The 72,089-nt window shown below is 35.7% G+C and overlaps 1 protein-coding gene and 1 long non-coding RNA gene across 8 annotated transcripts; one reads left to right on the top strand and one right to left on the bottom strand.

Annotated features, from left to right (window-relative positions):
• Positions 1 to 1,410: 1,410 nt before the first annotated feature.
• On the bottom strand, positions 1,411 to 3,628 carry LOC143049371 (uncharacterized). The gene is made up of 2 exons (XR_012970206.1): positions 3,517 to 3,628; positions 1,411 to 1,464 (listed from the first exon to the last, which is right to left on the bottom strand). It is a non-coding gene; the product is annotated as an uncharacterized LOC143049371 (long non-coding RNA).
• A 30,676-nt stretch (positions 3,629 to 34,304) lies between these two features.
• LOC143048532 (EF-hand calcium-binding domain-containing protein 6-like) lies at positions 34,305 to 65,931 on the top strand. 7 transcript variants are annotated; one of them, XM_076222239.1, is made up of 23 exons: positions 34,305 to 34,802; positions 38,333 to 38,412; positions 39,109 to 39,206; positions 41,688 to 41,762; positions 47,224 to 47,290; positions 47,656 to 47,819; positions 48,064 to 48,198; positions 48,592 to 48,991; positions 49,380 to 49,528; positions 50,056 to 50,586; positions 53,965 to 54,078; positions 54,483 to 54,659; positions 55,933 to 56,113; positions 56,451 to 56,504; positions 57,170 to 57,240; positions 57,690 to 57,838; positions 58,629 to 58,813; positions 59,594 to 59,680; positions 60,039 to 60,124; positions 60,874 to 60,979; positions 61,634 to 61,651; positions 62,729 to 62,785; positions 64,953 to 65,931. In XM_076222239.1, the coding sequence occupies exons 1-23, from the start codon at positions 34,508 to 34,510 to the stop codon at positions 65,172 to 65,174; spliced, it is 3,501 nt and encodes a 1,166-aa protein (XP_076078354.1). In that variant the 5' UTR covers positions 34,305 to 34,507; the 3' UTR covers positions 65,175 to 65,931. The 7 variants fall into 7 exon arrangements, with proteins under 7 accessions (XP_076078354.1, XP_076078355.1, XP_076078356.1 ...); XM_076222246.1 differs by lacking the exon at positions 50,056 to 50,586 and adding an exon at positions 52,196 to 52,309 and having other exon boundaries at positions 34,306 to 34,802; XM_076222240.1 differs by lacking the exon at positions 61,634 to 61,651.
• Positions 65,932 to 72,089: the final 6,158 nt, after the last annotated feature.

The following is a 72,089-nucleotide window of genomic DNA, read 5'->3' as shown; positions in this document are numbered from 1 at the left end:
CAATTATCAATTTTGATAATATTTCTTAATTCAAATTATATTGTTCCAATTGAATTCTAAAACCAATTATAAAGTGATCATTATAAACTCCGTAGTATAGCTTGAGGTGGCACGGTAGTATTTCCTGGCCCATAAGGGATAATGATAGCCTTTTTAGAATTTTCACCACTTTCTAACACGGCAAAAAATTCTACATTCACAGTTAACTGAAGTACTTTCATTTTACTATTCAGAAATGAATTCGAATATGTATCATGACCGTTTACTTTTTTTTTTTTTACTAATTTTAAAAACCTAAGGCCACTAGTACTTTTAGGTATGTTATGGCGCAGTGAATACAAAATTTTAAAAAATTCTCAAAAATTCATTTTCATCCGTATGTAAAATTATTTCATATTTTTCTACACCTGATTCATCCCTCAGTTTGGGAAAGTATTTTCAGTAGATACTGTATTTTTTGTCCAATCACACTTTTTAGATACATTTGGGTACACAAAAGAGCAACCTAAATTCTGGAATGCAAATACTACCGTGCCACCTTAAGGCATACATGTAACTTCATTGTGAATATTTCAGGAAGAAAAGTGTTTCAACTAATAGTGATAGTTTTTAAAATTAGTAAATAATTTCAGTTAGTTTGTAAAGTTACACCAAGGTATACACATGGAGTTTCGGCACCTACCGACATGTAAAGTAATGAATTTATCAATTCCTTTACCTTTAAAAAATTAGCTATGTTTTAACATTTTAATATTTTCAACTGTACAGTGTACTTCTAGGATTTAGTGCTTGTGCATAATAAAACAGACTTATCTTGCGCGAAATCCCACTTATACTTGTAAATAATTGAACATATTATAATTAAATAAGTATTATTACCTGTATTTTACCTGAGTTTACCTGTCAAAAAAATGCGCGCAATTGTAACCAAAAGCTGCGCGCAAACGTAATGATTTTTGCGCGCAAATGTAATGGTAATGCGCGCAAACGTAATGCACCGGTTTTTTAGATCATATGTTTCTTGATATTATGAAAGGAATAATTAAAGCTAATGCAGCAGAAATAATAAATAATGTTACAAATGATTTACAGCACTCTTCCCAACCTTTACCAGAAGAATCAGTATTTTGATCGATAGTAGTGTTTGATACAGACGTATTATTGTGATAATCACCAGGAGTGGATTTGCTAACATTGCTAGCACTCTTACAGAATGTTGCCTGCTGCAGTTTATGATAGTCAGGATCATTTGAGGACATAACAGGCACTGTCTTTATTTCAAAATTTGTGATATTCTGGTTAATAAAATAAAGCCTAATCTCGTTATTTGATTGTTTCTGTCTACAGTCCTCCACTAAGTTACATTCTGTATCAAACATACAATGATATTCTTCATCAGGATTCTGACACGTTTTTGATCCCCATGTCTGTTTATCAGGACACACCAACACATATTTAACACCCCTGTAAAATATAAAAATATTTCTTGAAACAAATTAAATAATGAGCAAAATATTTATTTACTTATGCAACGTGTTTTACATTATAATGTACAAATAAATAAAACATGTGAGATGCAAGTTAGTTTGACTGGAACCACGATACGAAAAGCCAAAATAAAATAAGTCTGGCAAATCATCATTCGGTTTATCTTGACGTTTGGGCGTTCCCCCAGATAACGAAGCAATCGAAAGGGACAGAATGCCGGGATTCTTCTAAATCATGGGTCGGAAAACATCACTTTTTTCATATTCCTGTAAGGTAAGCAAGTAAGGGAACGACAATTTAATATCAAGGAATGGGGTGGGAGAGAAGGGTATGTGTATTCCTTAAACAAATTTCTGATCCCTAATTTGATGAAATAAATATTTTTGTCAAACAGATGACAACACAAATATTCTGAATGCAGATTTCCCCATACCTTTATATAGTGTTAAATTTTGAAAAAAATAATCTGATATCGTTGAAAAACTATATTAAATTGTAGTAACGCGAAAAATAATCTAACCTTAGGATTGATAGTTTAGCCTGAGATGCATGTTTTTTTATTAGTTGTTAGTGGCTTTGAACTAGCTGTCAGATAACTGCGAGGACTCTCAGATCTGTTTATTGTGTTTTTTTGTGTCGGGATGTATAAGTACCCGGCCACGTCCACTTGTATTTTTGTACATCTAATGAGTTAAGCCTTTTTCAACCGACTTTTATAGTTCGTTCTTATGTTGTACTGTTATACCACTGTCCCAGGTTAGGGGGTAGGTTGGGATCCCGCTAACATGTTTAACCCCGCCACATTAGTTATGTATGTGCCTGTCCCATGTCAGGAGCCTGTAATTTAGTGGTTGTCGTTTGTTTATGTGTTACATATTTGTTTTTCGTTAATTTTTTTTTTATATAAATTAGTTTTCTCGTTTGAATTGTTTTACATTGTCTTATCGGGGCCTTTTATAGCTGACTATGCGGTATGGCCTTTGTTCATTGTTGAAGGCCGTACGGTGACCTATAGTTGTCTCATTGGCAATTTTTTTCCCTACATGGTTGAAAAGAAAAAAGGGGTCAGTATAGGAATTCAGTGCGAATCTACATTTTTTGTAAACAAGGCCATGTGAATGCCCAAAAATGTCGCATGACCCTATGTTTTTATTGTTGCAAAATATAGGGCTACATTTGTACTTTCATGAATGATATATGAAAGTTTCTAATTTCTAAAGGTAAAAATTTATTTCCATACATAAATTAGCATTAAAGTCAATGGGAGATTTTTTACTGAATTTACCCCTGAAAAATGATCAAGCATCCCGTGAAGATAAATCAATATCGATGTACACTTGGATCAACTTATATATATATACAAAACTGTGCTTGCTTGAAATATGCGCTAAAGAAGGATTTTTTTATCCCTCTTAATCAGAATATTCGGTTACATTTTGTTTTGTGTAAAGTTCACTTTGGAACATTCGAACCATAACATAAATGATTAAGTTTACAAGTTTACACATCATACGTAACGAATGACACATTTATTTAGATCGATTATAACATGTATATGTATGCATGGTATGTATATATATGTATAAATACAAATAAACACTGCACTAAATATCAGTGTAACTGACTAGTACATGTACATGTATGTACAGTATTGATTCGTTTTCTTGTGGGGTGTCTCATTCGAAATACACATCATACGTAACGAATGACACATTTATTGATCTTTATTTAGATCGATTATAACATGTATATGCATGCATGGTATATATACAAATAAATTTGTGTGGCTTCCTAAGATTTCTTTATAAAGTATATTCATGAGATAAATAAAAAATGTAGTATAAACGATTAGTATATAAATAGTTAACAATCTCCAAACTTAAAAAGTTACTTTGTATGTACAAATTTCGACACATTTCTAGAACATGTAGAACTAAGTCAACAGTCTCAACAAAGAATGTTTAAATGCAACTCCAATATATATTTTCGATTTTGTCTATGGAAAGTGAGAAAAATCGGTTCACTTACCTGATCGCGATGATGATAAATGACTGGAATAATATTATTTTCAACACCATCGTCTTTTTCTGGTTTAAAATAAAGTGAAGTGGTTATTTAGATATGTCTTAGTTGCGTTCGCATATGCGACTTAAGTTACCAGACAAACGACAATTACAGAACTTTATAAAAAGAACTTCCGCGTGCATAAATATTAGAAATTACAATTGTATATGTATTATTTCCCTTGTTTGGAAGGATAATGGTATAACTTGCTACTGGTTTTAATCTAGGGAAGAGCACGATAAGAAGTACAGTCATAACAAATGTACTCCCAAAATGTGTAATCGAGTTTGATTACAAGAATGTTGATGACAAACGACCATTAATAATTTGTATATTACCATAGTACACTGATGGACTTTTTTTAAGGTCTTTATTATATATATCTGCAAAAAATATCAGAGCAATTATATTTTAAGGTTTTTACAACATTATGTGTTATTTTTGAATATTTACTAACAAGATTATAAATTTTTTGAAATGACTTGCTTTAAATCGTTATTTGGGACGGTTTATGTCAACATTTTAGGCCGGTACATGACCAGTCTTCTAGATATTTATTTAATCGTTTTTGCCCCCCCCCCCCCCAAAAAAAAATACAGCAACTTTTTAATACCCTTTGAGTTTTTCCTTTCCTTTCCAGTGTGTTGGTATCTTGCCTTTTCCCCACGTGACTCTAATTGTCACGGTTATACCATTACTATTCTTTTTTGTTCGGTCCTGCTGCTGTATCTTTTTTTAATTTGTTTTTTTCACATCAAGTGGTTTCTGCAAATTAATCTTTAGTGTGAAAATTGAACGGTGCTAAAAGGGTTAAACATCTCAAGGCAAGTCAATTTGTTTTCCATTGATAATGCACATGCTCAACGTTGGTGTATTTTTACTTGATAAATTCGTATCCAAAAAACAGGTTGAGAAAAAAAAACTATAGGCTCCAAGGAACCTTTGTCGCTCACCTGATATTTTTTATTTACATTTTGGCCATGTTTGACTTATTTGTAGATCTTACTTTAAAGGGAAAATTCGCGATTTTTTGCTTATGGTTTAAATATGTTCATTATGACAAAATATATATATTCACAAAGTTTTATCGCTATATGTCCAGTAATAAAGGAGAAATTCAACAATTAATGAAAAATTATAAACTACTTCCTGTAGGTCGTGACGTTTTCTCCTGGTTTTTGCATGCCGGGATTTAAAATACAATCAGTAAAAGTCTTGGTTTTTAATGATATTTACACGTAATCGTAAGCGCGCCGATGACTTATGGTTTATCTAATAAACATCCGATATTAAGAAGATAAGACGCACAGACGTGCAATTGTACACATTCATGAGATAAATTTTCTATGTTAAACGTATATATTCGAATTATTTTTGTAGACAACCAAAAAAGTTATAAATTTATTAATTAATGCATTTTCGGACTGATATATGAGGTGAACAAATTAAAGTACAATAATCTGTAAAGACAATATGTTGGTGTACTCTTATTGACCTTTTACTATCTCTGCTATGACTAGATTTATACGATGTGTGTATTCACGGTTCTGTGGCAAATTGAATACTCGTAGATGGCTTGTTGAAAGGTAAATTGTTATTTGCACTTCGGTATTTAACCACGCCTCTAGGGCACACCTTGCCAGGTGTGACTGTCTATTCGGATCAGTGGATTATAAAACAAGGGAGCATTCAATATACACATCTATTATACTAATTCAAGTTTGTGACAAATAAAAATAGATCGCCGTGGAATTATTTAATTATATTTGCTGTAAAATTTATTTCAATTCAAATAAATTAATTTACTAAGTAATAAACAATTTTCGGTTAAAGACGGGAAACTTAATTCATGTGTCAGAATGAAATGATATACACCTCTTGTCCTTGATTTAAGTCTCATTAAAAAGGGGAAATTAGAAATAGCTTTACCAAAGCATTTTGATTTTCTTTATTAGGCAAAAAATGTGCGAGAACACTTACATTTAGACTTTTGAAAGCCATGTATTAATTGATATCTGAAACTATCTGAAGATAAGTAGATAACTCTACCGAAGCGGAGTATAATATGTACGAACAAAGAAAAAATACTTTTGTTTTTAAATCTTTGCACATTTATGATTAATTATTGTTATCTATTACTCATTCAATTACTTAATTGGTACCTAAAATATGTCTACCGCTTGGCATTAAAACTCGGTTTAGTAGGAAGGGGTTATGTCATATACTAGATTATATTATTTGGATGAGGATTTGAGCTATCCTATAAAACACATTTATTAGTTAACTACATTCGAGACCAAAGGATATTAACTTAAATGATTCAATTAACTTTACTCACATATTACTTATATGTCTATCTTATGATTTTTGCGTGCTTGTTTTTATAGAACAGTTTATATATGGTCCAAAAATTTATCATAAAATCATAACTAAAAATGTCTTGTTCGGAGAATGATAGTACTATAACAGTGGTTCCAGTCAGTCAAAAGAGTCAGATTTTGACGAGTATGGTCATTTTGGGTACGCACTAGAGCCAGAGTATACCGAAGAAGAGCTCCATGAAATGGAAGCTGCAGAAAGTTCCCGAAATCAAGATATCCTTAGCAACCATCGCTAGTTTTTAAAACACAGATTGGTGTTCGTGTACTAAATGCATACTTATGCCGTTATTAACAGAATGTCTTTGTTGCCACGAATTTACTGTCTTTGATGGTAATATTGAATTTGGTGAATGCATTAGTAACAGCATCGATTTCAGAACAGTTTGTCTGAACCCGGTTGTTCTAGAAACTAACTATATAAGTTTTTTTAAGTACAATCGTATTCATATTATACATGTTAAATGAATGACAAATATTAAACCTATCTGTTTATTGTTTTCCGCCCATGTCTGCTCATCGCCCGGCAGAAATAAAGTTTGTCGCACGAAAAAATGGTGTTAATTCCAGAGTCAAAATTTAAAGAACTTATTTTCCATGTTTTCTAGTATTGTTCGAAAGAGAATTGACCTAACAGAAGAATTACTATCTTAGGCTGTCAGTAACACATGTAGAGCAGTGGGTCGTTGTTGGACATGTAAATCTTATAAAGTGTATCATCTGTTAAATTTGCAGGTCACTGAAAGGGGAAGTTCCATACGGAAGTAGGTTTTGAGATTGATTTTTTTTATATCCAGTGACACATTTTACATGCGTATTCTTGAACGTTTGATACATCAATTACTCTCAAATTGCAAAAAACGAAAACTTCCACTTGTATTTATAGTATTTGTTGAAATAGTCCTCGTCTCACAACGTATAATATTATACTCTATCTATTTGACCAACGATGTTCAAAAACAAAAGACAACGAATTTTATGTCATCTTTCCCTATTTTTGAATGTAACTTATAAGGCTGTTCAACTGGCAAGAATACCGCTAAAGAGGATAAGCAGTTTATTCTTTAAATTGCTATCATATCACGGCAAGAAAGAAAATAAATCCCGAAATTGATTTGAAACTTTAATACTCAATAGTTTTCCTAGAAAATACTCACACCCCTTTGGGATTATTAGTGTACGTCCAGTTGCATATATTTTACATGAATGTCGGAACAATTGTGATGATGACGAATTTCTTCCTTTATTCGAGAACAATCTAATTGATATATAAAACTGGGATTTTACTATGTTCATAACTTCGATGAACCAAAGCAAGATATATATCGACCTGTATTTAAATCAAACTGGTTCTCTTCTTCTTCTTCTTTTGGTATACAATATAGTCTGATACATGTATATATTTTGAATTGCACTATAGTTCCGCAACTTTCTATCCAGGCGTATAAGCCAACATCGACAAGTGCGTACATTTTTAAATCAATATTTTTGGTATGTTCCAGTCTGTCTTTTACTATTGACAAATTACATTTTCCCAAATAAAACCCTCGGAAAAAATATGTATACAGATTTTTATTTCTTCAAATCTTTTTTTTGTTTGTGGTATTTTTTATATTTTCATAAATAATATTCTTTACACCAGAAATGTTATTTATAAACAAGCGTACGAGTTCAGTTATTGGCATCATATCACTTTCGGACACACAAGACAGAGATGTGTATTATACACCTGATAGTTCAAAATGGAAAGTTATTAGTCTGCCGTGTACACTGATCAATACCTACAGAAGTGAAACGATGCATGAACTTGCAAGCCCGACAGGAAATCGCTTGAATACCTGGACGTGTCACCTGAGTCCTCACACCCCTCACAATACCTTTGGGAGTAATACCTTTAGCTATGCTGGTGATCAGATGAGGAAAGATCCGAATTTATTTGAATAAAGTTTATTACTATAAATAATTATGAAAACAATTTTCACGGAACACTTATTTATTATTTGAACTTTGACTTTTTAACTCATTTCAATATTAACAGTTTAAAAATAACAGATATATAATAATGGTCATTTTCCCTCAGCATTTTCCGTATCAAGTTTATAGTTAGTCAGATAAAACAATCGTACGATTGACAAGATATCGACACGCAATTACGACTACATCGGTTACTGTAGTTTTGGTTCTTTGTGTTTTATAGACATATCGTGATTATAATCGTAGAAGATGACAAAATGGCGGAGCGTAGAAAATTGATACTCAAAATTTAAAATCGATGTTGATCTCTTATCTAGCGGAATAAAACTTTAATATCTATAAATTTTAGCCTTTTTATACAGAATGGACATAATATCAATTTTTGATTTTTTTGCGAAGTTTCCCTTTAATTGCTGATGCATGAACAGTATTGCTGTTTAAACTAGATACCCTAATAATGATTATGGCCAAGTTCGGTTAAATTTGTTTCAGTAGTTTCAGAGAATATTTTTGTAAAAATTAACGACGACGGACGCAAAGTGATCAGAAAATCTCACTTGGGCCCGTGGTCCAGGTGAGCTTATTTAAGAGAGCTACATATGTGAACAGGAAGTTTTTATTTACATTTTCTAGAGGAAATACAGGGTGCAATTAATTACTTTTTATTCGCTGTTTAATAAAAGCAACAATTTTTGAACTATTGTATACATGGTGTATAATGAAAAAAATATTTCTTGACATTATAATATCTTTCAATATTCTGCATAAAATCAGGAACATAGCCCATTAATCATTAATAAAGTCTGCACAATCGTCTTACAATAATTTTTAGGTCCGATGCATAGGTAAAAAATAAATTTTCCAAATGAATCTCCTTACTACTTGAATTTTCATAAAATGTAAAAAAAGCTAAAGATGTTTTTAAATAGTTATCAAAGGTACCAGGATTATAATTTAGTACGCCAGATGCGCATTTCGTCTACATAAGACTCATCAGTGACGCTCATATCAAAATATTTGTAAAGCCAAACAAATAGAAAGTTGAAGAGCATTGAGGATCCAAAATTCCCAAAAGTTGTGCCAAATACGGCTTAGGTAAGCTATGCCTGGGATAAGAAAATTACTACCAAAGGTAGTTTTTAATACGCAACTACTACTATAAATTTTTAATAGAAAAGGGGATTTCCAACGGATATCTAGTTTCACTTTCGTTATTGTGTATTTGTGCATTTCTGTTTTATTCAATTGTGTGCCATTACATGTGATCATTTCCTTTATTTTGTTAGGGAGAATATTAATTTTAATCCAATCTTGAAAAGTATTATGTATAGTTGTCATTTCTTACAAGGCCCGGTATTCGTTTACCCCCTTCATCGATACAAACACAATACGCTCATGATGAATTCTCATGAACAGTGTGCAATACTTAATTTTTTGTTCCTGTACCTGTATATATTAGCCTTGTCTGCTTTAAAATGTAACAAAAAAATTGATTCAGATAATGCAAGGAGATAGCTAGCTAAAACGAACTAACATATTTGCCAAGTAAAAGGATATCCGAACTTCTCCAGCCTCACACAAACATATATATTATTTTGAGCTGGCTCTTGTACGTTATTTTGAACAGATACGTTCAGGGGCGGATCCAGGATTTGTGGTTAGGGGGCGGAAATATTTTTGGAGGTAAAATTATTGAAATTTTCTTCTAAAGGGGTGATGTGTAGATATCTGGAACTATTGTGTGGTAAAATTAGCGAGATATTGATGTTTCAAGCTTTAATCCACAACCGACAGCAATCTACAAACAACGCAAGTAAGCTTCTATTCATTAAGACTAGCCCCATATATTTCCCAGAAAACGGGACTGAAGACAATAAGGATAGAAACCGACCTCAAAACTCAAAAGTGGAGTTTCTCCCCTAAAAAAAGAGGGACAATTAACAACTGATACACAACAAAAAGCCAACATTTTAAATGAACAGTCTTTACCACTGAAACAACAGATAATATGCCTGATAAAGGGCCAAGTCCCCATCCAGTCATACCATCACTCACAATTACCACACCTGGCATACAAAAACTCTTACACAACATCAATCCGCACAAAGCCACTGGCCCAGATAACATCAGCGGCAGAGTACTAAAACAACTTCAAACATTACGGCACCAATCCTCACCAATATTTTCCAAAAATCACTTACAACTGGCTGTATACCATCTGCCTGGAAACATGCAAATGTCGCACCAGCATACAAAAAAGGGGAAAAATACAACGCAGTCAACTACAGACCAATCTCCAACTTGTATCAGTTGCAAACTAATGGAACATGTCATTACTAAACACCCAATCTAATTAAAAACCGATCTCTCATCGCTCCTGTTTCTGATATGTCCCACGCGACATATCAGAAACAGGAGCGATGAGAGATCGGTTTTTAATTAGATTGCTAAACACCTAATTAACCACCTAGAAAAAAACAATCTATTATACGACCTTCAGCATGGCTTCAGACACTCTAGATCATGTGAAACACAACTTCTATCTTTCATACAAGAACTAGCTTCAAATTCAGACAATAACACCCAAACAGACCTTGTGATTATGGACTTTGCCAAAGCCATTGACAAAGTCCCACATCAAAGACTCTTATATAAACTACATTTCTACGGTATTTAAAATGAAACACTTAACTGGATCTCTGCCTTCTTATCAAACCGCACACAAACAGTTGTCCTGGACGGAGAGTCATCAGACATTGCTCCAGTTACTTCTGGTGTCCCACAGGGAACAGTTCTGGGTCCAGTTCTATTCCTGGTGTATATTAACGACCTACCAGAATATTTGAAATGCAGTAAACTCAGACTGTTCGCAGACGACAGCATCATATACAAAAGCATCAAATCTCAAGAAGATTGTGATAGCCTTCAGGAAGATCTTGATGCTGCTGCAAAGTGGGAAGAAGACTGGCTGATGGCTTTCCATCCAGACAAATGTACAGTTCTCACTGCCTCAAACAAGAAAAATACCATCAAACACGACTACATTCTTCACGGCCACACTCTAGAATATGTCTCCTCTGCAAAATACCTTGGAGTAACACTGCAATCAGACTTAAAATGGACACAGCATACAAATAACATCATTGGTAATGCTAATAAAAGCCTAGGCTTTCTAAAAAGAAATCTGAAAACATCCATTACAAACATTAAGTCTCAAGCATATCTAGCACTTGTCCGACCTAAACTAGAATATACTTGTTCGGTTTGAAACCCTCATACTGCTGAACAATGCAATAAACTTGAGATGGTTCAACGTCGGGCTGCTAGATATGCCTGTAATCGTTATCGCAACACCAGTAGCGTTACAGACATGCTCAATACTTTAAATTGGCCTACTTTACAACAACGCAGACTTAAAACAAGACTTATAATGCTTTATAAAATTGTTCACCAAATTGTCGCTGTACCATCAACATTACTCATACCAACAGACAATAGAACCCGACAATTTCATCCACAAACTTACAGACACATACTTACATTTAAAGATTGTTACAAATATTCATTTTTTCCGTATACTATTACACAATGGAATGTACTACCTCCAAAGGTAGTACTTTCTCCCACTCTAAATATTTTTAGAGAACAGTTGACACCTACTGTTCTCTACAATATAGAACAGTAAACCTAGTAGTTATGTAAATAGTTTTAACCACATGTCATGTTAGTATTTGTTTATTTTTTGCACTTTTATTTTGTAAATATTTATTTATTATTATCCTACGCATGCGCAGCAGTTAGTAATCATCAAAAATCTGATGGATAACTGGATACCATAAGAAGAAGAAGAAGAAGAAGAAGAAGAAGAAGGAGTACACAAGCTGAACCTCCATATGAAAAAAATCTGGAAAACTGGTGTTACATTCATATTAGTCAAACGCATATCTTCAGGGGGAAAACACAATGACGTACTAGTAATAGGTTTGTATGCTTTCTAGTGGATCCTCCGGACCAAATAGCAAGTGACTGACTGACGGATGGACGGAAAGAGGTAAAACAATAGGTCCCTGTTCCGCGAAATTTTGAAAGTGAGTTAGGGATGCTTTTAAACTTCGATTATCAAAGACATTGATAATAAAAACCGTAAATACAATGTAACATTTGTTTTTACTTTAACTGCTAAAAAAAACCTATTATGTCTGTCATCAAACGCTGCTCCGCGTTTGACACCTTCCTTTGAAATAATTTATAGAACTTTAATAAATCGTAGGTTAGTTGAAAACTAATCACGTTTATTCTGTTAAACTGTCTGTTTTATATATTTTGAATGGTAAAAAAGATGGAATGGTATCTTCTGATACTTAAATAAGTTGAAGACAACCCATGCTTTGCAAATCTTAGGGGGGCGCACGCCCGCCACGCCCCCGCCTAAATCCGCCCCTGACGTTAATATGAAATCATTTGCATATAAGTAAGTATTACGTGATATAGATACAATGGATAAGCGTTGATTCTTGAAAAAGAAACCATGAGCCCGAAGGGCGAATGGTTTGTTTTTCATGAATCAACGGTTATCCATTGTATCTATCACTTAAACTATTGTGATAATGTCTTTTGAAAATTAACGCCTATTCTTAATTAGAAGGTATTGTAAGTGACTTTAATTGTTCATTAACCATGATATTGTGTCAAACGATCCACTGCAATAAATTAGATATCACAATTAAATGTTAAAAAAATACAAATATATCATAACACAACACGTCTGCCCTTAAAGATTTTCATATCATCAGGCATCCAAATGTTATCTGCTTTTACCAATTAAGATATATTCGAACTTATTTCTATTTGAATTGATCTTAGTGGAAATGGAGAATGTGTCAAAGGGACAACAACCCGACAAAAATCATATAGTGCATTTAATAAGTATGTTTCCGAAATTTCTAGCAATAAGCCTAATTCAAGTAATATCACGATTTTCTAGCATAAGAATTTGCGAATTAAAATTTATAAAATTATGTAGTAAAACAGATGAAATCATATAATATTTTTTTACACAAAATATCCACATTAACATTCAAAACAAGAACAAAAACTGAAAATCTAGACTATTGGAACAACAAAGAGAATTCATGGATTCGAACCTAAACAGACAAGTCCTTAGCTTTAACTCATTTATCTTAACTACGAAACCTCGTGGCTACCAACTCATACTAGAGGTTTCCAGATTTGCGACCGTACCAACCGTAGTACGAAGTGGGAGCCGTCATTTAACTTTTGAAAATTATTGATGCATACACTTTATATCAACACATGTTTTAGGAATCATATGCAGAACTGTTTTGAGAATTTTTAGCTGTAATTTGGGACTAATTTCATGTGGTTTCTTCTTGTATTCGTAGGAAACAATAGTGTGTGCACTCGATTATGCTTTCAAGCAACCGTTGCAAGTAACCGTTGATACGAAAGGTTTATAGTTAAGAGTTATTTCCCCGTGAAAGTACATAGATACAAAGAAGCTAAATTACAAAACAAATTTAAAACTTTATAAATTTTGTTTGTAATAACTTTATGTATCATTGTAAAATGTTAAAGTTTTGTATTCATTTTGGTTAGTTTTTAGAAAACATGATCAAATAAAATGAATTTGAACAAAATAAATTGACCTTAATAACAAAAGAAAAATGACAAAACTAATATAAAACCAAATCGTTGTTCAGTCTGTACGCGTGAGTTCTAAAACTTATGTCAATGGATATTGAATCAAGATAATAAAAAAGTCCAGGGAGACATACTTTATAATACTCTGTTACAAAAAACCGAAGGTGTCAAAACGTTTGATTTTCTAATTATTGTACTGATTATCTTTGTCATTATACTTTTAAATAACATTGCCTTGTGATAATTTTGTGTTATATGTAATATATCTGTTGAAGAATTAAATAAAGATAAAAAAAAAAAATCAGACGTCCGGAAAGAAATTATAAAAAATACAAGGTCGTTTACATCTTCAATTTGAACAATTATGCATAAAGATATGGCTGATATCGTATTTACTTGACATCCTTCCTGTTTGGACAATTATCTTTACCGTCGGGCTTAAAGTTTTTCTTTATAAAAAACCCCCTCATAAAATCAATACGCTATATAAATTTTAGAAACAACACAACTGTTCATATATCTTTTTCGCAGTTAGCCGAGAGAGAAAACTCAGAAAAACTGAAGCTATCTATTTTAAGTAGTATCGTATTCATGATACTAGTACATATAAACCTGAACAAATTACATAGAAACCTTTACCAACCGATGAAAATAATCCTTAATTTTGAGTCCATAAATCAGTTTTCAATGGTGGAAAAGACATTATATAGCAACATAGTATTTTCCGTACAACATTACGAAGAGTTAGAAAGACATATTCATATTGCATTAGACTAAGTGTAAATATAGCGTCAAGTTATTGCCGTTATCAGTGAACAAAATGCGCTGTGTTGTATGAAGTTTTTTTGGCAATGCTGTACGACAAAAGGATTAATGGATGGATATTGGTTTAACATTACTCCTCGTAGATTATATTATACTACTCCCAGGCATGTGCAATACACAATTTTACTCGCGACAATATTTACAAATATTAATGTAATAACAATATCTAGTGACATAATGATAATAATAAGCGAACACGATGAAGTAACATCGTGATGATAAATATTTCGACTCAAAAAATGGTTTTCGTTAGTGTCATAAAATTTATATTTATTCTTTAAGTAATTAATATAATCAACAATTTTATAAAAAGTTCAGTGACAAAATATAAGGAAAAAGATAGATCGATGGTTTTACAATGTGTGTTGCGTTTTATGAAAATTTTTTGCTCCAATGATCGAAAAGATAGTTTAATTAATAAAAAATTATTTTAATGAGAAATCAACACAATTTTGAACTTATTTTTGCCATAAGCACGTGTACTAGTTTAGTGACGCATCTAGAACTTTTCATAAAAGGGGGGCGCTCCATGCATGCATTCAGTGATTCCCTATATAATCAACCAAATTTTTGCCACGAAAAGGGGGGGGGGCAAGCCCCCTCCTCCTGGATCCGTCTATCTAGTCATTAACGACACCAGTAAGGTACAAGAAAGATATTATTAATAAGTAATTTCTAATTATTCCAGTTTATATTTGAGTATTAAAAAACATTCTTTATTCTAATCCTTTTCTCAATATATACAGAAAACAAAAACATAGCCATACAAAAACGCAAATCTATTTTTAGAATATAAAGGTCGAGGCAACTCAGTTCCACTAAGGACTGTTTGATTCATTCTCTTGTGCACAAAATAAATTTTATCTTATAAAATCACGTGCAAGGTTTTCTAGAAGCAAAGAAATCGTTATAAAATAAAAGATTAAGGTTTTTATCACTGATATGCAATTTTGTTTCTTTATTTTCATCATGATACATACAATAATCTCATGCATTAAATGAAACCTCCCAAACAACACCAACGGTTGTGTTACGTACCAACCGTACCTGATACGTAGCAAATCTGGAAACCTCTATCAGAGCTTTCTTACAAATAGACGAATGGTACGAACGAACGTAAAGGGAGCACGTATTTCATTTCTACAATAACAGTTAAAAGAGTCTTTGTTTTATCCAATAAAACAGCATTCTTTTCCAAATCAAGTTTATTTAAAAAAATAATAATATCGCAAATAATACACGATTTTAATATAATCAAACAGAGAAAAATAGTGTCAAATACACTTACGTCCGATACGTTATTTACGTAAACCACGAGTACATACATTTCCGCGGGATTTTTTTAAGCACGAGTTTCACGATTAACAATTCAATGACATTATTGAAGATCGTTAGTCTAAATTTAACGACAAGATTCACATTTATTTTTATTTGTTACAGTACACTTTCAGCAAATTATCAAAGTGGAATATCGAGATTTGCTATAAAATGATGATACAATTATTATATTAAGTAATGTTGAATAAATCTAAGATCATCTAAAAAAAAAAAAAGACTTTGTATATCAAGAAATGAATCTACAGTTTTACACCATATATATTGTGGATTTTATAATGACGATTTAACAGTACACATGTTTGGAAGATAGACACGAAGTTGTCACCTATCGTCCAGTGGCTAATATTTCATGAATGTTCAGGACTTGGGCAAAACACAGTTATACGCTAAAATAACCGTTCCATTGCTCCGGTGTATCATATATCACATTAAGGCGATGGTTCAAAAGTTATGAAATGAGCACCAGCATATGGAATAGTATAAAGATCATCCTATTTTTTTCATTTTATTATTTTAAGCGTTGCAAATTATGACTCAAGGAAGTATTTGTATTTCTGTTAGGGAAGAAGACATTTGTATTTGCTTTGATATTTTCTTGGGTTAAACAGTGCAACATTGTAATATTAAAAGTGGGGGAGGGGTCGGTTTTTAGTTTTCTAGGGGACATTTTTTTCGTCTGACAACTTATATTTAGAATACTTTGTAGTGTTACCTCCTCCGACCTGGTGGTATCAATAATCACATTCTAACCTATCGTACGTCCCGAAATCCTAAATATATCTCAAGAAAAATCCAATTTAATATGTGTCGTAGCATGCACGATTATTGTCCGAAGTTCCACGACTATTGTATAAATGTGTCAAAATAAAGGATCCCTAAAACGAGAGTAGTGAAGAAATGACAATTCTGCCGCAAGACCATTTTCCATGCAGAAATCCTACATCAGACCCCAAATTTGGGCCCCCGGGATGCAAATGGGTCTTGAGTGAGTCGGGGATGCTGAAAAAGTGCTTGGAGGTAAGCTATTTGGGTGTGGAGGGTCTTTTTTCGACGGGGAAATACCTCGTCGGAAAAGATTATTTTCTTGCGTAATTATTAGTGAATTATCTCCCCTGATTTTCGGGAAAAAAATTGCGTTCTTTGCAGATATTTTCGCACCAGAGACCAAGGAAAGGAGAAAGAACCTACCAGAATCCCTAAAATATGCTTCTGATGAGATTTCAGTAATTTTTGTTGGGGTCCAAAGGTATGCAGGGGGAAATTTTGCAAATTATTTTGGCGATATGCAAATTTTCTCTACCTTCTGCAAGGAAATCCTTGGAACAACGTAGTATAAATACCAATCGAAATCATATAGTAATAATACTATGCACAAGCTTGGTGATTTAGAAAAGTCACCATCTCATCTTAAAAAATTAAAAAATTTTAATAGTATAAATAAAATCATGTCATCCAAGATTATAATGGATCGTCTTGGAGATTCCGTCTGCGAAGATAGCAGACCAACTTCATCTCCCGAAATGCAGAAATTCTGCAATACCCCATTGAAAAGGAAGAAGGAGCAACTTTGCAAAGGCAAACCGGGGAAAGATGGACTTTGCTGGAGGCACTCCCCGCGGCAAGACGATACATTTCAACCGATCGGAGGGAAATTTCGGGTGACCGAGACCATGGGGGAACTTAGGAAAATTGCTAAGGAGGAAGGGGTGAGGGGATATAGTAGGAAAAATAAGATGGATTTGGTGCGGCTCATTGAGTCGGCGACCGACCGAAAATTCAAGCGTCGGGAAGTACTCACTAGGAAGCAGCTCAAGGCGATAGCAAGGCGCAGGGGGATCACCAATTTCTCCCGGCTGAAGAAAGATCAGCTGGCTGAGAAGGTGAAGCAGAGCATTGAAGAAGCCGCCGACCAGATCGAGATTGCGGATAAGCGGGAGGCTGTGGGAGGGATATTTGGCACGGTGGACATCAAGCCAAAGACGCAGCTGGACGTGGAGACTTTCATAAGGCTAAGCTGGGGGAAAATCCGAAGCACGATTTCGGAGGGGCTGGTGGAAAAGAAAGGGTTGAAAGTGGAAATACTACTCCACGTGGAGATGGTAAGGATTATCCCAGCGACCAGTGAAAATAACTACGCCAATCCAATATTCCGATCGGCCTCGAGGGTAATCCTCGAGTCGTCAGATTTGGACGAAGAGATAGCGCAGATGGAGGATAAGATCAAGGAAAGCATGGAGGCTTTCAATGCTAAAGGGAGTGGATGGACCTTTGGACACATCGAGAAGCTGGAGATTCAGTTGAATGAGCACAAGCCCCTGAAGGGAAGCTCATATATACCACTTCCTAAGAAGCTTGCTGCCAAAAAGGCAATAGTCAACGTGAAAAATGAGGATCAGCAGTGCTTCAAATGGGCGATCCTCTCAGCCCTCCATCACGAGGAGGTGGATCAGAAGAGCAGCCACCGGGTCAAGCAGTACGAAAAGTGGACGGACGAGCTCAGGTTCGACGGCATCGACTTCCCGGTCTCATTCCGGGGAATCGATAGGTTCGAGAAGTTCAATGAGGGGATCAAGGTCAACGTATATGGATTCGATATGGGGAAGGAGGGAGGGGTCTACCCTATGAGGATATCTGAAAAGGAGGATGCCGGGGCAAAGCACGTGGATCTAATGCTAGTGGCTAATGATGAGACGCGACACTACTGCTGGGTGAAGAATCTCTCTCGGCTCTTGACGGCGCAGGTAAGCGATCACGACGGGGAAGCTTACTTCTGCCGCCGATGCCTGAACCACTTCACTCGGCAAGAAAAGCTTGACCAGCACATCGAATATTGCGGTCAGAAGAAGGCAGTGAAAATCGAGATGCCGAGCGAAGGGAGCTACATTAGCTTCCAAAATCACATCCGATCGATGAAGGTGCCATTCGTCGTATACGCAGATTTCGAGTGCTTCACGACCAAGGTCCAGCCTGAACCAGCGAAGTCGGGCGTAGACAGAATCATGCAGATGCTGGAGCACTTTCTGGAGCTTATCAAGCAGAAGGTAGAAGGGGGCGAACCGTCCGAACCTCATACCAAGATCCTCCAGAAGCACGTACCATCGGGATTCTGCTACCATATCAAGTGCTTCGATGAAACGGTATACGCCAAGGAGCCGGTGATCTATACCACGCAGCAAGAAGGGGAGGACGTGGGGCAGATCTTCGTGGATCGGCTCACAAAAGACATCCGGGAAATATATCAGCAAAACGATTTCAAGAAGCCCATGACGATGACGGAGGAAGATAAGATTGCCTTTGCGGAAGCTACCAAGTGCTTCATCTGCGACCAGGAGCTTGGGGAAGATAGGGTGAGGGACCATTGCCACTTCACAGGAAAATTCAGGGGGGCCGCGCACAATGATTGCAATCTGAACTATCGGGCGCCGAAATTCATTCCGGTCATCTTCCATAATCTGGCCGGCTACGATGCCCATCTCTTCATCAAGGCGCTGGGGGCCACCGAGGGCAAGATCGATTGCATCCCCAACACGGAGGAGCGCTACATCTCATTCACCAAGAGCGTGGCGGTTGGCTCGTACAAGGATAAGAAGGGGAAAATGAAGACGCTCTATCAGCACCTGCGCTTCATCGATAGCTTCAAGTTCATGGGGGCAAGCCTGCAGAAGCTGGTAGAATCCACGCCGGCCGATGCCTTTACCAATATGAGGCGAGAATTTGGGGCCAAGCCGATGGATCCGGGACTCTTCAAGATTGGACACTTTGAGTCGGAGAATGGGCGAAGCATTACCTTGCGTGAAGTGATCGACCGGGAAAAGCTGAAGCATATCGTGACGCATCCGGAGGACTACGAGCTGGGGAGTAGATATATCAAGGGGGAGAAGGTGGATAAGGATGCTCAGCTGACGCTCTTGCAGGATTACTTGGTCCGCACCAACGCCCTGGGTGAGTGCCCGATGCGATATTACCAGCGCCATGGCTTCGGGAGGTATTGGACGGGCGAGAAGATCGGCCTTCAGAATATCAGCCGTCGCATCCGGCATACCCTATGCGCAGATCATATGATCGATATCGATATGAAGAATGCGCATCCGACTCTGCTCTCCTGGTATTGTCATGAAAATGGCATTGAGTGCATGGGGCTCGACGCATATATCAGCGACCGAGAAGGGTTAATTGCAGACCTGATGGCCTATGAGGGAATCAACCGGGACGATGCGAAAACCTATCTGCTCGCCATCATCAATGGGAAGATCGCCAAACTCGAGCATGACGCACCAACCTGGCTCCGGGACTATTATGAGGGGATGAGGCAGATCATGGATGAAGTGATCAAGCTGAACCCTGACCTACATAAGCTTGCTCGCGAATCCAAGGAGAAGAGGGGGACGAACTACAATATCGAGGGCACAACCGTGAATTACGTCATGTGCTCCCTGGAAAATAAGGCTCTGATGGCGGCCTTTGACTACCTGACCGAGCAGGAGATCGAGGTGGGGTCGCTCGTATTCGATGGACTGATGATTCATAAGAAGGGGGTTCCGCGAACCAGGCTGCCCGAGATTCTCCAAGGCTGCTCTCAGAGGGTGAAGGAAGTCGTTGGGGCGGATATTACCTTCACGGTCAAGGAGATGGATGAAGGGTATGATATCCCCACCGCGGAGATCGGGCAGAAAAGCCATAACTTAGATCTGCTTCTGCGCAAAGGAGTCTACCCCTACGACTATATGGATAGCTTCGAAAGGCTCCAGGAGACCCAGCTCCCACCCAAGGAAGCCTTCTTCAGCACGCTCACCGGTGAGCATATCAGCGATGAAGATTACGCTCACGCTCAGAAGGTCTGGGAGGCATTCGGATGCAAGACCATGCGCGATTATCACGACCTCTATCTCGAAACCGACGTGGTCTTACTCACCGACGTCTTCGAGAATTTCCGCAAAATCTGCATGGAGCAATATAGTCTCGATCCGGTGCACTACTACACAGCGCCAGGGTTAGCTTACGACGCCGCACTCAAGTTTAGCAATATCAAGCTTGAGCTTCTCACCGACCCCGATATGATGCTCATGGTCGAGAAGGGGATTCGCGGGGGTCTGACCATGGCGTCTCAGAGATATGCTCGGGCGAATAATCCCTACGTGCAAGATTTCGATCCAAGCAAGCCGACCAACTATTTGATGTATCTGGACGCAAATAATCTTTACGGATGGGCGATGAGTCGGGCCCTACCCACCGGAGGTTTCAAGTGGATTAACCTCTCGGAAGTCCCAGACCTCAGCACGCTTGGCGAAGAGGATGAGCAGGGATATATCTTGGAAGTGGATCTCGAATACCCCAGGGAGCTCCACGATCGTCACAACGATTATCCCCTCGCACCGGAATCCATGGTGATCAATGGAGTTAGGAAGCTGGTGGCCAACCTCCACGACAAGGAGAAATATGTGGTTCACTACGTAAATCTCAAGAAGTATCTTGCCCGGGGGCTGAAGCTGAAGAAGATCCACCGAGTCCTCAAATTCACCCAGAGCCCATGGCTGAGGGCTTACGTGGAGAAGAATACGGCTTGCAGGACTGCAGCATCCACAGACTTCGAGAAGGACTTCTTCAAGCTCATGGTCAACTCGGTATTCGGGAAGACCATGGAAAATATCCGGAATAGGGTGGACGTGCGACTGGTCAATAGCGAGAAGATCGCCCTGAAGCTAGTGGCCAAGCCCAACTTCAAGCGTAGGACGGTCTTCAGCAAGAATCTGGCCGCCGTCCATCTGCATCGCACCAAACTGGTCTTCGATAAGCCCATCTACTTAGGATTCTCCATCCTTGATATATCAAAGACCCTGATGGCTGACTTCGTCTACGATTACCTCAAGCCTCGGTATGGCGACCGACTCAGCATCTGCTATACGGATACGGATAGCCTGATCTGCGATATTCAGACGGAAGACGTATATAAGGATATGGCGGAGAGCGTGCAGCAGTGCTTCGATACGTCCAACTATGCCCCAGACCATGCGTCCGGGATCCAAGTCGGCGTAAATAAGAAAGTGCTTGGCAAATTCAAGGATGAGTGCGCCGGCCACCCGATGACCGAGTACGTAGGTCTCCGGCCGAAAGCATATGCCTTCAAGGTGGATCGCGAGGAGTGCAAGAGGGCTAAGGGTGTGAAGAAGAGCGTGGTCGAGACCAATCTGACCTTCGCTGACTATAAGGAGTGCCTGGATACGGGCAAGGAGAAGTATCGCTCGATGAAAATCATCCGCAGTCGGCTCCACCAGGTCCTCACCCTAGAATCCTGCAAGAAATCCCTCTCCTCCAACGACGATAAGCGGTATATCCTGCCGGATGGGATCCATACCCTAGCGCATGGTCACTACTGGATCTAATAATAAATGAGCAACATACGAGTGCATGGAATCCTCCTCCCCCATAAGCCCCTTTCGAACGTAGAGCTCGAGGAAGCTGCATCTGCCCTAGGAATCCCCCGCTTCAGAGGCGTATTTATGCGCGACGCCCTGCCACCCACCCCCAATCCCATCGAATGCGGCATCCTCAATCACGACGATCGCGATGGCCCCGGCACGCACTGGACTTGCTGGTATAAGCGCCGAGGGCTCAAAGTCTACTTCGACTCTTACGGCCTACCTCCGCCCGATGAGATGGTCGATTATCTACGGCCGGAGATTCGATATAATACCGATGAGCTGCAGCGACGTGGGGACGTGGTCTGCGGGCATTTCTGCTTGCACGTGCTGAAGCTGCTGGCGGACGGCTGGGCCTTCGACGACGTAGTATTCTCACTGTAAATAAATGGACAAATTTGGATCAAGTAGACGAGCCCCAGCTCGCTCCATGCTCCAAGATCTCGATATGAAGGACTATCGCATCACCGGGTTGGGAGAGCCGAAAGACGACGCGGATGCCGTGACGAAGGAATGGGTGGACGATCAACTGAAAAGAATCTTGAAAGACCTCGAAGCCCTACAATCAGAATGCAACCAATTGAAGATGGATCTGAAGCGGATGACCAGGGAAATCAACGATTCAATCAAGACATCCACCAGAGACAAGGTAGACAGGACAGAGTGCGTATCGACCAATGGTGGTAAGATGAGCATCGACTTGGATATGCAAGGGCATGCGATCCGCAATCTGCCAGAGGGAAGCCGGTCAGATGAGCCGGTCACCAAGGGATGGTATGCTAAGAATTGGCAGGAGCTGGTGGCAAGCATGCAGTCCAGGATAAACGACCTAGAAAAGAAGATCAAGTCTAGTAGGTCCAAACGACGGGTGAGCGAAATTGATGATCATGATCGTTCCATTGACTCAATCAAGACAACGCTTGAAGGTTGGCACGCCTCCAACCGGGGCTGATCTCCCCATAGCCTTTCTGGTCTCTCTCAAGGGACCGGAAAGATTACTGATAGGAGGCTTATTCCAGGTCGGATTGCTTGATCCAAGAGTTGAATTCCTTGGGATATCCTTTCCACTTTACGAAGGCCTCTTTCACCCCACCTCGGGTTCGTCGTCGCAAAATCTTCTCGATCCGATAAACGTCCTGGTCGGTGCGCTGGAGCTCCGGCTCGTAGAAGGATCCCTGGATCTCCTCGTCGTTGAAATCCTTGAGGCGATAGGTGGGTGGCTGCGTCCCTAGAGCCTGGGAAATGGTGAAGACTTCTTCTGTCCAGCGAGGTGTATAGCCTTTCTCGAAAGTGCCCTTCTTCTTGGTGATCCGGACTTTATCGCCAACGTTGAATCGCTGAGGCTGCATGGGTGGGAGATCGCCGTAGAGATTCCAGAAGACCTTGGCCTCGTGCTGCTTCTGGCTGGCAGCGGTGGGAGTCATCTTGATAGATCGATGCTTGGTGGTATTATACTGGCGGACGAGATCGTCCAAGACGGGGAGGTAGGCGCGCGTCGAATTGGCTGAGAAATATTTGAACATTTTCTCCTTCATGGTGCGATTCCAGCGCTCGACGACGCTCGACTTTTCCTCATTCTCAGTGGAGTAGAGCTCGACGTCGTGCTTCTGGAGCAGATCCTTCACCTCACGATTATAAAATTCCGTGCCCTTATCGGTCCATAGCTTCTTCGGCGTGCGATCCTTGAAGACGGTCCGAAAGGCATCCCGAACCGTGGATCCTTTCTTATCCTTGAGCGGCACCAGCCATCCGTACTTGGAGAAGACGTCGATGATGCTCAAGAGATATTTGAAGCCTCGATTATCGCGGGAGAAGGCGCTCATATCTACGAGATCGGCGGCCCAGGTCTTGTCCACTCCGCCCACCACCACGCGACGCTTCTGGAATTTGCGTCGGACTGGCTTATGCAGCTCTTCGGCTAGCTCGTCCGACCAACGCACTTTTTTTTTTCCTACTCCCAATCCAAATCGTGCCTTGGTGCCAATGATGGGTCTGACGATGCTTCGATCCGTACGTTCCCGTGCAGTGGGATTGGGCATGGCGTCGAGCGAGGTTAGCATCGTCTTATCGCAGATGGAATTGCGAGCGGCCGTATCCTTATGCTTGGCATAGCAGAGATCGTGGTGGTAGGCTGCTTGATCGACTCGATTGATGGGTCTCGACCAGGCCTTGGGAGTGCCATCAGCATTCAAGCGCTTGCTCAGGTTGGTCCCCGGGCCGGTGAAATTATGCCCTGGCAGATGCATTTCGACGGGCATTCGATTGATCAGCTTATTCATGAGTCCAGCCCCCTTAGCCGCCACGAACTGCGACTTCCTAGCCCCGCAGACGGTGCAGGTCCCCACCTTCCGCCGCCGCCCATTGCTGGTTATCACCTCTTCCAATCCTACCGTATCCGTCTTCCTACGGCATTTCACGCAGTAGATCATTATTTTATATAAATGGACATCGAAGATATCTCTTATAGCGATAGTGCTCCCACGAGGACCAATCACTTCCTCCTCCCCAATCGATCGATCCGGGGCCTCATCATCGGGAAGTCCGACTGCGGCAAGACGACGCTGCTGAATAACCTCCTCCTGCGCGACGGATGGCTCGACTACGATCGACTTTACGTCTTTGGGAAGTCTCTTCACCAGCCCATCTACCAACTGCTGCAACGGGCGCTGGCGAAAGGGTTCTCGAAGGAAGATATCCGCACGCTCATCTCCATCAAGGAGAAGTGCCCCCACTCACTGATCGATGCGCTTGAAACGTTGAAGCCATCGACTCGGTCGGTCAGCATCGAGCCGTTCTTCTTCGAGCAAGGGAATGATGTGCCCGACCCTCGCCAGCTCGATCCCAACCGTAAGAATCTCATGGTCTTCGACGACTTGATGCTGAGCAAGCAAAGCAAGTGCGAGGACTACTACGTGCGCGGCCGCCATAATAACGTCGACTGCTTCTACCTCTGCCAAAACTACTTCAAGCTACCCCGACAATCGATCCGGGAGAATGCCAACTTCATCTGCCTCTTCAAGCAGGACGATAAGAATCGAGATCATCTGCGTCGGGATCATTGCAACGATCTCACTAAGGAGCAGTTCGATGAGCTATGCAACCATTGCTGGTCAAAACCCTACGGCTTCTTGACCATCGATCTCTCGAGTCCCAAGGCGGCGGGAAAATATCGATGCAATTTAGATGAATTCTACGTAGTCTAATATATATAGAATGATGGAAGAATTTTTTCTGGAGAATCAAGAAGATTTGGATGCTTTAGATCCTCCACCACCACCCCCGGCCCCAACCCCTGAGTGCGAGCATGAGTGGTATGACGTATTTATTGGCTATACGGGTATCCCAGGTTTCCTCTGCTGCAGATGCGGTGCTGAAAAATTCGCGCAACGTATGGATCCTGAAGATTTTGCAGGAAGGAATTATAATCACTTCTCTCGCCGCCGGAGACGTCCACGAGAACCGCAACCGCAGTGCACCATCAAAACTGTTCGTGGCAGTCAGTGCATGCATCCATGCCACCCGGGTAAAGACCAATGCACGAGGCATCTCAATCATCCCCCAAGGTCCCCACAACCACTCTGCCATACCAAGATGAAGAAAGGTATCGAGTGCAAGCATCCATGCAGACCGGGTGAAGACCGATGCGGGAGGCACCAAACGCTTAGGGGCGTTCGTTCAAACGCTTAGGGGCGTTCGTTCAAACGCTTAGGGGCGTTCGGAGGCGTTCGGCGCAAGAAAATTTCCAGAGATTTTTTTTTCTCCGGAAATTTATTCCCCATCACCATTCTGGGTTCGTCACGACCAAACCTCCAAATGCTGCTATAAATAAATGACGTTCATCAAGATCACTGATCCAAAGCAGCGCGAGGCGCTCGCTAAAGAGCTGCAGGATACGAAGCGGGCTATTCAAGCGAGCAACCTGCAGCATCGTCTCAGCAATATCGACCTGGACCGAGATCTCACCAAGGTCTTCAAGCCCGTGGTAGAGGCTCAGAAGGCAGCAGCTTCCCAGATCACTCAAAAGATCGAAGAACTACCTGCACCAGTGCCAGCCCTACCCCCGCCTCCCGAACCACTTCCCATCGAACCACCCATGAATACTATCCTCGGACCTCGGGCTCAGAAGTTTCTCAAGCTCAGCATGACTCCGAACGCCGACTACACGTTTGGGCTGAGAGTGGAAGGCAATACGATCATGATCGGGGGCTTACCCGTCAACTTCGAAGGTGATGATATTTTAGTGGATGGGGTGCGCTACAAAGGGACCCCCGGCCTATGGGAGCTGATGGTGATGAAGCGTCCCGAATCGTATGATCCCGAAGATCTGATGACCTATGGCGAGATCTTGCGAGCATCGGGTGCCATGTATCAAGGAAATTCCATCCTATCGAGGACCCCAAAAGCGAACAGAAGCTACAAATGGAAGGAGATCGTATCGCACATCTATAAGCAAGATAAATTTGGCAGCGGTATGCCGGCCGTATTTCTCCCCAACGACTTCGACCCTTTGCTAGATCGTCTGGATCTGTGCGCCGCTGCCTATCGAGCTGGGAACAATGGAGTACGCAACGAGATGGTGGCCATCCTCGACGCCATGAAGCGTCTGGGGCACGTCGACCATGGCGAGTACGTTCAGCTGCATCGTCAGCTCCTATAAATAAATTATGCCTCTATTGATTAATCAAGGATATCGTCGGAAGTATGTGGTGGGTGGTCGAGGACTATTCGACGTCGCCACGAAGCTTCTCGGGCGCGTATTTACCTCCTCCACCGCTAAGACCTTAGGAAGCAAAGCCATGAGCGCTGCCACCAATGCTGCTATCAAGGGAGTCGAGAAGGGAGCTTCCAAGGCCGTCGACCACGTCGTAGAGAAAGTATCGCGCCGCAGCAAGATCCCAAAGCAACACGCCCCCAGCAAGATCCCGAAGCAAAGGACCTCGCAGCAGCAAGCCCGCCTGAATAATCTCATCTCAGGCGCTGGCATCGCCACCATCCACGACTTCGTCCAGCGCTATAAATAAATACGCAATGGCTGAAATTCTCTCCATCACTGAAGAACTAACCTTCGATGAAAGTCTCCAGGAGTATCAGGTCCACGAATATGAGCCCCAAGCCGGCGCCCAGCTCAATAATGCCGGTGCCGAAATCCGCATTAATATCGAGACCCAGGACGAGTTTCTCCATCCCGCCGAGAGCTACCTCTTAGTCGAAGGCAAGCTTCAGAAAAACGACGGGACCGCCTACGTCAACGGTGATCTCGTATCGCTCGCTCATAATGGAGTGATGTTTCTCTTCCGCAGCATCAGCTACCGACTCTCCGGCCAGCAGATCGAGCATCTCAACGATCCAGGCGTCGCCACCACCATGCTGGGGATGCTCACCTACCCCGACGACTTCTCCAAATCCCAGGGACTCAACCAGCTATGGTTCAAGGATTCCACTGCCGATGCCGAAGCGGAAAATACCGGATTCGCAGCTCGGCATGGATATATCATCACCAAACCCCTTTCCAAGGGGTCATTCTCCTTCGCTATTCCCCTTAAGCATATCTTTGGATTTGCCGCCGACTACGAAAAGATCGTTTATGGATTCAAGCACGAGCTCTCTCTGGTGCGCGATTCGGATGCCAATGCAGTGCTAAGAGCTGCTGCCGTCAACGACGTAGCCAAAGTAGTCTTGAGCAAGGTATCGTGGTTCGTCCCCCACATCACCCCCTCCGATCAAGACAAGCTGCGGCTCTATAAGACCATCCAGAGTAAGTCCAAGATCGACTGCGGATTTCGCATGAGGCAGTGCGATTCCATAGCCGTGCCCCAGACCACTCAATTCAACTGGCGCCTGGCTGCCAAAAGCGGACGCGAGAAACCTCGATGGATCATCGTCGCCTTCCAGACGGATAGGAGCAATGATCAGACGCATAATGCCGCCGTTTTCGATCACTGCCGATTGCGAAATATCCACGTGACCCTCAATGCAGAGCGCTATCCCGCCGTGGATTACGATGCCAGCTTCACCCAGAATAAGGTCGCCAGAGTCTTCAAGCAGGCTGCTGATTTCCGCAAGCATTTCCATAGCATGGAAAGTCTGCTCAGCAATGGTGGCGTCAATCCCTCCGACTTCATCGATCTCTACCCTCTCTTCGTGATCGACGTGAGTCATCAGTCCGAGCGCTTGAAGGAATCCACCGTGGATATCCAGATCCGAGCCGAATTTGAGCGCAACGTACCTGCCGCCACCGAAGCCTTCGCCCTGATCATCTCCGATCGAATCCTCCAGTTCGAATCCGATGGCCGGAAGATGAACGTCGTCTTCTGAGGATGATTATATAAATGAACGCTTCACTTTTGCAGAAAATCGCCACCAATACCGAGCCCAAGCAGGGGTTCTCCTTCATTGTATCCGGCACCGGTAGCCGAATCCTGACCCGGCTCAATCCACCCCTGCAGCTACGTGAAGACAAGGACTACGAGATGGCTTTGGTGAATCTGGAGACGTACTACTCCATCCCCAACATTCATGAAGCCAATAATTCCCTACGCTACTCCCCCAATAACGGCCGTCGCTGGTTTCCCATCACCCTGAGCACCGGCTCCTATGGCATCAACAACATCAATGAGGAGATTCAGCGCCAGATGCTGCTCAACAAGCACAAGAAAAAGATCATCATCGATGCAAATCGCGCGACCCTGAGAGCAACGCTCACCCAGGCCACGACCTATCAAGTGGATTTCGACGTCGACAATAGCATCGCTGACGTGCTGGGGTTTGATCGTAAGATGTATGCTCACGACAGATCCACGAATGGCTACAGAGAGGGTGAGCGCATCGTCAATATCATCAGCATCAATAGCATCATGGTGAATAGTGATATCATCCATGGTAGCTTCGTCAATGGCTCCCAGCAGTCCACCATCTATAGCTTCTTCCCAGGCGTCGACCCCGGCATGATCCTCCAAAATCCAAAAAACCTAGTCTACCTACCCGTGACTCTGAGGACGATCAATCGTATGCAGACTTATCTCACCGATCAAGACGGTCGCCCCATCGATCTACGCGGTGAGCATCTCACTATACGCTTTCATCTTCGCGAAGTATAGATAAATGACTTACCAAGAATATGGTTTGAACTTAACGAAAGGTCAAGCTGATAAGCTGCAAAGGGCAGCCAAGAAGGGTTGCCCCGTCACCATCCGCCTATCCCATGCAAATCTTCGAGGGGAGCACGCGATGCTTCTCACCACCCGTCAAATCCAAAAGATTACCAAGCTTCTCCAGAAAGGCTCCGGTGGTATGAATCTGGAGCTGAGTGCCACCCAACTGAAGGAGAATATGCAGAAAGTAGGTGGTTTCCTCCCCATGCTGGCCGGACTGGCTATGAGAGCCCTTCCCATGGTAGCCAAGACCATTTTACCTGCCCTCGGAGTGGGTGCTTTGAGTGGTTTGGGTAGCACTGCTATCTCCAAAGCCATCGGCTCTGGGTTGTATTTGAAGCGTGGTGGATGTGTGTGCATGGTGAAACCTAGCGGCAAAGGTCTCTACCTCAAACCGTCCAATGCCCGCATTATCCAAGGTGACGGCCTCTACCTAAAGCGGGGTCAGCAATTCCACGATGGTTCCGGCCTGATCTTAGGTCCTAATAGCCCCTTCAAGAACGTACCCCTGCTCGGCATGCTCCTATAAATAAATGGATGATGAAGTAGATGGCAGACTCGAGGATTTCCTAGAATCCGAGGTCCAGAAATATTCCCGCATGCTTCGGATCTATAAGCGACTTGATAAGGTAGTCTCCATCGTCCTGGCTGCGGCCTCGATCAGCAGTCTATTGCTCACCAGCGGCACCATGGGATCGGCCTTGACCGGGGTTGGTGTCGCGGCGTCCCTCCCCCTTGGATCCCTCGCATGCTTGAGTGCTACGACCACTCTAGTGCTCTCGCTGATCACCAAGCGAATCGCCAAGAAGAAGATGAAGCATCGCGATACTCTCCGCTTGGCCAGATCCTATCAGTCTCAGCTCCCGGGTGAAGATGGTACCTTTGCCGTCTGTCTGAAGAATTACTACGATGGAAAGGATCGACTACGCCAGCCATCGCCCCCATTCAGCGAAAGTCTAGCCAAGCATTCCCAAGACCCTCGCTGATCCCAGTCCTCAAGTATCTTTTTCCGATGGGTTTCCCCATCAGAAAAGGATTCTCCCACGCCCCCTCTCAAATTACCACTTCGAAGTCAAAGTAGTCATACCCGCTCTTCTTTGACTTCTTCATCCCATAATTATCGATCTTGAGCAGGTGCCACTTTTGCTGCGATATTCGCCGCAATTCCCAGATCATCCTGCTGCACGCCCAGACTTTGGTCTTTACCCCTTTCCTCTCCAACGTCAGAATCATACCCTCCCCGCACTGGCTTTTCGTCTCCTTGACCTCCACGACTTGGAATATTTCCCAAGACAGGTCGCGCCACCTCAGAATCGGCTCGCGTCTGGCCTCCCTTTGAGCTTGTGCCCTCTTTCTCACTTCCTCGTCGCTCTCTTCCCGCACGGGACCTAGCAATCGGATATGTTGATCCATCTTTTGAAAAGATTCAGAATTCATGATTTATTGGATTTCCAAATTTTTTAATCTATTTTGGTGAATTATTACCTCCAAGCACTTTTTCAGCATCCCCGACTCACTCAAAACCCATTTGCATCCCAAGGGCCGAAATTTGGGGTTTGATGCAGGATTTCTGCATGGAAAATGGTCTTGCGGCAGAATTGTCATTTCTTCACTACTAACGAGTCTTACGTATGATTCGTCAAGCATACGTACCTTTCGTCAATTTGTAAGAAAGCTCTAATATTATACGATTACCTAGTATGTATATATAAAGGTACAAGCCATGTGTATCCGTTGTACCGATGTATATCATATATTCATTTATATATATAAAATAGACTTTAAATCGTAACCGATTGGTAGCCCAGAGGTTTCGTCGATATGTTAATGTCAGTAACAAGTTACAAAATTTATGGACGGGTTCGATTCCCAGTGAAGGCATATAGAAATTATAAAAATAAAAGGTAAGTTTTTAAAAATAATTCCACTAGCGAAAAGAAATCAGGAAATTAGTCAATTCAAACTTAATGATATTAGGCACACAAAGGAAACAATAGAATATAATCTGGTGAGTCCATTGCAGCGACGGATTTAGGAAGCGTTGATTCTAGAAAAAGAATCCACGGTAAATGAATAGCCTGACGTCACCACAATGGTTTAATAAGTAAGTAAATTATTTATTATAGTGACATGTGTTTTCACAAAATATTAGATAATACAGTAAGATATAAAAACAATAATTAGGACACCCGACCCTTTGGGTCTATAAGTCACTTTAAACAATAAACATAAATATATATATAACAATTCACCACTTGCATTGGATCTATTCAACTGCATAAATATGTTTTTACATACTTGATATTTTCTATATTGCACACAACAAAAATAAAATACCACATAGCTGAGCAACTGTGACATCTGCCTTTAAAACATACATGACTTAAAGTAAATATTTATAACAAGGATTTGTATAGTTCTTACTATACAAATCCTTGGTTATAAAGATTTTTTTGACAACTCCTGACTAACCAATTGAACAGATATAATCATTGATTATAGACTATCTATACAAATACTTATTAATTTCTGTTCAAAGGGTAATAACTCAATCACATAATATGTAAAACTTTTAGTTTCTTAAAGGGTTCAATGTTCAAAAAGTGAAAAGCTTAATGTTGAAAAGCTTAATGGTGAAAATTTTGTCAAAGCGTTTTCTGTATATTAACGGAAACTGTTTGACAGACGCCCGCTAGCTCGCTGTACATCGCAAAATCAATAACCCACATTTCCTTCGAAAATTCGGTTAAAAACAGAGTTCAAAGACATCTCTTACTATCTGATGAAAAAGAGCAAACTCTTATACTGAAATATATCCCCTACAAACAACAATAGAAACAACTTATTCTACTAACTAATACTTCTATATGGTCCATCTATATTTATAGCAGCTTTAACCTTGACGTCGGTGACGGTCCTAAATAATGAACAGGATGCTTTCCCTTCTATACACCTTCCATCTATTATACAATGAAGTTTCAAATTTAAACCAACAATAGAAGATATATACTCACCATTTGCCTTTGAATCATACTTATTTTGGAATGTCATGACTGCCTTATATTCATTATTATCATCATTATATGCAGTTGTCACATTTTTATTGACATACGTGATTCGTTGATGATAGTGGTGATCAGTAATCATGGTGATGATGATGATTGATGTATCTGATGGTGGTGGTTCAGATTCGGTAAACTGATACACATGTTTAAGGGCCAGCTGAAGCACGCCTTTGGGTGCGAGATTTTCTCGCTGAACTAAAGACCAATTGGTGGTCTTTTTATCTCCCTTTCATATATTGTTGAAATATACATTGTATTGCTACCGCGATGATACAAATTGTATTGTGAAATAGGTCCATTTATCTGATAGGTATGCATTGCCAAGCTTCAACCCAATTGATACCGCATCCATCTATAGTATCTGATCATGTCATAGTTTCCTTCTTTTAGTGTTATGTTTTCTTTAAATTTTGTTTTAAAAAAGCTATGTTCACGCCGATCTCCCTTTCATATATTGTTGAAATATACATTGTATTGCTACCGCGATGATACAAATTGTATTGTAAAATAGGTCCATTTATCTGATAGGTATGCATTGCCAAGCTTCAACCCAATTGATACCGCATCCATCTATAGTATCTGATCATGTCATAGTTTCCTTCTTTTAGTGTTATGTTTTCTTTAAATTTTGTTTTAAAAAAGCTATGTTCACGCCGATCTACTCCCTATTTTATTTTTAGCGGAAAGCAATTTCATTGAATCATACGTCGATTGTTTTTATTTGTATTTTTTTTCATAGAATATTGAGTTGAAAAACAAGGATTCCCATGTAATTAGTTTAATTATTGATGTTTTTTTCTACTGGGTCATATTTAAATGTCTCTATGCAAACATTTTAAACCAGAAAATAAACGGAATTCGATAACGTATAATACATTGCTCTTATCAATACTTGATCAAAACAATTTACAGTAATAATTAAAAACGAGTGGTTCAGTTGAAATGTTTTATAAATGGACGAGTCTGAATTATTAGTTGATGACTATCTTACTTTAAAAATAAAATACTTTTTTTCATTACACATATTTTTATATTGTCCTCATTCCACTCACAAATCATTCTTTTTAAGGTTATGCAGATTTTCTCTGCAGGTAGAATGCATTGTTTTCTAAATCATTGGCTCTTTAAGAGACATTATTAATCAGAGTCGTCGGACGCATCAATTTAACTAACATTGAGAACACAACACAATGATGGCAATCATTTATCTCCAAGCAAATACGTCATAAATGGTCAAGCAGTTTGGGTCTGACAAATCTCTACAAGAGACCAAATGACGCAGAAATACACAGCTATAGGTCATCGTACGACATTCAACAACGAGAAAAGCCCATATTGCATAGGCCCTGAAATACACAAATGAAAAACAACGAGTTTGTTTTAATGTCTAAAACTAATGTAACTTGTGTCAAAGCACACGGAATCATTCTAGTTTAAAATGTAAGTGGGTTGTGCAACGGCATCATGCAAATTAATGTATGTTTGATTCTGTGTTTTAAGGAACCTTATTGTCATATTCTTTTTAACTTCGACTCGACCCCGACATACAGGCTAGTTTTTTTTTATTATGATCACATAGTTTTATTCTAGTTCTAGCTTGTTGTTATATATATATTAATTCATATAAAACATGTATTTTATATAACCTGGTATCATGATATATACAATAGATTTAAATTTATTGTACAATTTTCATTTCATTGATGAGTGAAATGTACCTTTTGAAAAAAAGAATCAAATTTGGGTTTAACATTTCTATTATCCATATACAAATGTTAATATGATATAAAATAAATAATATGTCAAATGTTTTGATTTCATTTTCCTTGTTCATTGAATATTGACTTTACGTTTTAAAACGACATAATACAGTATGAGAAATTGTATGAAAAGACGAAAGAAGAAGTCATGTGATTTAAATCCACCGAACTACTTTGTTACCCATGACAATTATGTACACTAAGATGGCGGATGTTTGATATGACATGGGTCAAGTCCGTCAGGTGTAATATTATACCGGTCGTATATGTTTGATTTAATAACTTAAGGTATTAAATTAGTGACTTAATGTACTATTGTGAAAAATAAATAAGGATAATGTGTTTTAATTGACCAATTATTGAAGGACATTTTGGATAAGGACAGCTATGGCGAGCAGTATGGCAGTGCCCCGTTCCTCAAGATCCGTAGGGTCGGGGAGGGGAAAGAATATGCCCCTCATTACCCATCCTATGGCTAATTTAGGGGACATGACAGATTTATCAATACGTGGAACATCCAGTCTTGGTTTACACAGACAGAAAACTGATGTATCGTTCAACAGAACAAAACAAGATCTTGGTGCCAACGTAAGGAGGTCGACCACTGCTGTCGAGAGAGATGATGATGGTATTCCCAATGGTAGAAAGAGTTGTCCAGAGAGAATACTACAATGGCCACCAGGTAAGAATTACGTTACCATACAAATTGTTCATATTGAGAAAATATTTATTATGGCGTAGTTGTTCTAGTCAGTATAAGATTTACCCCAAAAGTGTGTCCTAAAATTGGACTTTAGTTCTTATACAACATACGTCTGCATGAAACTTATATCAAAGTCCTAATACAACATACGTCTGCATGAAACTTATATCAAAGTCCTAATACAACATACGTCTGCATGAAACTTATATCAACGTCTTAATACAACATACGTCTGCATGAATCTTATATCAACGAATTATTTATTTTTCATACAAGACAAACCATAAATTGTCATGTTATCAATACTTTACTTCAATGAAAGAAACCAATAAATATTTGTGTTAAATATTCGCTTACATATCAACAAAGCATATAACTTCTTTAATATTCAGCTTTTCTTAATATCGTCTTATATCTAATCGTATGAATAGACAATTATCATCGTGCAGGTAGACTCAAATGATTTGGTCGTAAGCCATAAAGCTACCATAACGTGAATATTATTACTATAGAACAATAATATAAGATTATATAAATGTTTTTGTTACGTTTATTGCCTTTAAAATTTAATGTTTCTATTTAAATGTCATTATTATAATAGAAGAGCATGCAAACACTTTCTCCATTCGTGGTTCTTGTGCAGACAAAGAAGTTTTAATATACAGAAGTAATTGAACTATACGTTGTATGATAGTAGGCGATGAACTATGAAGGGATTTGGTTTTTTTCATGTATCTACACATAAATTAGTTATTATGAAATACTTTTATTTTTTTAATCTGACAATACGAGCGAGAGTTGTGTGGTTAACAAAATCGGCAATATTTAAACATCGACCCATCCCAACTTATACAGAGAATACCTGGTAAAATCTTTAAAATAAACATTTAATGGTTGAACTTATTGCTAAGTTTCGTGTTAAAAGGTTTCTTACATTATTTGTAAAGAATTGTAATAATCGGTTATCCTATCTTGTTTTGGGGATATATCTGATGAGACCCATTTTTTCACAGATCAGTGCGCGTATTTAGTACACAGTTATTGTTGAGTGTAATAAATATAAATTACCATTGATGCAAGCTGCTAATGTGTAATTAAAGTTCCAGATCGGTATTTGCAAATTAGTATATCACATACTCATTACTTATTTAATACGCGGCTTTAAAGATTTCTTATGCAATTTTCATATCTTTCAAATTTGATTTCAAATGTTACAGTAGGTCTTTTCGAGAATTGTCTCCAATAAAATTAACATTACAGAAAAGAATTGTAATTATGAACATGGTCGTACTAAGTTTGGTTGCCTATTGTTTCATGTTTATATTAGTTATAGTTTTTCTTCATTTTTTGGCCCAAAATTCACAACTGACTTGCTTACTAAGCATTATATATCAAGACATTTCCGTATAAACCCCTTAGATACAATATACCGATCTCTGTTGAGCAGTAAACGGAGACGTCACGTTATCTAGGATTATTTAGTTTTATCTTGGCCAATATATTGATGAGCTATTGATTAAACTTCACATACATTCAATAAATACTTTTATTTCAGTGTTTCTATTATTTGGTTACCTCCATTTTTTGCGTAGTAAATACCACATGTTTGACAAGTTAATTCCCTTACTAAGGATTTCGTTTTCCTGTAAGCAAACACTCCACATGTTGTATTGTATAATACTTATATTATCTATATGAGAAGAACTAAAGCTTTTGTTTGGTTAATGTCTCATGTTTAAAACTGCAATGATTGATACGATAAATAGAATGATCCTAGCTAAATGTGTATTTATCGCGCTTTTATCATGCATTTATTATCTGACGAGTGTGTATTTATTTTTGTCATATAAATCTTACAGCTTTGTTTTGCTTTTGAACATTTTTTTAAATATCCTGTTAATTTTTTCCTCCAACTTATCAAGTGTGTGATTTTGAGCCACCGTATTCATACCGGAAGTCCACTTTGCCAACTGGCTTTCTTCCAAAAATAGAGGAAGCAGAGGAACACAAATATGTTCATAGGAAAAATTCAGAATTTGACATTGGAGTTGTTGAATACACAGTCAAAGGAAGGAAGAAAGACCGCCTTAAATTACCTCCCATTGAAAAAATAGTGGACTTAGTCAAAGAACAAAGAGGTTTTCTGAGTGGTCTGATTAATCTAACTGAGTTGTAGAGGCAAGCTTAACCAGACACCGTCTAAATATAATGGGCAACCCCTTCTTAACTTGTCTTGTCAATAACTTACAACTGCTTTGTTTTCACAGTAAAGTTATGGGAGTACCGTGCTTTACCTTTAAAGCTCTGGCGGTATAGACTTTTCCGTCTTAGTAAGTTTGGTGGAACGTGGTATATTATTGCTGTGGTTAGGTTAAAATAAATATTCAAAATCACAGGAAACGGAAATCAGTATATTGCCACTTTCAACTTTAGCACTGTATGATAAAAAGAATAATGTGCGACTGGTTTTACCATATATTTTTTGTTTGGCTTGAACATATTGTCGCTTTTGCATATTCAGCTGGAATTCGTACAATTCCCTGTTAATAATTCATTAACGAAATGAAACAACAAATTAGCAATACGATGTACTACTAGTATTTCCTACCATTGAAACCCACTTTTAAAGCCTTGTGATAAATAACAATAACACTTTTACAGAAAAGAACAAGATTTACAATAGTAAAACATAGTATATGAGTTTTCTCGTTCAATAATGGAAAGATAACGATATTCTGCGTTACAGTATGGTTGGTGTTGCTTTCACATATAGCTTATACACGGATTCGTGTGCTGGTGTGTTTGATGTTTGATTTTCATGTCTGTGTATGTGTTGGTGAAGGCATTTCTTATAAAACAGATAATGAGATTTATATTCCATTTAAATGTTCAATTCGATGAATGAATTTAAAGCAATACAGAATAGTCGTAATACATTTCATTTTAATTTCGAATATTTAGAAATGTATTAAGTTTTTACATTACATTTAATCTGGTTGAATATCTAAATCGCATTACTTACATGTATAGCCTAACGTGATGATACCAAAACCGAACATGTTTTACAGTTATTCACATTCGTGTATTCATGGAATAGACAAGCGTTTATTAAATTCTGTGTTTATTTTGTAGATATATATAAGACTTTATTAGTTTTATAGTTTCACCAATTTAATTTAGAATCCAAATTGAAACTTAGAAAAAAAGACTTAAAAACGATCATTAAACGATTCAAGATTCTCTAATGAAGAGTTACATAATTATATTTCGCACATACTTTGCTAAACATCCGAACAAACCCAACAGCTGATGTTTTATTTATTTTTCTCGACATTTTTAGATCAAGTTGACTGGTTAATAATTTTTAATGTCGAATGCTGCCATTCCACTTCCATGGGGTATAACTTACGAGTTTGTTTGCTCTTAAGGTTTTTGGTTAAAAATTCGGAGATCCTCAGTAAAGATTAACTTAGTTTGAACATCCAACTGATTATTTCTATATGTTGCAGAGTATTTAGTTGGACCCAAAGCAACAGCTGTCAAATGCGATGACTTACAGTTTTCTCCGGCTAGAGACAAAGTCCTAGAGGTAAGAAAATCTCTCTCTCTCTCTCTCTCTCTCTCTCTCTCTCTCTCTCTCTCTCGATATCGATATCGATAGATGGATTCATCGATAGATGGATTGATCGATCTCGATATTGTTCAATACAAAGGCTTATAGAAATTCCATTGATGGGATAATAGGGTTATTAATGCTATTATGGTATTTATGACAATGAGATGATTAGCTATTTAATTTATTTGCTTCGGTTAATACACAACAATAGCTCTTTCGTTGTAATTATGACTTTAATCTTTACTGTTTTAACTCCCTAATCCAGGTAAATAACATTTGACCTGAAACTACCGCATAAACTTAAAGGGACGTTTGTAAGCAATGTGTAACAATCATAAGATGGATGGCTTTGTAATGGTTTGAAAACAGTGCACGGTAAATGCATTTAAAAGCAACCTATTTTCTGTTTGTTACGCAAGTTTACGGTGGATGTCAGAGGTTTATATGTATTTACCAGGCTTAAGTTATCTTTTTTTGTGTATACACCCCAGCTTAAGTCATCATTCCTTTACATACTCCACAAAGTCATGATAATGCGTATTTATTAAAGTATAGATAAACTAAGAACAAAGGTTCAAAAAGATTTCATTTTGGTTTTGTGTATTGACAACACTGTTACTCAAGTTTTAATATTATGTTTTACGTTATTTTTTGTTTTCTATTATAAAGCTGACTGATATAGTACGAGAAAGACTAACGACAGGATATTACGGACTACGCCATCTTTTTAGAGCCAATGATCCTACCGGCCAAGGAAATGTGTCAAGGTAATTATTTCAAACCTAATAAACTGAAGATGTAAACTTTTTACAAATGTAAGTCTTTTGCGATGGTCTTGTTTTTCAGTTGAGTGTCTATTGCGCATCTGGTGCAACAAAATTGGTACCGTTAATTTTATTGAAGATACTGCTCTGCTCTTTGGTCGGGTTGTTGTTTCTACGACACGTTCAACAGCTCCAGATAAGCTGCGTATTTGCGTGATCACGCAATAAAAATAATAAAAACCCAATGCAATTGCCCATTGCAGGGTTCAATAACCCAATTATTTCAAAGGAAAACCCAATTATATGCCCAAACCATGAGTTCTCAACCCTTTAATTGGCTACTGTTTGCGTTATTTACCCTTATATGTTTACAGTCGTCGCGTAAATCTATGTTTATAATATTTATAATTGGAAATTTCCTTTCGTTCTCAAAATAGATCCCTGCATCAAGGAGCTGAAATGGGTCCCTGTTGGAGTTTTCCGTTGCTCAATATGTACACGTGTTTTTGAAAACATTTCGGTCTTCTCTGCGTTTATCCAATTAGCGTGTGTCATTTAGTCATATTTATTTTTGCATTGCTCGAGATTTATCATAACATTCAAAAGGTCATTTGACTATGAAAATTATTTAGATTTAAAGCACCCACAAAAACATTTGTTAACAAAATACAGACTTAGCAATCACTGTTTAAGAATAGAAACTGGCAGACATGAACGAATTACCAATGTATGTGGTAAATATGAAATATTACCTCGACATGAGAGGATATGTTTATATTGTAATACAAATTGTATTGAAAATGAAATGCACTTTCTTCTGGAATGCCCAATTTACAATAACCTCAGAAGAGATATCACTGATTATATAAAAAAATACCCCAGTTTAGATAGTTTAAATATAAATGATCTTTTTTCATGGATCATGATTAATGAAGATAGCAGATTTTTATCTATTTTATGTGCATACCTGGATAAAGGCCTGCAACTAAGAAAATCAGAAAATTAGTTAAATACTCTAAAATATATCAAAATTATCTCCCCTTGACCACTGATCCTTTCTTCATGCATTTGAATTTCAATTATTATTTTATGTTTCTTTAATCACTCTGTAATGTTTATGTCATGTTGTAATTAATGTTATGCTCTTAATGGGCCCTTTAATTTGGAAAATAAAAATATTGTATTGTATTGTATTGTATTGTATAACATACATTGAATTAAAACGAAAGTGAATGTCCGGTAAAAATATTAAACAGAAGCATGTTTTCTGCTTCTTTTGAAAAGCTGGGGGAAAGTTATGATAACAAGACTCAGCCAGTGTTTTAGGAAGCGTCCATCGAAAGCACGGGCGTGTGTGCGTACCTTCTAACGAGAACATTGCTAATAAACACGGGGTTTCGTCAAAAACGAAATCAGTTGGAAAAAGTGAAAGGCCAAATCAATCATGACATGATAAAGCATGAGAAACCAAAAGTTCTAATAAAAGACAACTAAACCCAGATTTATATAAATTGAATAAACCAAAATCATTCAAGTATAATTAGAGTTTATGTAGTATTTTTTTTTTTTCATTTTACGGTTAATTAATGAATACACACACAGGCACTGGTCTCAGAATTTATTATATAAAGGTGTAAGACGAGTGCCTGTGAATACACATATCCGTTTTTGTGAGAAAATACAAAACTGGCAGAAGGTTTGGAACGGGACACAAATTAAACCTACAATTGCTCCTCAGTGAATAAACCAAATAAAACAGCTAGCAAATAACCCTAACCCTAACCCTAAACCAAATAAAACAGCTAAACAAAGAAAGAAACATATTTAAGATGGAAAAAAATCTGGGGTTGATATTGCCAAAATATTCAATATTGTGTTGATGAAAAAACCCAATACATTCAGGAGCTTGGTGGTGAAAAACCCAATTTGATATTAACATGAGGGGTGAATTGGAATTGATAATGCAATTAAAAAACTTTATCACCCAATTATATAAGAAAATGGTGGGTAAAAAACTCAATTTGTGAATTCTTATATTGCCCATTCCCATTCTCAATTATACTGTAAGAAAGAATCAGACAGTCCTTCCTAAGTCGGGAACAGTACCTGAGCACAGAGTTCAATTATAGTTTGAGTAAATGGTACCAGAACTGTCACTTACATATTCTAATAAAATAATATTCTGACATTCTATCAACTTATTTTGTTTTACAGACGCTCCCAAGTCCAGCTATATTTTGTGAATAAAAAAAAATATTCTTAATATTAATACACGTTTAATTTGCGGATCGAAAGTTTTAACCACACATGCATTTTATAATTGTCTTAGGGTCATGTTGACATCTGCAACTTATATCGATACATGGATAAGAAAATGAATAGACCAAACAAATAAATATTTATGTAAGCTTTATTATTTTTATACCTATTTAATTTTTTTATTTTCATTTGTACCCGATTTTGAATGACATTCTTTTGTTGCAGAGAAGCATTGCTTCGGATACTGTATTCCTTGTGTGGATTTATCACGAGAGAACAATACTCAAAGTTTCTTAAATCGTAAGTAATGTAAATCACATCTTCATGAATAACAAATATGTCTGTGTATTACATTCAATGGACACTTTTAAGGATTTCTTTTTTCAATGTCATAGCCGACATAATTTATCATCGTTACGACCTAGGCATCCCATGATTTCGATTTTTATAAAATGAAGCTTTTTGATCATCACCTTCCATGAGGATTTAGCTTTGAACTAGTACTACGGATTCACCTGATGCCGAATGATATTTGTTTTTGGAGTCATAGATTTATTTCTTGTTGTTTAATAGCTACACGTCTAGCGGTAGCTGTTTACAGGACTTAACCTTATATGTATTGTTCATCTGACAACGTCTAGCGGTAGCTGTTTACAGGACTTAACCTTATCTGTATTGTTCATCTGACAACGTCTAGCGGTAGCTGTTTACCGGACTTAACCTTATCTGTATTGTTCATCTGACAACGTCTAGCGGTAGCTGTTTACAGGACTTTACCTTATCTGTATTGTTCATCTGACAACGTCTAGCGGTAGCTGTTTACAGGACTTAACCTTATCTGTATTGTTCATCTGACAACCCTCCGGTTTACTTGCTAGTTTGTCCACTGCATCAACATATACATTTTAGTTAACGTGTTACTTTAAACGTCCATTGTCAGCCAATTAAACATACACCCTGTGGGGAACGACAAATAACTGGGCCCGAGTCCTATACCACAGGGCATATGACAGTTGTTATCCATTCGTTTGACGTGCATGAGCTTTTGATTTTGCCATTTGATTGGGGACTTTCCGTTTTGAATTTTCCTAGGAGTTCAGTATTTTTGTGAGTTTCCTTTTTACGAATGTGTGTATGCAGAAACTAGATATATAATTGCGTCTAATTCCTTTGACAGCCATAACAAGTTTATATGTATACCGACCACGATCATTGATACCCACTACATTTAATAATAGGATTGATAATATTCGACATACTCAGTGGATAATTATACATGTGCATATACTGCAATTATGCTATGAACGACTGTAATTCAATATATTATTTCGCAACTGTTTTGCAACAAATGACCTCAAAAATAAAACATACACTGGCGCAGTTAATAAAGTGTCCTCAACTTTATAATTATCAATTCAATACTATCATGATATTAAATTCCATATCAATGAGTAGTTGCTTTTAAGGATACAATGCCGGTAATTTAAACTTCATTTCAATGTGTATTGGTTTGTATTAAAATTGAAGTCCTGGTGATATGACATTTCAATAACTGTCTATTTAAACTTGTGTTAAGTCAACAAATTCATGTTGATAAGACTTGAGTTTTACATATATAATAGGCTTTATAGAAGTATGTTTATCATTGTGTCGTAGTCGCTAACCGCTGGAGAAGTTTAGAAAAAGAGACATCGTTTTATAAAACGACTAATTTTCATTTTGTTATGTTGTGTCACATACTATCTATATATATGTAGTTTTTATGGCAATAAAGATTTGAATTGAATTGTAAATAAGGCAAGAATAGCCTCCTGAGTAGTTATGTCATGTTTAACATCCACATAGTATGGCAAACATGGTTGGATATAGGTATTATTTATTATGAGGACATGAAGTGGTTTTTCAAAATAATTTTTAAGAGGCTAATTACGCACCTATTTGCTCATTTAATAAGGGTTCTTCAAAATGCACTGAGTACGATATAGTCACAATAACTTGAGCTAAACGTTAAACGATATCTTATAATGATTTTTAATTAAGCGTTGGTAAATTACTACCCTCTACCATTCAAAGATCATAATCTTAAGAATGAAGTTCAGAATAAAGTAGACATACACCATAGTGTCTTGTTTATGAAAGCATTGTCAATTGCATCAAACCAACAGTTGTTTCAGTTTTTTCCATAGTCTTTGCCTTACGAATTCGCTGTTTGAATGTCTTAGTTTAAGTATTGTGTGATTGTGTGTTCTCGTTTAACAATGATATTTGTTCACATATTCTAGATATGCTATATCTAATTGACAGTAATGGTTTGTGTATGTTATGTGATCGTATTTTTGTTCTAGTTACAATATCTCGTTTTTAGCTCACCTGGCCCGAAGGGCCAAGTGAGCTTTTCTCATCACTTGGTGCCCGTCGTCCGTCGTCGTCGTCGTCGTCGTCCGTCGTTAACTTTTACAAAAATCTTCTCGTCTGAAACTACTGGGCTAATTTCAACCAAACTTGGTTACAATCATCATTGGGGTATCTAGTTTAAAAATTGTGTTCGGTGACCCCGCCAACCAACTAAGATGGCCGCCATGGCTAAAAATAGAACATGGGGGTAAAATGCAGTTTTTGGCTTATAACTCAAAAACCAAAGCATTTAGAGCAAATCTGACTGGGGTAAAATTGTTTATCAGGTCAAGATCTAACTGCCCTGAAATTTTCAGATGAATCGGACAACCCGTTGTTAGGTTGCTGCCCCTGAATTGGTAATTTTAAGAAAATTTTTGCTGTTTTTGGTTATTATCCTGAATATTATTATAGATAGAGATAAACTGTAAATAGAAAAAATGTTAAACAAAGTAAGATTTACAAATAAGTCAGCAGGTCCAAAATGGTCAGTTGACCCCTTTAGGAGTTATTGCCCTTTAAAGTCAATTTTTAACCATTTTTCGTAAATCTTAGTTATCTTTTACAAACATTTTCTTCTCTGAAACTACTAGGACAAATTTAACCAAATATGGCCAAAATCATAATTAGGGTATCTAGCTTAAAAATTGTGTCCGGTGACCCGCACAACCAACCAAGATGGCCGCCATGGCTAAAAATAGAACATAGGGGTAAAATGCAGTTTTTGGCTTATAACTCAAAAACCAAAGCAATTAGAGCAAATCTGACACGAATGAAAGTTGTTTATTAGGTCAAGATCTAACTGTCCTGAAATTTTCAGATGAATCGGACAACCCTTTGTTAGGTTGCTGCCCCTGAATTGGTCATTTTAAGGAAATTTTTGCTATTTTTGGTTATTTTCTTGAATATTATTATAGAAAGAGATAAACTGTAAATAAAAAAATGTTTAGCAAAGTAAGATTTACAAATAAGTCAACAGGTCCAAAATGGTCAGTTGACCCCTTTAGGAGTTATTGTCCTTTATAGTCAATTTTTAACCATTTTTTTCGTAAATCTTAGTTATATTTTACAAAAATCTTCTCCTCTGAAACTACTGGGCCAAATAAAAGCAAACTTGGCCACAATCATCATTTGGATATCTAGTTTAAAAATTGTGTCCAGTGACCCAGCCAACCAACCAAGATGGCCGCCATGGCTAAAAATAGAACATAGGGGTAAAATGCAGTTTTGGACTTATAACTTAAAAACCAAAGCATTTAGAGCAAATCTGACAGTGGAAGAAATTGTTTATCAAGTCCAGATCTATCTGCTCTAAAATGTTCAGATGAATTGGACAACTGGTTGTTAGGTTGCTGCCCCTGAATTGGTAATTTTAAGGAAATTTTGCAGTTTTTTGTTATTATCTTGAATACTATTATAGATAGAGATAATCTGTAAACAGCAATAATGTTCAGAAAAGTAAGATTTACAAATAAGTCAAAGTGACTGAAATGGTCAATTGACCCCTAAGGAGTTATTGTCCTTTATAGTCAATTTTTTTAAATTTTCATAAAATTTGTAAATTTTTACTTTAAATTTTTTTACCAGCCCAGTAGTCAGCACTTCGGTGTTGACATGAATATCAATTATATGGTAATTTTTATAAATTTTCTGTTTACAAAACTTTGAATTTTTCGAAAAACTAAGGATTTTCTTACCCCAGGAGTAGATTAGCTTAGCCGTATTTGGCACAACGTTTCTGAATTTTGGGTCCTCAATGCTCTTCAACTTTGTATTTATTTGGCTTTTTAACTATTTTGATCTGAGCGTCACTGATGAGTCTTATGTAGACGAAACGCGCGTCTGGCGTATAAAATTATAATCCTGGTACTTTTGATAACTATTTACACCACTGGGTCGATGCCACTGCTGGTGGACGTTTCGTCCCCGAGGGTATCACCAGCCCAGTAGTCAGCACTTCGGTGTTGACATGAATATCAATTATATGGTAATTTTTATAAATTTTCTGTTTACAAAACTTTGAATTTTTCGAAAAACTAAGGATTTTCTTACCCCAGGAGTAGATTAGCTTAGCCGTATTTGGCACAACGTTTCTGAATTTTGGGTCCTCAATGCTCTTCAACTTTGTATTTATTTGGCTTTTTAACTATTTTGATCTGAGCGTCACTGATGAGTCTTATGTAGACGAAACGCGCGTCTGGCGTATAAAATTATAATCCTGGTACTTTTGATAACTATTTACACCACTGGGTCGATGCCACTGCTGGTGGACGTTTCGTCCCCGAGGGTATCACCAGCCCAGTAGTCAGCACTTCGGTGTTGACATGAATATCAATTATATGGTAATTTTTATAAATTTTCTGTTTACAAAACTTTGAATTTTTCGAAAAACTAAGGATTTTCTTACCCCAGGAGTAGATTAGCTTAGCCGTATTTGGCACAACGTTTCTGAATTTTGGGTCCTCAATGCTCTTCAACTTTGTATTTATTTGGCTTTTTAACTATTTTGATCTGAGCGTCACTGATGAGTCTTATGTAGACGAAACGCGCGTCTGGCGTATAAAATTATAATCCTGGTACTTTTGATAACTATTTACACCACTGGGTCGATGCCACTGCTGGTGGACGTTTCGTCCCCGAGGGTATCACCAGCCCAGTAGTCAGCACTTCGGTGTTGACATGAATATCAATTATATGGTAATTTTTATAAATTTTCTGTTTACAAAACTTTGAATTTTTCGAAAAACTAAGGATTTTCTTACCCCAGGAGTAGATTAGCTTAGCCGTATTTGGCACAACGTTTCTGAATTTTGGGTCCTCAATGCTCTTCAACTTTGTATTTATTTGGCTTTTTAACTATTTTGATCTGAGCGTCACTGATGAGTCTTATGTAGACGAAACGCGCGTCTGGCGTATAAAATTATAATCCTGGTACTTTTGATAACTATTTACTAACATTTTCCACTGAAACTACTTGGCCAAGTTCATTATAGATAAAGATAATTGTAAGCAGCAAGAATGTTCAGTAAAGTAAGATGTACAAACACTTCACCATCACCAAAACACAATTTTTCATGAATCTATCTGCGTCCTTTGTTTAATATTCACATATACCAAGGTGAGCGACACAGGCTCTTTAGAGCCTCTAGTTTAATTTTCCAGCTGAGATATGCATGCTCTAGTTAATTTAACAGACTTTAAAGACCATATGCAACACCTTGGTTTTATAATGTGCACTGGCGTTAAATTCAACAACAAGAAAAAAAACCCTCAAAATTTAACAAATATGTAGCACTGGTGATAAAATAATATTTAAGACTTGTTAAACTCAATACTAAGAATACTAAACCCTAATATTCTTTTACAGTCTTGGATTGGAAGGAAAGGAAACCATAGCATTTGACAACTTTGTAGCATGTTTTAAAGAAAATGAGGTAATATTTAGCTTTCAAACATTTACAAAAAGGTATTTCGAGACTCAAAATACCAAGTTTGTTAGGGCTCTACCATCTTCAGTTTGTATCACACTTTTAATGGTATGTTAAAAAGAACAACGTAACTATAGGAGTTATTATCCTATAATACTATTTCTTTTTAAAGTTTGTAATAATTCATTTATACTTAGTGTTAAACTAGATAATAAGACAATAACAATCAAAACCAAGGAGTAAACAAAGACTCATCAAGCCAAACGACATTTACATCAACAGTTATAAATAATAAATAAGAAACAACACGATATAAATTATTACGTTGATGAAACAGTTGACTTGTCTAATATAATATGTTATCGTTACAGACAGTACAAAAGCAATGGGTAAGCCCAGTACAAAGATCGGCATTAGAGAAGGCATTAAAACGGAGGCACCCTGAAGATAGACTTAAACTTGATTTGAAAAGACACGATCCGTATACATCTGCACCATTCTCTGATACGATCTTCAAAAGTAAATTAAAAACTATGTAAGTTTACAAAGGGTTCTTCTTCTTTGTGATACTGGATTTAAAGCTAACTACATGAATGGATCGACTACATGACATAAAACGGTTATATTTATTTATTAAGTGTCAGCTTATCATTAAATATTATTGGTATTAACTGTTTAAAATTACTGTTTACAAAAATAAAGACCAAAATCACCAAAAAAAATCTAAGGGCGAATTAACAAAAAAAACATTTTCTACCTTTTTTTCGTTTAATTTTCAGTGAAGATGCTAGAAAAGTGTTCCCAGCAATATGTTTTGAACCTGATGGTATGATAGTTCCTCCACAACTACGAGAAGCATACGCACACATCGGCATTTATCTGCACGATTCAGACTTCCAAGTTTTGTGGGATAGGTGAGATAACAGCACTATATATATATATATTTACTACATAGAGTACAATTAGAGGTTATTCCTCTGTAAAGACGAAAATTAATATGTTAAGACTTACACAATAAATTTGAATCTAAATTGCTTCTTTAATGGTAAAAAAGAATATACTCCCTTTTAGTTTCATAAGATTTTAAATTAAAAAAATCCACTTCTGAACAGATTAATGTATATACAAAACTACATTTATTGGAAAAAGTATACTTACCTGAATGATTTAAATAAACCAATTTTTCAATATTTGAACAATTTTGCAATATGGATTTTGAACAACCTTGTTGCTTAAAACATGGTCACCTAAACATAAATAAAATGCTTTGTACTACTTACTGAAAAAGAAATATTTTCTATGTACAGATATGACACCGAAGGTTCAGGTGGTATAAGAACAATTCCATTTCTCAGAAAGCTTGGTTGTGATTTGAATCCAAGACCCAAAACATTCCACAGATCACATACGCAAGTGCCAGTCCAGCAACCACAGAGGCCAAAATCCGATCATTTCCTGTATAAATCCCTCGATATCATAGACAAAGTGCAACATGATGTGGAAACTGACACTGCATTGCAAGTTGAAAAGACAACAGAAAAGATAGGGAATGGAGTGATTAAAACGACAGAGAAGTCTGAAACAACGGTGGAGAAGGAAAGCAAAACAGAATCTACGGAATGTCAAACTAAAGTTAAACCAGCAAAATCAAAACTAAGGAAAGGGCAACCAAAATTAGATAACATTATAGACTGTTTACATTATAGGGTAGGTGAACTAAAGAGTAAATGTTCAGTATGAAATATGCCTATTTAAGTTAATTGATGTTATAGACCTTGGGAGGTGTTCTCGAAAATATGCTTTGATTCGTTGATTTTGCCATTTGATAAGGGATTTTCCGTTTTGAATTCTTGAAGTTCAGTATTTTTGTAACGTTTGTTTTATACTGTAAAAGATATTTTAAAATTGACATTTCGTGACCTTTTGATTATTTTAATTACGGGATTTCAAATTGGAGCGATTCACAATGAAGAGTATCAAGTATTTCACTGCTCAAATAACAATATGTCATAAAATAAAAATGATGCCGACCAATGTGCATTCTAGGTTTGTGAAATGTTGAAAAATGTTTATGTCTGTTGTGATATGTTTTCAGTTTGAAGAATCATACAACGCAATATTAACAGCATTTGAGTTGTTTGACCATTTGAGTGATGGATATATTTCCAGAGTAGACTTCAGACGTGTTCTACAGGAATTTGGCTTTAACATTTCAATAAGTGATTTAGATCATTTCTTATCTAGGTAAGTTTCTTATCAATACTCTGCCAGTTATAATTGCGGCTAACGTATATAGTTAATTTTTAGCGCTAAAGAATTGACAAGTTAAAATTTTGTAAAATGCAAATATTTGAAGCTATATATTTTGTTTCTTAAATGATGAAATGTCTAAACACTAATTTAAAATACTTTGACCTTAAAGTATCTTTAGACCAATATAAAGATTTATGCCTAATCAGTCTAAGGGAAATAATCAGTGAATTGTTTAAAATATTTATTGATATATATGATGGTAGATTGACTAAAACACAGTATTTTTATTTCATGTTTAAATCTGCATTATAGTTTATTATTCCTAATGTGACATTTCAAATGCATTCATGCCCAGCCACACAAATATCTAGCCATTAAGATAGATTAAGACATATATTCTGAGTCTGTTATTAAAATTGACAAAAGTAAAATGCATTTCTTAGATGATATCAATGGAAAGAGGGATATTCGTTTTATAATGTGGAACATTTTGTTTTTTGTTTTTACACACATTTTAGTATTGAAAAACTTTCAAAACAACTAAATGATAAGACACTGAGTAAAACATTCAAAAGCATATTTGGTGGGAGACTTAAAGGAAGTGCAAACACTACAATGGATAGATTAGCAGAGAAAACAGTTCAAGAAAAAGAGTCACAGGTAACAATGGGGAAAGCTGATGTTGGAAGTCGAGTAAGAAAAACTGCTTGGACTGAATTAGAAGAAAGTGACTCAAATATACAAATTGGCAACTCTAATATAATAAATAGACAATCAACTAATTCACATCAGAAAAACGTAACTGAGCGGAAAAAGACAGCCCACTTTGGAAACTCAAGTTTTAACAAAATGGCCAAAGCAATGCGAGAGAGGAAAGAAAACCAACAGTCATCAAGTGCAATTGTCGGGAACAGATGCTTTAGTAGAGTATCAGAAAGGATAACAGACAAAACAATCGACCAGGATAAACGATGCGTTAGTGTAGGGAATACAAGTATAAGTGTGGAAACAAAAACAACACATAAGTCCGTTAGTTCTATCGACATCAGGTACCCAACACACATTCCCTTCTGTATAAAACAATAATCTTACTATATTTTCACGCGTGTGGACCTTTCTAAAAACGTTCCTTCGACGGAAAGGATGATATAAATCTATTGAAGGCTCCACAATGTGAACATGTCTCCAATAGTTTCTCGACAAGAGTTCTGACAAATACAAAAGCATTCGATACTTTTAAAGAAAGATAACTTCCGAATACTTTCTTAAAATTTTACAATGTGATGGAAGGAACAAGTTATTTCGTTATTAAGAGTTTAGCACACGCATAAACACGATTTGTTCCGTGAAGACAATATGTGTCTTATTATTTTTATTCAAATGTTTAAAAAATATGACAAAAAAAAAGGATTGTTTTTAGAAAGGTATTACACGCAATATAGCACATAATAATTATATGGGGAATGCTTACTGATACAACTTACTATTCGAGGGAGATACTTGTAATGTAAGTTTTAGTAATATGACAGTAAATGTTCGAACATTGTGATTGGTGATAGGAATTAAACCACAATGTTCTAGCAAGAAATAGAATTTGAGCAGTTATTGTCCAAAAAGTCATTTGAAGACACCAACACGAGTTGTTTGAATGGGGCATTAGCTACGAGTGATATTAAAAAAAAATATAAAATGATTTTGATTTTATTCAATTATTAATTAAAATGTAAAAGTGAAATAATTATTCATTTTTTTGCAGTCAGTTTGGTTTAATATTTTGGTCAAATAATGTAATAAACATTATGATGAATTATTCACTTTCAAGTAACTATTTTGACCTCATTGAGTCTGTATTCATATGACCTATAATTTAAACCCTTTAATAACTAGAAAGCAGTTATGTATGCACTAGTCGAGTTCAACTATTAAAAAGAGTGTCAACATTGAAAGTGAAACAAATTGACTGATTTGATAAAAAAAACTTTCTTATTCAGGTAAAATTAATAACTAACATACGGTATGATATGAAATCAAACAAACATAGAAAAATCGAAATGCACGTGTTTGCTATTTAATTATTTAATATATCTTTATTTATGTTTATATCTCGATATATGACCATTCGTTGGAGGTCACCTCGACAGCTAATTAGAAGATGTCAAGATTAAGATACAAATGTATACACGAAGTGCTGATACATATCATATTGGGCATGCATCGCAAATGTTTATTTTAGACTTTGTCAAAATTTTAGTATACATACATTTTAGTATGTTATAAATTAAATATGAGAATTTTAGTGAAATCGGTGAACACGAATTTGACAGCTAATGTCCCTTTATTAACGTGTAATGTATTTTAAATACTTGTTTGAATTTGAAAAAAGAAAACATACATACTGCTCAGGTTCTACAATTAATTTTATATGTATTATGGTACTCATTGATCGAATAAAAAAAAGATTTGTCTCTCATATAAATGTATCAGTTTAGTTATATGTTCTGCAGCATAAGTTAAGAGCTTTTCAATTTCATGTTTTTATTTTGCCAAAATTGTGAAGAGACACAATATAGCGATCAACTCCATAATGCATATATAACACACAATAAAACACACACTACACTTGATCCCTTTTAATTCTTCCTTTCTATGCTTCTGTAGGGCCAGTATAAGATCTATAAGGGGTCAACTGAACTACAAGGAATTCTTGTACAAGTATCAGAGCAAGTCAGAAAACAGTATGACTAACAGAATTGTTACAAACCAAGCCCATATGTAAGTAGTGTGAAACATCGCCCTTTGTTTCAACTTCATTAATAATTCAGATCATATAATAGAGAAATCGTGTCTTAGAATCTTTTTATTGTTATCGGAAAATCTTTACGTAGTAAATATGCTTTAAATTATCATTTATTCAATCATTTTTCATGTTTGTTCGCTTCATGTTAGTTTTATCCGAAAGCTTGCTTCAGCGCGTACAAACGAAATCTGAATGACCGCTTTAAATTGCATACAGGTTTGAAGTATTTATAGTTACTGAGTTGCTTTGAGAAGATATTGTACAAGCCTACATTACCTTGCTTCATAGTTCATAGCTTACTTCTTTGCATTAAAAAATGCCCTCTTTTTGCCATACTATCATACGTAGTTTATAGTCACTCAGTAGCCTGATATTATTGTAACGTTATGTAGAGTAAATAGTAGCATCGCTAGAAATTAAAATTACGAGTTTTCTACTGGTCAGGTATGTTTTGTATAATTTGACCTCTTACTAAATAGAAAATTTATAGCAGACTAATATTAATGGTAAAAGCTAGAAAATAAAATGCGGCTGTCTACGTTTTATTTCAAAAATATGTTATGTGAATAAAAGCACAAAATTGTTTCTATTTTTATGTTTCATACTTTATACTTAATATATACAATTTCATCTAGTTAAATTGTTTTATTTGATATTAAATTACCTTTCGCCTTCGATTTCAAAGAAAAAACTTAACAATGTACTTCATCCTCACACTATAGTTTTCGAATCTTAATCTTTATAAATTATGAACGATTTCAATCAAGGTTATTGATTTGATCTTTTAAGAGTTAAACGGTCATTTACCATAGCTGTTCATGTTGTCATAGCACGTCATTTGTTGTAATGGATACCGTGTTTCACAAGAAATAATACTAATCATCATTATTGATTCTCAAAGTATTTTGCTTCACATCATGGCTGTGTGTAGATGTTTATAAGTAAATACGATCTCAACAAAGGAGCACATGTAGAAAAGGATAAAAATAATTCATTCTTGACATTTTGATTTTTCATACGATTAGACATATCCAACAGTGTGACAGTTATTATTATACCGTGTTTTAGAAAAAAGTGCTAATAACGTGCTATGTCTATATGTTCATTGTATCTTGGAAGTGTCATGCTGATACACATATGTAATACACAGTGTTCAATATTATAAAATGGCAAAATTAGTGACAAATCCATTACGTCTGTCTGTTATTGGTCAATCAGTAAAAAAATATGAAAGGAATATAAACTTATCGAATATAAATATAACAACTATAAAAATAAATGTGAAAGTGAGGTATGTAGAATAAACAATGTATATGTATTGAAAACAATAAAGGAAGGAAAAGTTCTTTTCATTCTACATTATATGTTTCATAAAGAGTAAATTTCATTGCATTGTATTAAAATGCAAATTTCTAATGTAATCAATTTTTTAACTTTTGTAATTTTACTCACACATATATTTATATCGCTATCAATTAATATATAATAATATTTGGAAATGCAATGTCAATGTTAGAAGTGAATATTACTGTAATTTATAAAAATGAAGAGATCTTTCATATCGTACTCTTCAAATGTTGAGTTCAATATCTATTTTTTAATTATTAAGTTTCGTTTTGTTGTATTGAAGATTTCAACATGATTCACAACCATTGCCAAACAGTAATTTAAGCGTAGAGGAAATGGAAGCTAAACTTGTTGATTATTTCCATGGAGATTTCCTCAAGCTAATGAGCTATTTGAAGTGAGTAACAACTTGATTTTTTTTGTGATTCTATTTACATTTGTAGAAGTATTCTTCTTTATTGTACAGTTCTTGTATTCATACCTAATCATAGCATATATGGATTTGAACCGACCTCTAAACGATCCAAGATTTGTAATGAGTGACACAGCTTTCATTTTAATTTCATTCATAAGACACTTTAACATGTGACACTTGTATGACAAGAGGAATGCTACTTCTTAACTTAACAAAACAGATCAACTGATCATTTATAAATGTCACATAACTTGAAAACTACAAAGCAAGTTCCCTCTCATTCACTACATTACATGTTAAAATATTTGTTTTCTAAAATAAATGCTTCTATGTACAGACCTAGAATGTGCAACAGTAGTAATACTGTTATTTGTATTTGCTTTCAGATCATGCGATAAGTATGGTCTGGGTGTAATTACTCCTCATGAGTTTCGTGGTGCTTTGGAGAAGAGACTTGGGTACACAATGTCAGATAAACAGTGGGATCAGTTGAAAAATGATGTTGGACAAGATGCAGATGGTCTTATACCTTACAACAAATTCCTCCAACTTTTCGATGTTATGTATGTATTTAATTTGTTTATGACGCTATATACAACAACTAAATGTAATGAAATGGACTTGAGCGAGTGACTAATTAGAGATTGCTACATGACGTGTTTGTTTCTTCAAATGAACACTGCATTTTCTCTGATTATAAACACAAACACTAGTAGCAGTCCAATGTCTTAGTCAGCATATAAGATATCAATATACACGATAAGCCGACTTACTAAATATAAATTGGACAACAAAAGTCATTAACAGTTAGATGCAAAAGAGCTTTTTTGGTCATTTTTATAAAATCCTGTTTTCATTGTACAAAATGATTTTTTTTCTCGAAAAACTAAGAATTTTCTTATTCCAGGCATAGATTACTTTAGCCGTTTTTGGCATAACTTTTTGGAATTTTGGGTTCTCAATGCTCTTTAACTTTGTAGATTTTTGGCTTTAAAACTATTTTGATTTGAGCGTCACTGATGAGTATAATGTAGACAAAACGTGCGTCTGATGTATTTAATTATAAGCCTGGTACCTTTGATAACTATTTAGATAACTTATATTGCTATTTTAAACTTTCATGTTACTGAAATCGTGATGGACATTTTTAACTTTGTTAACATTTTTATTGTGTAGCAAAGCGAACAAAAAAAGGTATTTAGAATATGACTAGACATAATATATGTGGTATGTGGATATGTATACTGTGTTATAGCACTCATATTGTATAAAGAGCAACGGTCAATGGATGTGTTTCAGCAATATATTGACATAGCGATTTGTTTATTACTAGACTAAGCTAGCACTTTTGTACAATTCAAATGTAAATCTATAGTGTGTTGGTGTCCATATAAAAAACATTTTAATTGCATGGCTAATGATAAACTTGATAAATATGACAATCCTGTTAGATTTCGAACAATATATTATATATGGTGTTACCATCAAGGCAACATTTTTTTACGAAATATATATATATTTATATTTATATCTTCCTCATTTTCGATAACCGTTAGAAAAATGATGTGATAATGTTTGTATTAAGTCCGTAAATATAGAGACAAAAACATTAATTTCATCCATATATTACTTGTTATTAGGCATAAAATTGAAACTTTAAATACACACTAGTTATTAAAGAATTAAAATGTACTTTTTGTTAAATTTTAGTTTATGCAATGACTTCGGGCCAAAAAAATCATACCTGTGAACATGTGGTATCTTTGAATTAGGGTGATGCTGAAGTATGTTTTATGATTTGTTCTCATATTTTCTTCCATTATGTACATTTTAAAGGCCGGGATCTTGGAATAAAAAACAGGAAGGAGGGGTAGACGTTGTTAAGGTTGTAAAGTCAGACATACCAACACCAGCAGTAGTAGAATTGTTAATGAAAGAGAAAGCAAAGACGTCTATATCATTTAAGGAGGTTGAGAAACCAAAAATGGATGGATCAGGAAATAGAACAATTGTAGAGGTATATATAAAGATTTCTGAATTGTGATAAATTTGTCTAAAATGTTACCATAATTGCACTGAAGTTGGTTAGCTAGTATAATTGAATCGGTTTATCTAGATGAAATATCGTGGTCAGGAATGATATTATAATTCCATAATCATGCGTCTTGTTTTGAATTTTAAAAACGAAAAAAAAAGACATAAAAATTCTTCCAAATCATATTTACAGAAATATTTTATGAATTCTGATGTACGTTTAAACATTCATCGCACGTTTTATATTGGACATTTGTAAAAACAGACATTCGTGTCAAAATACTACTTCATAGTTCTAAACAGATTTATTTTTCTTTCAGCTCAAACGACTGCTCGAGGAATTGTTCAAAAACAAGTTCCACACTTTTGATAAGGTATATTATAATAAAGATACCGTGATTAAGAAATCTACTACCTGTCTTATACATTTTCAACATATAAATAAAAAGATACACTACTTCCACACACAGAATCTATAACTCGTAACCATGTTGTAGTTTTTGAACAGTGGACACCGAGTATTTATCTTATAGGTCTGATTTCTTTCCGACAAACTCTTTGAGAAAAAAGACGGATAGTTCTTTTGAAAAGACTGTTGCTTCATTGATAATGTATGCAGACACCGATGTCGTTTTAAAAAGTCGCGAGTAGCAGCTGCAATCTGCTGCAATGTCCTATGAGTTGTGAAATGTATACTTGATAGTTATCAAAGTACCAGGCTTATAATTTGATACACCAGACGCGCGTTTCGTCTGCATGATACTCATCAGTGATGCTCAGATCAAAATTGTTAAAAAGCCAAACAAGTGTAAAGTTGAAAAGCAATAAGTGGATGAAGTTTGTATATTTCGTTCAACATCAAACTCAAAATGACTAAAACAGTAGCTATTCATAATATGTGTATGCATGTATTAGAAAAAACGCCACAATAGAAAAAGATTTGTATCTTCACATATTAAATTATGAAATCTTCTGCATCCTGGTATAACCGATTTGTTTTTTTAACTATGTAATAAAAATGATCTATTTTTATCGATAGCATTTCAAACAAATGGACAGGAAAATGATGGGAAGAATGAGTAAATGGCAGTTTGGAGCATTGATCAAATTGTAAGTAAAGCGACATGTTTGTTGTAGGTTTCAGTCTATGTTTAAATTTCAAAAACGTAGGAATGACATAAAGCATTTTTTACCCTACAGTTTAATAACAAAATAAGTAATGAAATAGTCGTATATTAACCAAATCATGTTTTTAATGATTTCCCATGGTAAAACTGAGTCGTGGCTTTCAATAAATTGGTGGTTAAGTCCACATAACATTCTTTTTTACTTACAAACGAGTAACTATTAAGTTACATAACATTACTTTCATCATATAACATAGGAAAATACCTGTACCAAGTCAGGAATATGGCAGTTTTATCTATTCGTTGAATGTGTTTGGGCTTATGATTTTGCAATTTGATTAGGAACTCTCCTTTTTGAATTTTCCTCAGAGTTCAGTATTTTTGTGATTTAACCTTTTCATACATATATATGTCTGGTATATTTACTTCCAGGTGTGGTTTATCAATGAACCAACAGGAACTTGATAAAGTATGGGCCACACTCAGTGTCGCTAATGATGGAATGTACAGCTACAGTGCACTTATACGACACTTTATGCAGTTTAAAAATAAAAATAAAACAGCAGAAAATGTTTTAATTGGTAAGTTTAAACACAACAGAGCACAACAATTAGCTGATATTATATTTGTTCTTGTCACGATGAAGTATAAATGAGTGATATATCTTAAACATGCAATGACGAATATGTGTCAAGTTGAAACCTTTAGAATACCATTTCACTAAAACTTTGTTTCTAAAACAAATTAGCAAATATCGGCACCTCAAGATTTCCTCTTTCAACCCACATTTTTGTTCTTTAAATGTCCTGTACCAAGTCAGGAATATAGCAGTCGTTTCTATGTATGTAGGATTGTCGTGTTTTGTTGCATTTCAGTGTTTCGGTTGTTTCGTTGTTTTCCCTTCATAGTTGATGTGCTCCTGTCAGTTTAAGTTTGTAACCAGGATTTTTTTTCTCTCAATGGATTTGTGACTTTTGAACAGCGGTAAACTACTGTTGCCTTTATATGTAAACTTGTGCCTTGATTTCCAACTTATTAGCTTTATATATTTTTTTTATCATTTTATACAAACTACCTGTATATATACTGTATTTAATCAAACGAATACGTAATTATATGGTAACTGAAATAAGTGAGAAAAAAAAGAAGTGAATAAGACAAAATATGGTTTGCGTGCATTAAATTTGTCGTCTGTTGTTTGTTCACTTCAGTGTTTCTGTTGTTTCGTTGTTTTCCTCATATAGTCGATGTGTTTCCTTCGGTTTTAGTTTGTAACCTGGATTTGTTTTCCCTCAATCGATTTACGACTTTCGAACAGCGGTATACTACTGTTGCCTTTATTTAAGATAATCATTATGGTTTGTTTTACAGAGGACACTACAGATGCTGTAGAGCGGGCCCATCAAGTTCAGAGAGAGAGAAGAGAGAAGAAAGCACAAGAATCGCATATGCCTATAGAAACAATTGAACCAGAACATCAGAAAACTGCACCAACTTCTGCTATGTCAGTGAAGAGTGTTCGTACAAAGGATTTGCTAGTTAAGGTGAAACCAGATGTAAGTAAATTAATCTAACCTCTTATAGATTTATGGGGAGATAATTGGTTAATGAACTACACTTGGTGACTATATATATTTGTTATAGGGTGCCCAAAAAATATATGGTTAGTTACCATATAGGGTTAGCAACCATATGGGGTTTGTAAGGAGTTACTTCCCATTCAAAACAAAAATAAATCTAAAAGGTTAATACAGATGAAGATTCTGATAAGGATCGATAGATAAAACAAATTTATAGCTAACATGTTGTTATTATTAGCATTTTTTTTGTATAGACAATTGAAAGTAGGTTCTTAAGAATGTTAAAACAATTAATCACTTCGATATGGCGCTAGTTTAAACATTACCACATGTGAAAATAGTCGGTAAGATAAATTCGTGTGTGCCATTGACCTTATACGATATATATGAGAGCACCCCATATGGAATTTACTGACCCAATATATATCGTATTACGTCACAAACACACCATGTAACTAATACTGATTCAAAGTTATTGTAAGACTGATTACAAAAACATATTCTTAATACGGATATGTAATGAACTGATCATTTATAAGTGGGATATGACATAAATTTTACATTTTTTAAGTTGAACAATATATATTATTGTGTTGGGACTGACATACAGTTATTATAATTACTTTTTATGACAATATTTTGAAAACAAACATTTTAAAGATTTCAAAACGTCTGCTTTCATATTTAAACATTATATAAATAACATAGGAAGCATCTGTATTATTGGTGAAATATTATTGTATTTTATGCATTTAGGTAATTAGCAACTGGGAGGGACTGAAATCTGTTTTCAAATATATAGACAAGAATGGTTGTGCGACAGTTAACTACAACGAAATTACAGTAAGTGCCTCATTCGGAGAAAATGACTATTTATTATCCTTTATGTCGCAAATTTTTTAACACTTAATACATTGTATTCCACTAATGAGCGCAATTTTAATTTTGTGATATGGAGACTCTTTTGTTTATGTATTACATTTAAAACCATCATGTCAATATGCCTGCAATAAATAAAACCATAGATGGCAGTTGATTTTACGTTTTTCATCAGCTAAAATGTTTCGAACATTCAATACTTATTCGCAAAATAATTTAAAAAAACATGATAATGAATAATAGACAGAGATAACGATTATATCATCTACATATTATTTGATAGAGAAAGAAAAGAAATTAACTCCTTAAATCTGCTTTACAGGAAGTTATGGAGTCGATGAAGTTTAACCTCTCAGCAGAAGAACTGAAGGAACTAATACTGAGGTTTGATTTACAGAAAAATGGAAGGTAATATTTCTATTTAGGAAAACAATATGTCCTTAACATTATGGTCAGGGATACTGTAATGGTTTTTTAAATACTTTACTTCTGCAATAAACGTTCTTACTATCCTCCTTTCTTCTTTAACTGATGGCGTTCAGAAATATTGTGACAAGCTATATTCAACCAATAGTATCAAAGTAGATGGTTTATGGTTAAAAGGATCTACTCAAAAATATTCAATTACAAAATCTTTAAAACTTTTCAATACTATATAAAATGAGTAATGTCTACGCTCTTCATTCGTTTATATGTAATGAGCCGATTGTTTTTACTCCCGACTATAACATTTTATATGAGTGTGATATAGATGACGGGTGATTCATGTACAGTAGGAGACGATTACTCCCTCGAAAGCACTAGTCTCGAACATTTTAGAGTTCATTCGATTCTTTATGGTTTTTTGTTGTTGCATTGACTTGTCTCTTTTAAATTGATTTACACGATTTTAACATCGATAAGGTATCGGTAACTTGATTAAACAATTATACTTCGTACATAAAATGAATATGATTGGTAATAATCTCTATTTAATGATAAAACTCGGCACACGTGATTAGGAAGTTTAATGAATAATTCTATACAAATCTATTGCAGTCTTTTGAATTAGTCAGTGTTGACTAAATTTCGTGATAATTCTACGATTTTGTTTACCCATAGTTATTTATTTCTTAACAAAACGACGTTACATATATCTGTATTTTGATTATTTTCAGATTTCATTATTTGGAGTTTATGAAATGTTTTTCAAACCGACCTGTACCAGCGTCACGTTACAAAACCCTTGTCTACAGCAAACACGCACACAAACTAGAGCAAAAAGTAAGTAAAAAACTACTGTGGCTGTTATAAACCTTTAACATTAATGTCCACACGATGAAATTAAATTGAGCTTCGAAAAGTAAAGATTGATTGATTGATTGTTGGTTGCTTTACGCCGCATTAGCACAAAAAGGCTATATCGCGGCGAGCGAAAAGTAAAGACCCTTACATAAAGTATTGATGGGCTAACATAAAACTAATACATCTATTTATGCAAAATTTATTAAAACTTACAAAAATACCATTATCTGCTGTAGATTGAAATTGCATATGTCATCGCGTTCGTTTCCTTTGTTTTTCTTCATTTGTTAAGAAACACATAAAGAAAGTAAATGGTCTAAATCTTTGGTTAACTTATTCATCCGTTGTTTACTTAATGTTTAACCTCTTATTCTTTATCACAAACCATTCATAATATTTTCATCTGCCGGATCACATTTTTTAGCTCTTGCAAACTAACAAAGCTATTTACCTTGTTAAACATTTTAGGTTGCTACATAAACGTATCAAATTATTTGGCAAGTTACGATTTCCCTGTAAGTAAAAACAAACAGCTTTGAATCTATGTTGGTATTAAGTTAAACGTTTGATTGAAATGTGTGATTTACACCGCTATGAATATATTTGCTAATTGGTGACTAATCACTTCTGCAGGTTGCTGCACGGAACAAGGTAGTTCTGATCACGATCTTAAGGATCAAATGCTATATGTATATGTTCATTCGCATAAATATGTTATAAATTATGAATAGTTGAAATGTGAACAGTTTCAGGGAAAATTTCAGAATTGAAAGCTGCAAAATTATATCACGTTGTTTTATTTTTTGTTATCTTATCCTTATATAAATTTAACAAGTATTTTTTTTATCATTAACCATTTCAGAGTTCAATCTCGTAAAATCTTGAAAAGAAATTGCAACATTGAGAAATTGTTCACAATTTCAAATGTTATTTGCATACCTATATTTGGGATATTTAGAAACCAAATTACAAATATAAGTTTATGTTCACTTTTGATGTTGTTTATTGTACCTTTCTTTGTTTTTACTTAGTATTTACATTAACGATCATCATACTCTCATTTGATAGGTAAATAAAAGCTTATATTTAATATTGAAGAGTCGATTGGTCTGATGCTGTTAAAAGCTATTAAACACGTTGTTCTTAATAAAAGGTGAAATAAAGATGGTAAAACAAATTCAGGGGATAGGGCTTAGTATACCAATGGCAGAATTAATCGATGAGATACCGAAAACATCATTGCAAAATTCGACGATACAAAGAAAAACAACAGTCTAAGAACATATACTGTTGTTTTCTTTGTCTTTTTTTAATTTGAAATTTCGTTTCATTTCTACTTACTTTGAGTTTAAATATCGTTTATAACTATAGAGTTTAAAAAACAGCATCAGAACATGTTTAATTTTATATGTAAACGAACACCATGTGTGTCCTACTCCAGTAATGGTCCTAAGCATTTGATTCCACAACATAACTGTGTGATGTTGGTTAATAATTTAAAAACATTTGTCCTCACCTTGTACGTACACTGATAAACAATTATGTGTGACATTTTGAAGAAATTAACGTCATATTTGGCCCTGATTTTTTGCGTGGACAATATTTATTAATATTGTTTTATTTATTATTAATATTGTTTTATTTATAACATTATGTTTGGTTTGAACATGCTAATTTGCACCATTGTGCTTGCTTTATGATCTGACATATATTCATAATTATTAACAGCAACGGGACATAGGATCAGCCACTGTGGCACAAGTAATAAACAATATGAGAAAGAAGGTGACACTTTCTATAATCTAGTTGAATCATAGTGATTAATGCATTATACATATTATTTTTATGCATGATTTATTCAATTATATATATCTCTGTTCTTCGCATTTAATTTCAAAATCTCAGATACTGTTAAGCCTCATAGACTAATGAATGCAGCTTCATATACTATTAGATACATTGACACTGTATTATTTCGTAGATTTATGCATGTAAAACGAATATCATACAAACAGTGGCACAATTAGTTTGCACTTTCTTTGACGTTAAATTTCAATTCTAATATTTTGCTTTAAATTGAAAACATACATATATTTCCAGTAGAAATTGTAGCTCTTATTTTTAGTGAAGATTCTACCCGTAGTTTCAATTCAGAGATTCCAATATTAGTAGAATGAATGTCTAGTATTGATGAAGAAACGTGAAGAAGGTCATATTTGCATTAGTTTGTTGTTTTGCAGTAACTGTTCATTTTAACATACATTGTTTTATTCTGTTGATACCATTCTTGCTGCTGTACATAAAACTCTTTTATTTTGTTAAGTTTTCTCTCAACCCATTTATGACTTTCGAACAGCAGTATACTACTGTTGTCTTTATTTCTTATGAACATAGGGATGCCTATTGTAGAGAGTGCTTGAACTAGCTATACTATTTCACGTTTAAATTGCATGATTTGGTGACTCCCTGGTATCGTTTTGAATCATAAGATAATTTTAGTTGTACATATGTATCAAAGAAAATGCGTAGCTGTTTCTTTGGAGAAAGGAATATTATGTATTATTTCACTTTTTAAAAATTGAAAAAGCTTTAAACATTTTCTAGGTTTTTGGCATCGTGCACAGCTGAAATTGTCGAAATTCGGATTTTGTATAGTAATTAAACTCATCAGCAATACAAGGATTGATATTATGTACGCCGGATGCGCATTTCGTCTATAAGTGATTCATAAGGATCTCTCGAATAAAAAAAAGATTAAAAGGCGAAATATAGGACGAAGTTGAAAAGCAAGGAGGACCTAAAATTCCGAAAGGTTTAATCAAACGGATACTGTTAATTTTATTACATCAATCCTACAAACTTGACTAAACCAAAGTCAGATGAACTTCGCTGAAGTCTATTGATTTCAATTTTGTATTTTATTTTATTTTTCATAGTCTTTAGCTATAAATGTTTGTCTACTTTAAACCTTCCAGTTGAGTTCAAACACTTAAGAAAAACCACTCGAACAACTTTCTGATAGGTTGCACATGTTTCATGTTGTGTCCATTGAATGACAACTTTTAGGAAATTAAAAAAAGACTTTCCTATTTTTTAATATGAACAATCGTTACTTCGTGTAATGATAACAAAACGCCGTGAATAATAGAATGATAAAATTTTAGATAAACATGAAAAGTGTAATGGGGCAGATATTGATGATTCAATTAAGTGTAAATAGTTATCAAAATTACCAGGATTATAATTTTATACGCCAGACGCGCGTTTCGTCTACATAAGACTCATCAGTGACGCTCAGATCAAAATAGTTAAAAAGCCAAATAAATACAAAGTTGAAGAGCATTGAGGATCCAAAATTCCAAAAAGTTGTGCCAAATACGGCTAAGGTAATCTACTCCTGGGGTAAGAAAATCCTTAGTTTTCGAAAAATTCAAAGTTTAGTAAACAGAAAATTTACAAAAAATGACCATATAATTGATATTCATGTCAACACCGAAGTGCTGACTACTGGGCTGGTGATACCCTCGGGGACGAAACGTCCACCAGCAGTGGCATCGACCCAGTGGTGTAAATAGTTATCAAAATTACCAGGATTATAATTTTATACGCCAGAAAGAAGGAATAAACACAATAAAGACTGCAACCAGTTTGATCAAACCTCGTTAATACTAGATACCAAGTGTCACATTGATTCCTGTATGGTTAAACTGACTTTTCAATATCGTATAATAATTCTTTTTCTGTACATTTGCAATTTATACAATAAGAAAAGTACATGCACAACTAATGTACTTTTAGATTAGTATAATATATTTGTTTTAGTTCAACAACATTAATATTAAACTTATTACTTTTATAATTTTATATTGCCGATGCACACTTTCTTTTGAATCTATGTTTATCTAAGAATATCAACTACTTACAACTGATTGTTAATAATTTATATTTATAGATGATGAACGAACACAGAAATCTAAAGAGAGCCTTTAAAAAGATGGATCGTCAAAACAGAGGTTATCTTAGTGTTATGGATTTCAAAAAGGTTTTGACAACTTGCAAAGTTAGCTTTAGCAATGAAGATTTTTACCATATCCTCTCCGAATTTGACCATAACATGACTGGAAAAATATCTTATCAGGATTTTCTAACAACATTCATGAATGCAAATATATAGAATGAGTAGAAATAGTGGCGACGCAAATCTGAAGTTACTTTTTTTGGTGCATTTTTAAAGCAAGGAATAGTTTTGTTATGAACAATTTTTCAGCAATTTAAAAGGAAGGTTCAGATAGCATTTAGCATGATTTTTTTGTTATAGAATCATCAGTAGTTGCGAATAATACATCTTGCTTATTTCTTACATATTTTTGCTATTTTTTACTTTTGGATATTTCAAGTAAAGCTCGTGTTTTAAACTTCTTTCTGTGCCAAACAAAAATAAAGGGCAGATGATATTAGATAAACTCATAGATACCAAAAAATGACATAATCTGTAATTATGTTACTATTCTGTTATATTTGTTTAGATACTGTTATGTTTTATTATTTTATAGTCAAATATTTTTGTTAACTTATTCTGTGATAATAAATGTTTTTGTAATGTTCCATTGTTACATGTACGTCTATTTGTTCGCAATGTTCATATTTAACTCATTATATTTGTAAGAGAGGTAGAATCAAATGTTTAGGCAGAATTTGCATTTATTCATTTTTACTCGTAAACAATTAATAAGCATTTAGAACAATGTTTATAAGCTTTAAATCATTAAAATACAAAACATGATATATTATCATATCTGTCAAACAATTTAGGTAGTTGTTTTAAATTGGTTTTCTTTTGACCTGTAATGATATGGTTATGTCTCATTGATACTCCTACTTTTATAACCTACTTAACAATAATAAAGTAGTTCAATTAAACCATTGGTATTTTTTGTTTGTATGCTCCACCAACGATAGCAGAGGGGCATTATGTTTCCGGATCTATGGGACCGATCGTCGGTTCGTCCGTCTGTCTGGCTTCAGGTTTAAGTTTTGAATTAAAGTTTTTGATGAAGTTAAAGTCCAATCAACTTGAAACATGTACCTAGGATATGATCTTTCTTGTTTGAACTCCAAATTAGATTTTGAAGCACAATTTCACGGCCCACTGAACATAGAGAATGATATTAGGTTATAATGAAGTTGAAGTCCAATCAATTTGAAACTTAGTACATATGTTCCTTATGATATGATCTTTCTAATGTTAATGCTAAAGTAGAGTTTTGACCCCATTTTCACGGTCCTCTGAACATAAAAACCTATAGTGCGAGTGGGGCATACTTGTTCTATGGACACAGTTTTTGTTTATTTATGTTTTTATGACATATGCAATAAACTCGTTATGCAATATGGCATATTCATTCAGTCCTCTTTCTGCTGGAGTATAATAGCAACAACGATGTCCATGAACAAAAAAACCTGATACAAATTTAAAACATCATTGGTCTCATTCATCAGAGATCAAATTCAGTAGATATTAGCAATTATTAGCCATCGTAAGGCCTTCAATACTTTGAAAAAAAACATACCTAACAGTTGCCTATAAACGGCCCCGACAAGAAATAAAGACACATTTGAAACATCATTTGATTCATTCAACAGAGCTTAATCGTTGTCAAATGCAGTAGCTGCAATCAGTTATTGGCCATCGTACGACCTTCAATGATGAGAATACCTAATACTATTTAGTCGCTTTTGAAAGGCCCTGGCATGAAAATTTCGAACAATTCAATTTAGAAAAAAAACCAGCTAAACTAATAAAACTTTTTCGAAAAACAAATGTATCAGACATGAACCAACGACAAACACTGAATAATTAGTTATCAAAGGTACCAGGATTATAATTTAATACGCCAGTTGCGCGTTTCGTCTACAGGAACACGATTTTCAAAAAATGTACACGAAGGACGGAGCAGAGTTTTGCATATTTTTAACATGCGCTAAATTCTTGATATTTTAGATTCAAGCTTGTTTTATCATTTTGATTTTATTATTACTTTATCTTCTGTTTGGAATTTCCATTTATACCATGAATCTGTAAATTAAGTAAAACTCGTTTCCTGATTTCGTATTATGCACCATGATCATTCCTATTGCTTTTCATATAAAGATTGTCAGTTTTTCGTCCTACTTAAATGATATATTCTCCTTTGCAAACAAATCTAAAATTGTATTATATGAACCGCATAAAACAAAAACATATGCTTAAGTTTTGTATGACTGTATTTGGAATGTATAATGTGATCTCGTACATATAGGTCATCATAGCCATATAAAGGTTATGCTTACATTACACCATTGTTTGTAGTTAACTGTATACGATCCGTGAGAATATTCCGATTTAAAATGGGCTGTTGCGGGTATAAAAACAAGCGTTGATCCTGCCAAATAGAGTGTCCTTTTTATTTTATTTTTTATTTTTTGTAACTCGCACTTAACTCACTTCCTTTGCGTAGTCCTCTACATTCTACAGATGAAACGTCGTCTTTAAGTGATGATTGTTGTGTATTTTGTTAATAACATAGGTTTCCCACATTACAGACCACACATAATTGCTGGCGTTTACTTAGACTAAAGCGTTTCAATAAAAAAAACTTGTCTTTCTAAAGTGAAAACTAAATATATATATTGATTAAGATGCATACATATACAAGTTCAATAGCATGTCTCTATAGCAGTGAATTTGTTAGTAGACAGACAGCGCAAACAGAAGTTAAAGTTCATCGTATTTTTCAAATGCATTAAATCGTTCTTCCTTTCCTTTTTTTTTTCATGTCAACACAATGCTTTTGTCTTATCTATGAATACACCATATCCTCTATTGGCATTTACAGATCTCCATATATGCATCGCATTTGGTGTCGGGTAAAAGCTTTCAAAGAATAAGTGCAACCTGAGGTTTAGCACGCCATTAGCTTTGCTTTGTTATAATCATGTGGAATTGAGGGTAAACATTGTAAATACATAAAAGCGCTTCTGAAGCAAGACACTTATCAAGTGTTATTTCATTTACCATAAAAATGGCAATATATAATATACCAGCGCTTGTGGACTGGAAGTCCCTGAAGCTATTATCCCCTCCATAGAAATTAGTCGACTTAAACTATTAGTATATTCCTCGTTGATAAATTTTAAAACAAATGTGAGATACTAGGATTATAATTTAGTACGCCAGACGCGCGTTTCGTCTACACAAGACTCATCTGTGACGCTCAAATCGAAATATTTATAAAGCCAAACAAGTACAAAGTTTAAGAGCATTACTAAGGTGCCAGCTGCCAGTCAAATTAGACATTAGACGAATTATGCTCTCTATGATAATAAATCTCTTTACGTGTTATGAATTTTTACTATCTTGAATTTGAAATGTTTGGTTAAACTACTACTAAGGTAAATATAGAAATCGTGATAAATCACCATTCCCATAACACTACAAACAAGAAAAATATTAAAATGGATTATATCTGTACTCGACTATACTGGGTTTTACTCGACCATTCTGAATTCGTCTGACTTTAACTTGACATTATTCGACCCCAGTCTGAACCATACTCGACTGTACTAAATCGTTCTTGACCCTCATCTCTGTCATTAAAAATAGTCTGAACTATTACTCGACCAGTCTGAAACAGTCTTAACCCATTTTCGACCTGTACTCTACCTATTTTGTCAGTCTAAGCCATACTTAACCAAAGGTCAGAACAATACTCGACCAGTCTGAACCGTACTAGACCAAATAATCTCTACTTTTTAAAATGTTAAAATAAATTTCTTTTTAACTGACATATATAACAACAAAATCAATGAATGGTTTAACCTTATATTAAAAATATATCAGACTCGTATGCAATGGTTAAGTACTGGTAGAGTACAAGTTCAGACTGTTAAGTATGGTTCAGACTACAGTTGAGTATTATCAATTAAATATCAGACCAATTCAGACTGGTCGAGTAAAAATCAGTACAATCGCGTACATATATAGGCCATTTCAGACTTTTACTGGTTTGAAGTGTAAGCAGTCGAAATTGTAATAATTTTTCAACTGCAAACATCAAAAAGTCATATAAGTGAATTATCTTTACGCTCTTAGAAAAAACAAAATACTCATAGCTGAAATTGAAAAGAACATAATATGCATTTACCATCATATGTCTTATTTGTGTTATTTTGCGTGTTGATTCAGATGACTGGTAATGTATAAATATCAGGATACAGTTACAATGTCGAAAACTCATTTTCAACCGCTTGGACGTTTTCAAATACTATGGACTTAATATTATTCGTTGGATACCAATTTTCGTTGCTTTCATGGCTATAGGTTAACCACGAAATTAAATGTTAAACGAATTACAAATTTTCTATAGGCTTATATGCAGACTTCGACAATACAACGAAACATGCATGCAAGTTTTCCATAATCCACGAAATTGGTACACACGGTAATGACAAAGTATAAAAACATCATAAATTTGGTGACAATTATGAACAATATTGACTCTATCTATAACATTAAATGTGATGAAAGGACGTTTTGTTGAATATGTTTATGAAAAGCAGAGGTGTAGAATTAATATTTAAATTTGTGTAAAATAATTCTAAAGCACATTGAATTTATAAATTTAGGCAGCCAATAGAAACCATTAACACTCTCCAAAAACTTCAATATCAGTCAAAGTCATCTTATCTTAGATCCATGAGATTTTGCAATTAAACACAAATAAGACCAAAATGGATTTTTCGACTCTGTTAACATTATAAAAATCATTTTTGTACCATACACATAACCTAGATGTCCGTTTTTGTTCATCAAAATCAAGTGAGTAGAAACAAATGCAAAAAAGAAAGACAGATATTTAAATATATACACACATGCTTTTCCTTCTTTGAGAATCTGTTGACTATATAAAATGTTTAAATCATTATAACAGTGGAGATCATGTAGAAGTGAATGTGACTTCCTCACTATGTGATACGAACAATCAGAGGTGAACACCTTAGATAGTTTATGTTGTACACGTAACGTTGGTCATAAGTCGCACTTCATTCTACAATGATCTCCATTTTGTTTCATTTACATGTAATGAGAAATCTGTTCGTGTATATTGAATATATTTGATGTTCAGACGTAAAGTATTTTATACAAATCTGCTAATTCAACTTGTCTTTGTACCCTAATCATTAACGTAAAGTATACCGATAGTTTGTTTTAATGTTCTAAGTATTATTGGGTAATGTCTTCTGAATAGAGAAAAAAGACGAAAAGACTAACAAAAGTTTATGAAAAATTGACAGACTGAGACAATCGATGTATACCCAAATGCAGTTGATATCATGAGCACTCCGGTTGGTATAAATCCTATTCAAGCAAGTCTTATATCACCGCTTTCTTTTGGAGAAATTATCAAACTATAAATGATAGACTTACGGTCTATCAGTTTTACCCTTTTTCACACAGAAATTTTATTTTCATTTGAATACGTATACACTAAAATTGTATTGATCAGATCAGTTAAGCTATTTTCAACAAATATTTGTAATTTCATCGAATGTTGTGCTGTAACACCACAGTTCCAGATTATAACTTAGACCGTCAAACAAGAAACAAAATCAAAACATTTCAACTGCATACAAGAACAGATTTTATAAAATGACTGTTTGCTTCATGTAAAACAAAAATATTCATTTGCGCTTTTGTAATATTTCGATTGAGTGTTGATTTGCTATGCTAGTTGATGTATGAGCTGGAGAATAAACTTGAATGTCGACTCAACCTGTCTCTTCCTCACTGTATCATAAGTATGGTTTTATGATTTTTAACATAGAGAAATGCTACTGCCTTTGATTTATCATCGAACGATTCTCGTTAAAGTTTGAAGATAGAACAAATATAGAATGAAACCTATAACATCAACTGTCTCAATGAGACAGGCATTATTTGTAAAGTGATAACTTGATAAATAAATTTTCATTATATAGGCTAGTCAAAGAGATGGTTATAGATTGACATATTATAAATTGTATGTTTAATAATTATGAATCACTTTTACGTTCTAAATTTAGGCAGCCAATAAAAACCGTCAACACGCTTCGTAAACTTCAATATAAGATTAAGTTACCTTATCTTAGATCCATGGAATTTGCCCGTTTAACATAAAAACATCGAAAATTGAATGTTCGACTCTGATTACATTATGGTTATCATAGTTTTGACCATATACATAACATAGCTGTCGGCTTTTTATTATCCATATCAAATAAATAGACACAAGTGGAAAAATGAAAGAGAAATATTTTAATATAAGCACACAATGTTGTCTTTATTTGAGAATTTGTTGACTATATAAAACATTTAACTCATCATAGAAGTGGGGATCATTTGGAAGCGAATGCGACTTTCACGTGATCTTCATTTTGTTGCATTTGCTTATTTTAAAATAAATTCTAATTAATGTTTGTCCTGACATAAAATATTTTTTACAGTTCTGCTGGTTCTATATGTCATTAAACTTCTAGCAATGGATTTTGCAGATTTAATCAAAACATGCCAAAAATGTCGACTCGATTCCAATATTCATATCATTTATTGATTAAACACGTTACAAAGTTGTCCGCTTTAATAAATCGATAGCATTGTCTTTCGTCTTTGCTTATGTGCTTTGTCGATATGTTTTTTTTTTCTCTGTTAACATATTTGTTTGTTTTTATAGTGATTGAGATTACAACACAATTTTGACTGCTGTATTTTTTACATATTACCTATTATCATAATTGTTTCTTTTTTTTATTTACACATTGTTGTTAATGAAATATAAATTGTATGACACAAGTGACAGGTTAAGCTACATATACCGTACCAAGTCACAAATGTTATCCATTCGTTTGGTGTGTTTGTAATACGTTCTCCTATTTATTTGTAATGTAGTCCTGTAATATTATGTTGTCATTTCAATGTTCTATTTAACATAGCAATTAAAGTGCGAGGTTTGGCATGCCACAAAACCAGGTTCAACCCACCATTTTTTTCCTTTAAAAATGTCCTGTACCAAGT

This window comes from Mytilus galloprovincialis, chromosome 10 (assembly GCF_965363235.1).
Source record: "Mytilus galloprovincialis chromosome 10, xbMytGall1.hap1.1, whole genome shotgun sequence".
Classification (NCBI taxonomy): domain Eukaryota; kingdom Metazoa; phylum Mollusca; class Bivalvia; order Mytilida; family Mytilidae; genus Mytilus; species Mytilus galloprovincialis.
The sequence above is the reverse complement of the archived record's forward strand: the minus strand, read 5'-3'. Positions and strand labels throughout refer to the sequence as shown.

Coding starts and splice junctions, on each gene's coding strand:
- LOC143048532 (XM_076222239.1), top strand. CDS start 34,508: ATGGCGAGCAGTATGGCAGTGCCCCGTTCCTCAAGATCCGTAGGGTCG. Junction 48,199..48,591: donor TTCCAAGTTTTGTGGGATAG/GTGAGATAACAG, acceptor TTCTATGTACAG/ATATGACACCGAAGGTTCAG. Junction 54,079..54,482: donor AAGCTAATGAGCTATTTGAA/GTGAGTAACAAC, acceptor ATTTGCTTTCAG/ATCATGCGATAAGTATGGTC.